Source organism: Miscanthus floridulus, chromosome 14 (assembly GCF_019320115.1).
Source record: "Miscanthus floridulus cultivar M001 chromosome 14, ASM1932011v1, whole genome shotgun sequence".
Taxonomy (NCBI): domain Eukaryota; kingdom Viridiplantae; phylum Streptophyta; class Magnoliopsida; order Poales; family Poaceae; genus Miscanthus; species Miscanthus floridulus.
The window spans coordinates 9928741-10000829 of NC_089593.1; the positions used below are offsets into that span (position 1 = coordinate 9928741).

Below are 72089 nucleotides of genomic sequence, written 5' to 3' on the forward strand. Positions count from 1 at the left end.
GCAGAGAAGTAGAATAAAAGCATAGGAATTTTCTAGGAGAGAATATATATAGAAAATAATATCATGGATCTCTATCTCTTCTGTCACGTGGCTCTCCTCTCCACACGCAATCTATTAGTCTGAAGCTAGCAGGTTTAATGGTGATGGCCGCTAAAGCTCCTGTTTGGAACGAAGGAGAGAATATATATAGAAAATAATATCATGGATCTCTATCTCTTCTGTCACATGGCTCTCCTCTCCACACGCAAGCAAGCATGCTCTATTAGTCTGAAGTTAGCAGGTTTAATGGAGATGGCAGCTAAAGCTCCTGTTTGGAACGAAGTAATGCAAAATAGAAGAAAAAGAAAGAAAACACAGAAATACAAAATGAATGTACGTATAAAACAGAGGATTAAAAAACACATAAAATTTATAGGAATAAATGTTTGGAACACAGAAACATAAGAACATGTTTATTTCTCCATTCTAGTGAATAAGGACTTACTCATCCCTCCATTCACATGTAGGAAATTTTTCCGAGAGCTTGAAGTAGATGTTTTATTTTCTCCATTTCGTGAAGGAAAACAAGCCATTCCATATGAAAGGAAAAGAGTTAAATGCATCAGAGGTCCATTAACTTGTGAGGAGATTTCGGTTAGATCCATCAACTTCTAAAGTGGTTTTTTGGGTCCATAAACTTTGTACGTCGTATCACCTAGGTCAATACCTCTCCACGTTGGCTCCTCGTGCTGACGTGGCATGATGCCGTGGCCATGCAGGCCAACCGCAGCCCCGCGGGCACACGAGCAGAAGCCGGTGGACGGCGCCGCACCACTCCACTTTGAAAGCTTGTATCTCTCCAACCAGGCCGAATTAGACTTTGGCACTTTAAGCAAAGTTGGAAATCTCGCGTAGCTCTACAACATTTGTTACTACCTCTTGTGCCAAAACTTAACGGATTTGGAGTTAAAAGGGGACAAAGATTGATGTTTCCGTGTATTTTTGCGGTAGTATTGCATGAATACAGAGCGCGGCCTTAGGGACGATGGCGGCTGCGGCCTGCTGCTGCCGGTCCTGCTCCTACGCCACGACGACGACATGCACCTCGGCCTCGGAGAAGCAGTGCGACGACGAGGACGCGAGCGGACCCTGTCCCTGTGCGCCACCGGACGCGCCCGCGCCCGCCCCTGCGCCCGCGCCCGCCCCTGTGCACGGCCGGGGCGGTGGTAGCATGGAGATCGTCCCCTACAGCTACAGCAGCGGCCACGACCTGGAGCTGGAGCTGCCGCCGTTTGACGTGAAGCGCCAGGACTCGCTCTACCGCGACGCCACCATGCCAGCGCACGTCGGCCACCACGGACAGGTACCCGCATGCTGGTCGCTGGATGGCATGGCAAACCAGCTCGCTACGCTGCTCACTGCTTCTCCACAATTTAGTATACTGGTATACTTGGTCCTGGGATTAATAAGAGCAACTTGTTTTGCCAACCACTACAGCAGCCACACGCTTTGCCGAGTGCCTCATGCACTCGGCAAAGGCACTCATGCACTCGGCAAATCCTTTACCGAGTGCAACACTCGACAAAGAGGCTCCGTCGAACCTTTTTACGGTAAAGCCTGCTTTGCCGAGTGCCAAATCTCGGGCACTCGGCAAAGGCTTTGCCGAGGGTCAAGCTGGCACTCGGCAAAGGATTGACGGCCATTGGCCGACGGCTCACGCCGTCTTAATTTTTTTTTAATTTCTTTGCCGAGTGCAACACTCGGCAAAGAATTTTTTTTTCTTCAAAATTCTTTGTCGAGTGCCATAGCGCCGAGGCACTCGGCAAAGCCTGTTTTTATTTTTTTTTAATTTTCTTTGCCGAGTGCCACTGCCAAGGCACTCGGCAAAGTATTTTTTATTTTTTTTTTAAATTTTCTTTGCCGAGTGCACTCGGCAAATCTGGGAAATTGTTGCTGCTATTTTCCCAGCTTTGCCGAGTGCAATGGTCATTGCACTCGGCAAAGCCACAGCAATTTTTTTGCTTTTCCATATAAACAACAGTGCATATATATATATATTAGAAACCACAATTCAACACAATATATCAGAAACCACATATATATATCACAAACGACCAATTATGTCCGAAATCCACAATATATTACAAACCACAAGTTCAAAGTTCACAAGTTCAATACATAAAGGCATGCCTACATAAAACCGACTCCAGAAGCGGCTCACGGCGAATGTGAGGGTTGCGATGCCGGCGACCCTCCGAGATGGTTCGATGCCGCCCCGATTGATGCCGCACTAAAGAGAAGAGATTGCACGTGAGTGACAAGATAAAAATGTAAACAGTTTAAAGAAAAATTGAAAATTTCGGCAGCACCTCCCCTACACGGGGAGATTTCCAAAACCTGCAAGAAAAACGTCGGCACCAAGGCCGACAACCACATTTCCGGCACGAAGGCCGACACATCAACAAACCCGGCACGAAGGCCCACACATCAACAAATCCGGCACGAAGGCCATCACTAGGTTTGACACTAAGCATGAGCATAGAAAGTAAAGCATCCGTACTCATACTCACCGGAGTAGAATCTGGACGATGTGGTGGTGGTGCAAGCAGGTTGGCTGGGATCTCCCAACCTTGTTGCAGCCCAAGTTGTTGCACGAACTGGAACAAACCAGCTTGCTGGGCCTCCAAAGCTTGTAGCCTCTGACGCTTGGCCTCCTGCTCGACCCGCTCAGCCTCCCGCTCAGCCAGCTGGGCCTCCTGCTAGGACCGAAGTTGCTGCAGCTCGGTCTGCAACATTTGACACCAATGTTTCAATAATGCATAGCTAAGGAATGTAAATGACAAAGAATGACGAATAAAACTGGAATACTTACCTGGAGTGCCGCCACCGATGACGGCCGTTGCCTTATGGGCACGCTAGAGCTCGTGCTCGCTGCTCGGAGGCGGTGGAGAGGAGGAGTAGAGCCCGTGTCGAGGATGCCGTCGCCAATCCAGAAACGCCCATGCTTCTTGCCTTTCCCCACCCTCATCACGAGCTTAGGATCAAGGCGCTCCTCGGTCCTCGGATCGTAGTCGGGCCCATAGACTGACCTTGCCGCCTCCGTGTAAGAAGTGAGGCGGGTGTGGACGCTGGAGTTGGTGTACGCCTCTGGACCCGCAACCAGGTTGTACTCAATGTTGGACTTTGCGGGGCCCATGTGGGCCAGAGCATACGCCGTGAGTTGGCCAATTGGCTGGCCACCGTGCGCCGCCGACTGCGAGAAAGACAACAACATGTGGTAAGAAATAATGCAAAACTGAGCGCGGCTAGATAAGACAAATGGTGGAGACTTACATATGTCTTCGCATACTTGCTGAGGCTGGCGCTGCCCTGATGGTGAGGTACACCTGGCATCATCATACGGTGCTCGCTTTTCTCTTGGTGCGCCCTCTGCCAGTCCGCGTCCAACCATTTGTCCACTATAGCAACCCAGCAATCGGGGTGGGTGGCGCACCAGTTTGGAATCACCTACAAGCCATCATGTCGGATACCGTGAGAAGGGGTACCCTAAGCAAGAACCAAAAAACGACTGCTTAGACTTCGTAAAGATCGAAACCAGCTAAACACCGCTGGCCTCGGCCGATTCTCCGACTCGCCCGAGGCCCCCTCACCGCTGACCTCGGGCGATCCCCCACCGAAGGCCTCGGCCGACCCCCTCTCGTCGTAGGCCTCGGCCGGGCCGCCGACCCTCCGTCTCACGCGAGGCGGGCTCGGCAGCACTCCGCTGCCTCTTCCTTCACCCGTCCCTCTGACAAAACGTCGTGTCGCATTAACTCAGCCAACTGTTGCCCCTGACATCGGCCGCATGCTCGGCACAGTACAGCGGAATGGCCAACGGGACAGGAGGCAGGACTGGGCAGGGGTTACCCGTCACTGTGCCAACCACTATGCACATGGTTGACGCCCATGCCTCACTGTGCTGCCAACTCCTGCTCCGAGAACAACGCAGCGTGGGGAGCCACGTCTAGGATACTGTGGCCTCGGAATCAGTACCCAGGACCAATAATTCCCTCCAAGGCCTCGGCAGTTTGCTTCAGGGGCTCGGTAGCCTAAGGATCCATGTCCGCCGAGCCCCCCACGATGGCTCGGCCTCGGCATCTGCAGAGCCACGGCTCCCTACGACGTCATCGCACGATGACCAGCACGTCGCCCGCCATGTCCTGCCTCAAGCTGTACTGGAGCCCCACGACGCACACGACCAAGTATGACCGGCGCGTCACTTCTGCACGACAAGGACGGGGCCACTCCATCGACCATACCACGACAGTGGCCGGCTACAGGGCTCGAACATGCCACCCCCATTTATAGAGCGCTATGTAGCAACATATGTACGTTCCTGGTTCTCCCTTAGAGTATAAAAGGGAGGGACCGGGGCCATTTCTAGGGGGAGCAACGAACAGAAAGACGAACACACCAATAGAACTACACGCTTCCACGCTGCTTGAGAACAACGCCTCAAGCAGCCCGCACCTCCCCCGCCGAGACCTGGGGCTAGCTCCCTCTCTCACCTAGCTTGTAACCCCCTACTACGAGCACTCCGGTGCAAGGAATACAAGATCGATCTCTCAGACTGGACGTAGGGCCTCGATTGCCTGAACCAGTATAAACCTTGTGTCTCTTTGCATCACCATCCGGTTCGGGAGCACGCGGCACAAATTTACTCGTTGGTTGAGGACCCCCCGGTCCGAAACACCGACACATCATAAGATCAAATTAGGCATAGTTAATCTCAGAAGAAATCAATAGGAGATGTTTTCTATTTACCTGTAGGCGATGTGTGGGGACGACGGAGTGGACGAACGTCGTCGACGAACGGCGTGAACAGTCGTTGGACCGAAGTCCGTCTCCTCCCCCCCCCCTTCTCCTTCTTCTTCCTCCTTCCTCCCTTCTCCTTCTTCTTCTTCCTCCTTCTCCTCCCTTCTCCTTCTTCCTTCTCCCTTCTCCTTCTCCTCCCACCTCCCTTCTCCTCCTCCCCTTCTCTTTCTCCCCTCCTCCTCCTCTCTACAGGGACGGCCGGGCCGAGGGCAGGGCACCGCGGCCGGGCTCCTCCTCTCTGCAGGGACGGCTGGGCCGGGGGCAGGGCCGGGGCGTCGCCGGGGCGACGGCGCGGGCCGGGGTGGCGTGGGGGCGGGGGCCGGAGGGCGCGGGGGCAGGGCCGGCCGCCGAGGGGCGGCGTGGGGCGCGGCGGCGTGGGCCGGGGCGGCGAGGCCGGACGGCGTGGGGCGCGGCGGTGTGGGCGGGGGGACGTGGGGCGCGGGCCAGGACGGCGTGGGGCGCGGCGGCCGGTGCGGCGGCGGGAGTGGCGGCGGCGGCGCGGGCGCGGGCGGTGAAGAATGAGAATAGGGTTGGAGGAGGATGGGCCGTGGGCCCTTATTCCAGAAGTTTTTTTTTTGAAATATCCTTTGCCGAGTGCTGAGTCCTGGCACTCGGCAAAGGCCCTCTTTGCCGAGTGTCAGGCATGGCACTCGGCAAAGTATTTTTGTTTTTTTTTGAATTTTGATTTCAAATTTTTTTTGTAGACCTTATCTATTGTTTACAAGCACATATTAAAATTTGGGACCTTTTTATAACTTTTTGCTATATTTCTTGAATTAATTTTGTTTACTTGCATTTTTTCCGAAAAAGTAAATTTGAACTGCAGGTGCATGAAATAATGAAATGTAGCCATTCAAAAAATGATAGTCATGTTGTAGAGTGTATTTTGAGGCCGTATGCAGGAACTCACCCAAAATTTTGAACGCCTTGTTCGCCAAACATGACGACCCGCTTGTGGTCGGAGTGTATTTAAATTATAGAAAATGCAAACGAAGTCCGAAATTCACGAAACTTGCCGAGGTGTCGTGTGATCGCATGTGGAGGATATGATAAAAATTTGAGAAGGTTTTGAGCAAGTTGTGTCGTGTGATAGACATTGGGTTTAAAAAGTGAGAACGGAGGCGCTCCCTTTCGCTTTTCTCCCTTTTTTTTTTGCTTTTCATTATCCTATTTTTTCTTTGTTTTTGATTTCTTGCCCCCCCCTCTCTCTCTCCCTGTGCCGAATTTTACTATTGACCAACCTTGTTCTCAGCCATTGCAAATGCTCCGCTAGCTAGCGAGATGGCATGCCCCGACGAATGGTAAAACTCTCTTCTAGTTCCAAACGAGATGTAGCAGGCTATGATAGTGCATTTTAGACAAAGGAGGTATTCGTGCCTCCCTAATAACAAGGCCATGATAACAGGCACAGATGAGGTTTAAGGAGACAACACGGGTATGATGTTCCGAAGTACTTATGTGATTAGTCCAGTCAAGATACTATCGGATTATGTAAATTAAGTCCAATATTAGGTAATCAATGGATGGACCCTTTTTATGCCTCTGTTAATGCATATACAGCCCTAATTGTGCTCAGATGGTGATGTTTTACCCCTAATTGCACAAGATTAATTTTACTAATGCCAAGTTAAGCGTATGTATTCATTAGCTACAATCGGACATCCATGTTAAGCCTTAAGAATCTGTAGGCTCAGATTAGCCTCGGAAAGCAAGGAGAGGAATTGTGCAAAACTAACAAACCTTGAGGAACTATTTGGAACAGAGGATTGCAAAAATAGAGGAATACGGTAAGGATGGGAAGGAGTGAAAACCGAAAAACTACGTTATTCCAAATATAGGAATAGGAATTAAGTCAGTTGGATCGCAAGAAACAAGTTGCATCATCACATATCCACCAAAGATTAAAACACTTTATGTTTTTATTTAGGAATAAATTATTTTTTTTGTCAATTTTAGTTTTACTAGGTGTGATTTGTATACTTGTTAATTGGTCATGCACAATATGCTACAATAATTCATAATTTTCTCATGTACACATCTTACCTTATAGAGTGGAGCTAGGTGTTGGCATCAATTATATGAACCTACTTATACTACAAACACAGTAACGTGGTAGCACATTTTCCTTAGGAGTATTCCAAGTGGTATTGAACGCAAGGGATAAAGGAGAAGAATGAGGCCTTGTTTAGTTGTCATACTTTGGATGCGCAAAGTTGGCAAAATGCACTGTAGCGTCACTGTAGCATTTGTTTGTATTTTGTAATAATTGTCCAACCGTTGACTAATTAGGCTCAAAATGTTCGTCTCGCAAAGTACAACCAAACTGTGCAATTAGTTTTTAATTTCGTCTACTTTTAGTATTTCATGCATGTACCATAAGTTTGATGTGATGGAAAATCTTCTTTTTGCATAGTGCCAAAGTTGGGAGTTTGGGAGAAACTAAACAAGGCCTGAGTTGTGCATTAGATCAAGTATGAGGTGGTTACATGGTATTAATAAAATTTGTGCTGTCATTGAAGTCATCACTTGGCCTTCAACATAACTTAGTTCGAGTCTTTAATATTGACTAATTATAATAGATGATGAGAGTATATACTAGCAAATAATCACAAAAACAAACCATTAGAAGATTCAAATACCTCCAAGCTATGCATTATAAGATCGGCCATGGTTTTAGAAAAACTAAAACTAGTTTCATAATTTTTTAGCTAAAACAAAATTTCTACAAATTTTCTAATATTAGACCAAATTTTATTATTTTTATTTGAGTCAATTTTCCAAAACTATATTTGGATTATTTTTTTGAGCATAGTTTATTTGTAGCCCGATTTACCTCTGAACTATCAATGTAGTCTCTAGTCTTATGTACCCACCGTGGCTGATGACAAGTCGTTACATCGGCAAGAAACTGCTGCTAAACCTTTCATTGTATGAAAACATAGGTGCTGTTTGGTTCATTCATTTTTCGATGTGACCCGATCACAGTGCTATCAGGTTACGTTAGTTTCTGTTTGTTAGACGTACGATGCAAACACGGACATCTGTTCACACCCGACCCGACGGTCGGCGTTACCCAGTCACGTGCTCACTTCGAGGAAAACATGCGATGCCCAACCAAACAGAAAAAAAGGCCCTGTAGGATCCATTCCATTCGCGTTACGTTCCGATGATGGAACCAAACGTCACCGTATAGGCCCCGTTTGTTTAGAGAAATCTGGAAGAATTTATGAGAGAAAAATACTATTCCGGATAGAAAAAGAAGCGAATCAAGTCGGGTGTAAGGGCATGTGAACAGGGCCAGTGGCGGATGCACGATGCGGGATAAGGGAGGCTAAAACAATGGAGATGTTGATTTGCATGAAGATTTAATGGTGAAATCAAGCTTTTGCTACAATAATTAGGCTTGAAATCAAGACATTACGGGGGGCTGGAGCCCCCCAGCCCCCTCCCCCTTTGGATCCGCCACTGAACAGGGCCATATAGTTTTAAAAATTAAAAGAGGACTAAAATCTGGTTTTATACATGAGAAAGAAAATCGACCTTTTGTGGGCCTCGCTCGAGCCCTCCGGGTTGGCCTTACCGTATATGGCTTGTGATCGCAAAATGCGTTTCCTCGACCCGATATATTATTTATTATGCCTAAAATTAGTGGGTGTCCAGGCCCACCCGACGACGCGCTACTGGACGTGAACTTTTGGTCCAAAACAAATTAGATTTTTTTTTTATCGTGTTGGCCCGCAACATGTTCGGGTAAAGCACCCCAACGTAGTATATGCCAATCTAGCAGGCCGCCTGGGCATGGCAGCCTTTGGAAAATGCCAGCCTAGGCCCAGGTTTTTGGGCCCTTAGCCCATGCAGGGGAGGGGAGTAATGAGGTAGCCCAAATACGGCCTGGCATGTGATGCTGTCTCAACCCAGGGGAAAAACAAAGTTTTTTTTTCTCCCTTTTGTTAATAACGGGCCAAATTAAGTTTATGATTTGGGCATCTTTTATTCAAATGCATTTTCCTTATGCTGATGCCCAGGACCAAGAGAATTGACCTTCCTCTTCGTTTGATTCAATATCGTCAGCTTTTACTAACGACAGTATTGAATTGTGATACAGTTCAGTGGTGTCGTTGACCGCCTACCAATTACCATGCTTCGTCTCCAACACATGCACCCTGTTCGCTGGGACTTGTTTGGCTTATAAGTCATATTTTTTTAGCCAACGAATAATATTTTTCTCTCAAACCAAATTAGTCAATAATACTTTCAGCCATGACTTATCAGCCAAACAAGCCCAAGCGAACAGGACGATGAACGGAGATGACGAATGCCGATCCAAAGTGGTGCTAGTGTAATATGTGTGCTTTGGTTTTTTTTTTTGAGCAAAATATGTGCTTTGGTGCGGCATTAATTGACACGCAAACACTGAAACACGTAACACGGGCCGCTAAGCCTGGTAGCCTACCTTCCCACATTTCCTTCCTCCCTCTCTACTCTCTTCGTCTCACTCACGTTCTCTTCGACGAGACCCTCACAAATTGAAAGTTGCACGTAGGCACAGTTCATTGTTTCTTAGGCTCCGTTTAGATTATTAGTTAGAAAAACCAATAGAAAGCTACTATAAAGGTTCTAGCCAATCTAAAAAAAACTAAGTAACAATTTCACCCCTACAACAAAATATCTTATATTTAAGGAGTGTTTGCTTCAACTAAAATGTATTACCACCCTGTTCGCTTCAACTTATCAGGCCGGCTTATCAGTCATGATACAGTGTTTTTCTCTCACAATAAAACAGCATCAACCGACTTATCAGCCACAGAAACCATCAGCCAAACAGGACGGTAGAGGGTTGTTGCTATATGCACACCACCACGTGAGGAGATTACAGCCAACTCTTGCAACTGCAGCGGGCTACAAGAGTGCAGTAGCAAAAAGATTTAACATGAAAATGTACTTAACAATAAAACTGATTTATAAATATCAGTATTTTTTATTATAAGCTTAGTTAATTAATTTTAAGATTGTTTGACAGACACCCTTTGCGAGACGGTGTAGTATTAGCATTTTAGTACATTCCAGCTGCGCAACACCGGGCGGGGTCTAGTCTTGAGAAAAAAAAGATAACGGCATCGATCAGGGCAATTTTTAGTTGTTGTCTCCCAGGTCAGCCGTACCGTTTCAGTGAAATAACAATACTTTTCTTTCACAATAAATCAGCATCAGCATCAGCCATTTTTTCAGCCAGCCGAACAGGGCCTAATCAAAATATTATTAGTTCTTCAAGAAGGATTCGTCTTTCACTGAATCTCTGACTTTACGTGTTCTGAGGGGAAACGCATGTTGACAAACTAACCGCACAAATACCCGACGACTGCAAGAGAAATCTGACACGCAGGATCGTGGACTCCGATTTCTTATATGCTTTTGTGATGAGCAGATGGACAAACCTGAGCGGCCATACACGCTTCTATCTATACATATACGTTATCAATCCTTTCATTGTTAGTTTATTGTGTGCCGATCTTTTATTTTAAGCCATCTCGCATCTCAAGTTTTTTTTTTTTTCGTTTTGGAATGGAATACTCATGATGCACTTCGGTTCCTCAAGTTAAACCACACACCTCACATTAACCATATCTTTAAAACTTCTACTCCACCTGTTCCAACAGTTTTTTTTTATATATATCATAAGACGAACGAACCTCTTGTGAGAGTGTATTTGTTGGTTCTGTAGATTTTAATATATTTTTCACAAAAAAATGATCAATGTTACTGAAATTTAACTAATAAAGCCTACTAATATATATATTTGGTAATAACTGAGAGAGCACTGAAAAGAACGTGGACGGAATATAGCGTGAGTAGTAGGCACTGCACTTGGCTAGGCAGCACCGTTATATCTTTTGGATAGAGCCGCAATCGCTCACACCATGAACGGATACGGGGCTTAAGCCGGCCAGGAGCGTGAAATCAAACACATGTAAAGCCGGCCAGGAGCGTTACATATGGCTCGGGAGCTCGGACATGTGCGCATGGCTCTGCAAGAGCATGACATTTGGGCCGGGGAGCTAGGAATATGGACATGGGCTAAGAGAGTTGATCCTGGACATTGGTCCTGTTTGGGTAGGTTGATTTGACCCTCGACGAGGACGGCGAGTCCTTAAGAGTGGGTGTATGTGAGACCCCACTAAATGGGCCAAAGCTGGGCCACGGTCTGATGGTGGACTAGGCCGCTAGCTACTGTAGCTCGGGTTGTCTGTACTGTAGTCGCGGAAGGTAGACGGCGAGTCCTTAAGAGTGGGTGTATGTGAGACCCCACTAAATGGGCCAAAGCTGGGCCACGGTCTGATGGTGGACTAGGCCGCTAGCTACTGTAGCTCGGGTTGTCTGTACTGTAGTCGCGGAAGGTACTGTAGCAGACGCCCTAGTACCGCCTCGGAACCGGAGGAAGGGTTGAACCAACTTAAAAGCTTGAGCTCTGGGAGGCTATTAACTCCGGTTTAAATTTTTTGCGCGAAGCGAGGACGAAAACGTAAGAGAGTTAATTAGCAGGTGTGATCCATTCAACGTGTAGAGTGGATCTTAGGCTCGGGCATTACAAGTAGAGTAGGAGCCTTAAGTTAGAGGATAACCTAGCTTATGCATCATGCGTGCTGTGTGCCAAGCAAACAAGTACACTGTCATACGAAAAACTAGAGCAAATTCAGACGCAAACAAAGCCACATGCTTACTCCTATAGGACGGCAAGGCCTTGCCCCTTGCCTTTGCTTGCCGTTGCCGCAGTGGAGTCCATGCCAGCCTCCAAGGTCAAAAGAGAATCCGCGGGAATTCAGGGCACAGCGCTAGGCTAGACAGCAGCAGCTTCTTCCTTCTTCTTTTTCTTAAACTAACCTGTCGTTAATCTCAAGGTTGTTCAGCGCTAATACTAACTCGCGCTGCACTGCACTGCCCGTCTGAATACGGTGCACAGTCCCTGTCGTCGTCTTCAGCGGCGACCTCGATCCTCCACTCATGTTTGCCTAGGTGGTGTTTGGATCCAGTAACTAAAATTTAGAAAGTGTGTTGGAAGAATGTTGCATAGGGTGTTCGGATACTAATAAAAAAACAAATTACATAATCCGTCAGTACTCTACGAGACGAATTTTTAAGCCTAACTAATCCGGCATTAGCAAATGTCACTGTAGCACCACATTGTCAAATCACAGACTAATTAGGCTTAAACGATTCGTCTCGCAAATTAGTAGTAAACTATACAATTAGTTTCGTAATTAGTCTATATTTAATACTTCATGCATGTGTCCAAACATTCGATAGTACAGCGACTAAAATTTAGAAGGGACAACCAAACACCACCTTGGTCCATGGACCACTGGTGCAGCGCCAGCGTGTGTTTTCTCTTCACATGTTTTGTCTTCGATCTCCTGCTACTCCCGGGGACTAGGGTCTCTAGTAGTCTAGCCTGTTCAGCAGGCCGTAAACGATCGTGGATTATTTACTGCTGGCTGGTTTGATGTGAGAGAAAAATACTGTTCTGGCTAAAAATTTACTATCGTTTACGACCAAGCGAACAGGCTGGTCAACCATTCAATGTTCACTCATTTTCCTTAGCCGAGAAAATTTATCTACGTAGTATATGCTCGCAAAATTTTGGAGGTTGGACCACGTGCTATTCTTGGCGGTTCACAGAGATTTGTTACGCCAATCCTTAGCATGCTCAACATTGAAAAGCTAAGCTAAACTAGTGGAATAAAATCAGCTAAAAACTAAAGTTCACCTCAGATGTTAAGCTATTGGCTTAATTGATACCACTACCTCTAGTCTAGTTTCTTTAAAGAACATGTCGCGTAGTGTAAGATTTACCAAAATCTTAAAAAAACACCAAACATCCTAACCTTTCGGATGAATGTAAAATTCACGAGTTGTTCCTAAACCTGCACGGTGGTGTTAGCTGGATTCATAGTACTGCGTTTTTTTTTTTTTTTTGCTATTTGAGTCCATGAACTTGTGTTGTTGAGGACCCGAGTGACATCACAATACAAGTTCAGGGACTAAAATATAGGAAAATTGAGGATTAGGAACCTAGATGACACAATCGTGTAGGTTTAAGACCGCCAATGATGTTACTTGTTTTAAATTATTTTGTTTGCAAAAATTATAACTTATATGCATGAAATTGTGTAAAAAAAAACCTATTCAATATCATATACACGAAGGGTCCTGAGATATATAATTTAGAAGTTAGGAGTAGTTGTCAAATGTATGCAACTAGTGGAATGCGCGCGCCCTTGCGCGCGTCGGATAAGTGTATGTGCTGTAAATAGAAAAACAGGGAGCGGAGCAAGTAGAGCAACTATGCATGAAGATATGATCGGAGATACATGCAGTAGACGATGCATTTGTCTCAGTACTGTCAAGAGTGATTAACAGTACTGAGACATGGATTCATTCTATGATAAGACAAAATAATTTTGATTGACCTCATTTGCTATCTTATTTAGCGAAGCGGAAATTTCCTCAGAAAATAAAAATAGCTGATGGGAGCATTTGCTTTAATTTCTAGCAGGTTATGCACTATGTAAAAAGAAAGTCAAATTTTGAACGCCTAAGGTTTAAATGAACCAGAAGTGTTCATTAAGCACATCGGTGACTTGGATTTCGAAAGGCATTAATATTAGTTGAAACTAATTAGAGTACCAGAACTGTCATTTGTCCAGTGCACGTAGCTCCTGCCTGCGCACGGTCAGGGGAAGGGTCCGACCACTTGGGTCTTTTGTACGTAGCCTTTCCATGCATTTCTGCAAGAGGCTATTTCCAGAACTTGAACCCGTGACCTCATGGTCACAAGGCAGCAGCTTTACCACTGCGCCAAGGCTCCCCTTCTAAGACAAGCTAACATTCAAAAATCATATTCCATTCATCATATATCAGCAGTTGCTTTGTGATATCGGATTATGGTTGTTCACTTCTTTTCCCATTTTTCAGATCAAACTAATCCTACGATATATGAATAAGTGAGAAGCTTTAAAGCTAATAAGAGTGCAAAAAATCTGTGTGAAGTTACTGACGAAAGTATGTATCATACATTATTCTACCTTTTTTGGCGGCCAGTGCAAGTGCAAGCAGAAAGATAGTAAGCTAAGCAGATTTGTATGAACTGCCTGATTTGCTTTGTTAGTGTTTTTTGCTAGGCAATGAAAGATACAAAAGTACAGGTACGACAAAATTCTCAGGGAGCAAGGCTGGTGAGATGTGAGATGGTGATTTTCATGTATGCACTACAGATAAATCACTCTTGCTAATTCTATATAATTCACTTCAGAGCACGACATCACACTAGGATATAATGTAATTAGCTCCTCATTTGTGATGATGTTGTAAAGTCCGAACATGTTCCTACAGGTAAATTGCATTCGATAGAGATGTTGACAAAATAAAGAACAAATAAGCAGGAAACACCGGACCAAATATAAAGATTTCAGGTTCTTTTTAAAACTTTATGAAAAAGTAAAAGCATCAACTTGCAGGTTCGGGAAAACACTGGATAGATATAATAACGGCATTAGTAAAAAAAAATAGCTGCATGGTAGGTTACCTGGGAAGGCCCTGTAATTGCTGATTGAGAAGGCGAAAATCCGTGACTTAATCTGATTGTGTTGCTACCAAGCTTATGACCTGTAACAAAGAAAAGGCAATCTTCGCCGGTATCATCCTCTGCAGTAAAAAGAGCATGCAAATCTGGCCGAAAAAGTTTTGTTATCTTGGCTCCAAAATTATCAATAATCACTTTCTGAGGAAATTTTTGTGCATTGTGAATCTGTAAAGACTATGTCTGCTGATGCTCTGAATAGCTTAATAAGTGATGAGCATACCAGGTAAGATCCTGGAATACAAGACTGTTAATGCGGTGCGACGACTATTTATCAATAAATATAACACGAATAGAGCTATATGGGTAAAAGATTTTAGAGAAAAAATCAAAATAAGGACCCAGATGCCAGTTTTGTTTCTGCCAAAATTGATTGGCAGTTGGCAACCTGAGATATTGCAACTTCATAACTAAAAATCAAAGCATCAATGAACACGTCTGTGAAAAAGAAGGCAGTTTATTGTCCCACACATATATTACGTCCCATCATCCTACAATGAACAAACAGGTATGGAAAAGGAATAAATTCTGGTATTTGCAAATAAGGCTGGAAATGGAATCGTTCAAAAGGACTCTTTTTATTTGTCGAAGTCAGCATATAGGCACATTAATATAAAAACAGGGAACCCAAGCTGGTGAATGCACCCCCAAATTCCATTCGGTTAAGCTTGATTTTTTTTTGGAGATTTTTTATATAAACCTAAAATCGTTTGTATGTCAAAAAAAAAGGAACTCAGAGGTTGTCTGACAAGCTGCACGAATCACACAGAAATCATAATTACCAGCTGCTATGAAAGTTGGCTTTGATGAGCTGTAGAGGATAACCAGCAAGCAGCTTCAGGCTTTCACCGACAGCCATGGTGGTCTTCTCCTCCAACCCCAAGATTAGAAGGTCAAATGACATCGTAGGAATCATTTTGATAATAATATGTTTACCATAGAGAACATAGGCAATGATAAAAAAAAGGGAACCCAAGGTGCAGGCTGCAACCCTAAATTCCATTCCAACTGTTGTGCCCCAAAAAAATAATGAGGAAGCAAAGTCTAGCATCTTAAAGAAAAATGGAGAGGAAAAGAAAACTGAAGAATTCATTTTTTTTTTGTCTGGCATGGATCGAGTCATGCCTATGCCTGTAGCTCTTGGTGGCAGCAATACAACCCAAAATCCGTTATTTGTTATGTGGCATGGATCGAGTCATTGTAAAACCTCATGGTGTTTTTATTCCATCCCACAAAATCTCCAAGTGTATGGCATAAATGCATAAACTGCATTTTGCATGTAGAACACCAAAAAAACAAAAATAAATAGAGGGTGACAACAGGAATCTTTCAGATATACAAAAGTATTGGGTCTAATGTCATGTAGAATCGCTAAGGCAACTATAAAGGAGTGACAATAGGATTGAATATAAGACAATCCAATTAGAGATTATTCTGTGAAAGCTGTGGAGGCCAAAAGCTAATAGGAATCTATAAAAAAACAGTAGGTAGTATAACAACTTCATTTTTTCCACCCTGGACAGAGGAAACTACTGCTACTCTACTCAGTATGATGCAGTTCCTGTTCTGGACATTGGTACAAAAACACACTTCTAAACCTCTTTTTTTTTACTGCCTGCTTCGTCCTGAACCGTTAGACATGTTTGTACATAACCTTTTTTGAGGTAAAAATCAATGTTTTGAGTTAGCATGCCCAAAAGAAAGAACTATTGCTTGTTACTGAGATCTATTTTAGACTAATAAACATGGGAAGCCTAGCTAAACCTCCAGATGGCATGAAAAACAGTGGACATGGGCACAAAAAGCACTAGACATCTCCATTCCAATAAACTAATAACAACTACTTGTAAGAGGCTGCAGATGTGAACCATAGGCCGTACCTTATATTATTCAGTTATGGTTAAACTACCACGGAAAATAGTTCAACTGGACGTTTGAACCTTCGGAAATAACAGAATAAATATTCGCCCGTATTTGTCATTTTATCATCACATGCGCCAACAACTATTCTGTTGTCTTTGCTTCCTGCAGGCAAAAGAAAAATCTTAACACAGGTAAATAGGATGTGACTAAAAATGGCTCGATCTATTTAGGAAGTCAATATGTTCGGATAGGCAAGTTTGCCAGGAGACCACGCTGCTTACAAACAACTACGAAGAATAGGAAGCACTGGTGACATCTCACATGGGCATTATATCAAACACATGGTATGCAGCTCGCAACACATAACTTGATCAGCAACCGATCAAGGAAATCTGCAACAAGAAGCCAATGTTTAAACGTAGCAATCTAACAGGCAAATGCAGAAGCCACAAATCTAACTCAAATTGAAAAAAAAGGCAACGCAAAAAGAGAAAGAGGAGGGGCAACATCTCAAGGGTGGAACCACATCCTCCTGCCTCCACCAACCTAGCACCGCACCAGGACCTTGCAACGCAGAAGAGGAGGAAATTACCTGGCTTTGTGCCGCCGCCGAGCCGCCGGATCTACGCCGCGACGCAGCCGGGGTTGTGGAGCAGAGGCAGTTAGGGTTTCGTGAAGCACACAAGCACAAGCGGATCAGCGGAAGGAGGCAGCACCGGGGTGCACCAGAGCCGGCGTTCACCGGCGGGGCCCGATGGCGTCGCCGAGGAGGGGGCGCTTGCACCCGCGGCCCGGGGTCGGCACCCACCGCACCGGCGCAGGACCCGGCGGGGGTCGCCGTCGCCCCCGCCCGTACGGCGTGAGGGGGGGCATGGAGGAGGAGGAGGAAGGCGGCCGATGCCGCGCAAGGGCCAGCCACTGCCGAGGACCGCTCGCGCCGTCGTCGTAGGCACGTCGGGAGAGAGCGAGAGAGAAGAGCACAAGCGAGCGAGAGCGAGAGCGAGTGGCGGAGAGATAGAGGAAGAGAGAGGATGAAGGCAGGAAGGGAATCAGAAGCCAATGTATATATCTGGTGGGCTGGCTCCGAAGGAGAAGCTGTAAAACAGCAAGGGAAGCACTGAAAAAACACGAAGTAGGCCCAGAATCCGCTCCCGGCGAAATCCGATCCAGGCAACTATGTCCATCCGATGGAAGATCCGACGGCCAAAAATATTCAAGGCGACGTGGACGGTGTTTCCTTCGGGAAACCACCTCCGGCTTGTATAGGTTAATGATTGAAAAAAAAACATGCGAAGTCAAATGAGGCAATAATTACTCACCTGAGGGTGATTTCAAGATCCCACATCACAAAAAATGTCAACTGTAAATCATCCCACGAGAATCATGTACACTGGACTCAACCATTGTCATGACGAAATCAAAAGCACTTCGTTACGTGCTCACAAAGGTAGATGCCGATCAGGCTTGTCATCGCACCTAGTCCAACAATAACAATGGTTGATATATTAGTTTTACCAGTGACTGTAACTTTAACAGAATCCACATGGTCTTGGCAATTCACATTTTTTTTCAAACTTTGCAAACACATTCACTTTCCTCAATTTTGCATCAAAAGAAAAAAAAATGTCTCTTCGTGTCAGCAGACAATCAGAAGGCTTGCGCAGAACCGGGAAGCTGCATGCAAAAGTCGGCTGCGAAAGAAGGTGAATATTGAGCACCATTTACTTAGAAACTGAATCATTTAACAGTGAGTTTACCAAGTTCTTGGCAGTTAATTTTGTCAATGTGCTATAGCCTTACATTCAGCAGCTTGAGAGCAGCAAACTGAAGCTTGCTCAGATAGAATAGGACATGCAGAGAGCACGTTCCCAGGTACACTGTAGTTTCTAGGCCTGTGAGTTGCCTTCTGACTACTAACTGAACATCTGAGTTATTTATCAAAAAAAAAAAAAAAATACTGAACATCTGAGTCGATAAAATCTGAACTCGTGTGTTTTCAGGGCATCTTTCTTGGAGGAGCTCCAGGTGCAAACACCAGCTCAGGTGCCTAATCTGATCCTCATTTCTCAACGTTCTTGTGCGTTGTTGTAGCTATAACTATTATCTCCAGCATTTTTATAGTCCACTTGTCTCAGCATCCATGTCCAGGCGCCGCAATGTTCGACGTGGAGTACGCCCGGTGGCCGGACGACCAAGGCCGGCGCATGGCCGAGCTGCACGGAGCTCTGCACGCGCACTTGCCAGATGCTGACCTCAGAGCCATCGTGGATGACACCCTGACCCACCACGATGAGCTGTTCCAGCTGAAGGCGTCAGCAGCCAAGTCCGACGTGTTCCACCTCATCACCGGGGTGTGGACGACCCCTGCCGAGCGGTGCGGATCTGGTCAAGGTATGAATTCGTCTGATAATCTGAATAGAAGTATAGAACATCTGATGTCAAGCTGCCTGCACTATACATACTGTACACAACTGCATTCACATAGATTGATAAACTAAAGAGTTAAATGCACCAGAGGTCCATTAACTTATGAGGAAGTTTTGGTTAGGTCCATCAATTTCGAAAGTGGCTTTTTGGGTCCATAAACTCTGTACGTCGTATCACCTAGGTGCATTCCTCTCCACGTTGGCTTCTCTGGCATGATGCCGTGGCCATGCAGGCCAGCCGCAGGCCAGCGGCGCGCGAGCAAAAGCCGGTGGACTGTGCCGCGTCATCCCACTTTGGAAGCTTATATCTCTCCAACCAGGCCGAATTAGACTTTGGCACTTTAAGCAAAGTTGGAGATCGCGCGTAGCTCTACAACATTTGTTACTACCTCTTGTGCCAAAACTAAACGGATTCGGAGTTAAGAAGGGACAAAGATTGATGTTTCCGTGTATTTTTGCGGTAGTATTGCATGAATACAGAGCGCGGCCTCAGGGACGACGGCGGCTGCGGCTGCGACCTGCTGCTGCTGGTCCTGCTCCTGTCGTCTGTACCCCGAGGAGTTCCTGCCGCTGGCTACCACCCACTCGCCGGGCTTCCTCGGCCTCCACATGGGCAAGGACGGCTTCTGGAGCCGGTCCGGGTTCGGCCGCGGCGTGGTGATTGGGCTCCTCGACACCGGCATCCTGCCCAGCCACCTGTCCTTCAACGACGTCGGGCCGCCGCCGCCGCCCAAGAAGTGGAAGGGCACCTGCCAGTTCAGGTCGATCGCCGGCGGCGGGTGCAGCAACAAGGTCATCGACGCGCGTGCATTCGGGAGCACGGCCATCAACAACACGGCGCCGCCCGTGGACGACGTAGGCCACGGCACGCACACGGCCAGCACGGCGGCGGGCAACTTCGTGCAGAACGCCGACGTGCGCGGCAACGCGCACGGCACAGCGTCCAGGATGGTGCCGCACGCGCACCTGGCCATCTACAAGGTGTGCACGCGGAGCCGGTGCTCCATCATGGACATCATCGCCGGGCTGGACGCCGCCGTCAAGGACGGCGTGGACGTGCTCTCCTTCTCCATCAGCGCCACGGACGGCGCGCAGTTCAACTACGATCTCATCGCCATCGCCACGTTCAAGGCCATGGAGCACGGCATCTTCGTCAGCGCCGCGGCCGGCAACGATGGCCCCACCGTTAGCAGGCAGCAGCATGACAACTAAAATCACATTCCTTAACACGCAGACAGCAGCATAATCCATGCGTTTGCGTACCAGAAGGCAGTGTTTCCATGGGGCCAACGAGATTTATGAAGGCGTGGACTTTGCCAACGTCTGTGGCTTCGGAGATGCGCAGGCTCTCGAGGCCAGGGGCCTTCACGGGGTCAGGCCCGATGTAGCCGTCGATACGGCTGCCAGGCAGTGTTCCCTGCTTCACCGCCAGAGGGAGGGCGAAGAGCTCCGGCATCGCACGGCCGAACAGGTCCTGCCGGAGCTCGCCGTCCAGCGCGCCGTGGGCGACCACGACGCAGCCGAGCTCTTCCATCGATGCAGCCACGGCAGCGCAGGCTTCCACCCTCCTAGGCCCGCCGTGGATGCTGACGGTCGCGGCGGGCACCATGGACCGCACGATACGCACCACGGTGAGCTCGGCAACGGGCAGGAGTTCGACGACGAGTCGCTGTTCTAGCCCCGGAACAACACCGCGGGGCGCCCGCTGCCGCTCGTCTTTCCGGGCCGCAACGGCGACCCGGAGGCCCACGATTGCAGCACGCTGGTAGAGGCCGAGGTGAGGGGCAAGGTGGTGCTATGCGAGAGCCGCTCCATCACCGAGCACGTCGAGCAGGGGCAGATGGTGTCCGCGTATGGCGGCGCCGGCATGATCCTGATGAACAAGGCGGCGGAGGGGTGCACCACCTTCGCCGACGCGCACGTTCTGCCGGCGTCGCACGTGAGCTACGCCGCAGGGTCGAAGATCGCGGCGTACGTCAAGTCGATGCCCAAGCCCACGACGACCGTCATGTTCTGGGGCACGGTGATGGGCTCTTCCTCGGCGCTGTCCGTGGCCTTCTTCTCGTCGCGCGGGCCGAACAAGGCGAGCCCGGGCATCCTGAAGCCGGACATCACCGGTCCTGGCATGAACATCCTGGCGGCATGGGCACCCAGCGAGATGCACCCACAGTTCGCGGACGATGTGAGCCTGACCTTCTTCATGGAGTCCAGGACATCGATGTCGACGCCGCACCTAAGCGGCATCGCGGCCATCATCAAGAGCCTGCACCCGTGCTGGTCCCCTGTGGCGATCAAGTCGGCGATCATGACTTCGTCGTGTTAAAATCATTTAGGATCTCTAGCAGTAGATCTAGGAGGGAAACACTTGGATTCGTAATAACACATGCACATGTAAACCTAGAACACTACACCGAGAGGGAGATAGGGGAGAGGTGTTGGTGTTGAACCTGAGCCCTTGGAGGGAGTCGCGGATGAGCTGGAGCCGGCCATCTTAGGTTCAGTGATGAAGGTCTGCGCACGGGCAGCGACGGGCGGAGTAGAGGTGGCACAAACGTCGATGCAGTGCAGACGGACGACGTAGCAGTGGTGATGGCGAAGTCAGTGGAGCTTCCCGTGCTGGCTGCGCGCCCTCTCAGATCGGTCTAGGGTTTGTCGGTGGGGTTTGCGGCTCACGGTGAACCTCGTACCTCAAGCCGCCGGCCCCCACCTCTTTATATAGCGCAGTGCGACGGGGGCCCACCAACCATGTAGGGTTAGGCGCCCCCGATCAGGGCGCGTGACCAAGGCCCAATAGGCCATTGGGCTTATTGGCTGGGAGATCAATCTAACATTCTCCCCCTTGATCTCACTATTACTTTTATCTTTAAACTTTAAACTTCAATCCTTTTATCCTTACTCATTTCTTCATAAATGATGCATAGAGCATGTTTCATCGTCACGGTCAATCGCCGATAGATTTAACAGCTACAATGCATGTCTCTGATATGAAATAGTTACTTTAACTTTTGGGCCCTTTATAGTCCAGGAATCATAGGCTTTCCCTTAAACCCATACCGGCTACATGTTCTCTGAACACGTTGGGTGGTAAGCCTTTTGTAAGCGGATCCGCGAGCATCTTTTCGGTACTTATATGCTCAAGACTTATCATTTGATCACGAACTTTACTCTTCACAACATAATACTTTATGTCAATGTGTTTGACAGCACCACTTGACCTATTGTTGTGAGCATACTATACTGCTGGATTATTATCGCAGTATAACTTCAGTGGTCTATTGATGTCGTCAACCACCTTCAAACCAAGTATGAACTTCTTTAGCCAGTTCACCTGCCCCGTTGCCTCATAACACGCTACAAACTCGGCATACATTGTGGACGATGTAGTGACGGTTTGCTTTGAGCTTTTCCATGAAATAGCCCCCCCTGCGAGAGTGAACACATATCCAGACGTGGATTTTCTATTATCTCCCGCATAATCAGAATCTGAATATCCCACTATATGGAGTAAATCAGATCTTCTATACGTCATCATGAGGCCTTTCGTTCCTTGCAAATAACGCAAGACTTTCTTTACCAATTTCCAGTGTTATATTCCAGGATTGCTCTGGAATCTGCCAAGTAACCCGGTAACAAATGCCAAGTCAGGGCGCGTACACACTTGAGCATATTGCAAGCTTCCGACAGCTGAAGCATATGGAACCACTTTCATTTGATCGATCTCATATTGGTTCCTGGGGCATTGAAAATCCCTATATCTGTCGCCCTTGACTATAGGAGCAGGTGAGGGACTACATTTGTGCATACTGAATTTCTTTAAGACTTTTTCTATGTATGCTTTCTGTGACAGTCCTAATACCCCTTTACTTCTATCTCGATGAATCTCGATCTCTAGAACGAACGAAGCTTCACCAAGATCTTTCATATCAAATTTTGAGGACAAAAACTTCTTTGTTTCTAGTAGTAGACTGACATCACTACTAGCAAGTAAGATATCATCCACATACAGGACAAGAAAGATAAACTTCTCATTCTTAAACTTTGCGTAGACACAATTATCCTCAACATTATCTTTAAACCCAAAATTCTTTATTGTCTGATCAAACTTCAAGTACCACTGTCTTGAAGCTTGTTTTAATCCATAAATGGATTTCTTTAGGCGGCATCCCAAACGTTCTTTTCCTTCCATGACAAAACCTTTCGGTTGTGCCATGTAAATATTTTCTTCTAAGTCTCCGTTGAGAAATGCCGTCTTTACATCCATCTGATGTAATTCTAAATCGTAATGTGCCACTAATGCCATTATGATTCTGAAGGAATCCTTACATGAGACTAGAGAAAAGGTCTTATTGTAATCAATCCCTTCTCTTTGTGTAAAGCTTTTTGCCACAAGTCGGGCTTTATATCTCTCTATATTCCCTTGAGAGTCAAGTTTTGTTTTGTAGACCCATTTACAACCTACTGTTTTGGCTCCTTTAGGAATTATCTCCAAATCCCAAACTTTATTTGCATTCATTGATCTCATTTCATCTTCCATGGCCTCAAGCCACTTTGATGAATGATCACTTTTCATGGCTTCTTCAAATGAGGTGGGATCATCCTCCATTTGAAATTCCTCAGTGTTGTACACTTCATAATCAGAAGGAATAGCTGATTTTCTAACTCTTTGAGACCTTCTAGGGGCCTCCTCATTTGGCACATTTTCTGTTTGAGGCTGTTGTTGCTCCCCCTCATGTGTGGCAATAGGTTCTATAGGATCCTGAGGGATAGGTTCCTCCTTATCATTCATTGTTGCCATAGGCGGGATAACAACAGGTGCTGGCACCACAATGTCTTGTACTGTCGGTGCAGCAACAGCAGGTAGTGAGAAAAATGGCTCATGAATTGTTGGAGTGGGTGCATACACCTGCTTCTCTTCAAGATCAATTTCTCGAGCTACCATGCTCCCCCTAATCATTTCATCCTCTAGGAAGACAGCGTGTCTCGTTTCCACAAACTTTGTATGTCTGTTAGGACAGTAGAAACGAAAACCTTTTGACTTTTCTGGGTAGCCAATGAAATGGCAACTCACTGTTTTGGGATCTAGCTTCCCAATGTTTGGGTTAAAAACTTTAGCCTCAGCAGGGCTCCCCCCACACACAAGTGGTTAAGTGAGGGTACTCTTCCTGTCCACAACTTATACGGTGTTTTGGGCACCGACTTACTTGATACTCTATTGAGAATATGAATGATGGTTTTTAACGCCTCCATCCACAGACTCATCGGTAAAGTGGAGTAACTTATCATACTACGCACCATATCCATCAGGGTACGATTATGCCTTTCAGCTACTCCATTCTGCTAAGGTTCACCCGGTGTTGAATACTGGGCAACTATACCATTCTCCTGTAAGAACCTTGCAAAAGGTCCAGGAACTTGTCCATATAGGGTATGCCGACCATAGTACTCCCCCCCCACGGTCAGACCTGACTATGTTAATCTTTAAATCATGCTGATTTTCAACTTCTGCTTTAAATATTTTAAATTTATCCAACGCTTCTGTTCTTTCTTTAATTGGATAAATATAGCCATAACGGGAGTAATCATCTGTGAATGTTATAAATGAATCAAAACCATCCACACTCTTTACAGAAAAAGGACCACAGATATCTGTGTGAATAATCTGTAGAATTCCTACGCTTCGTTTGGCATCTTTCTTAATTTTCTTTACATACTTTCCTTTTATGCAATCTCTACATTGTTCTAAATCTGAGAGCTCTAATGGAGGAAGAATATCATTCTTAACTAGTCTTTCTATTCCCCCCTCGAAATATGGCCTAAATGACAGTGCCATAATTTCGACAACGCATCATGAGCTCTCTTTCGTTTTCTGTTTGCATTGTTCGATGAGAATACATTCTCATTCACATCACATATGAAATTCACATTTTCATGAAGTGATAACAAATAAAGCTCGTCTTGTCGGAAGGCAAGACCAATACATCTATTATTAAACAATATCTGACATTTGCCATTTCCAAAATGGCAATCATAACCATTATGGTCCAACTTTGATACACTAATCAAGTTTCTTTGCAAAGAAGGTACATAAAGAACATCTCTAAGAAAAAGTATGAAGCCATCAGCAAGCTCTAGCAGAAGATCGCCAACGGCCTCAACATCTGCTTGTACTCCATTTGCGACTTTAATGAAACTTTCGCTTCTTTGCAAAGTTCTCATCGAACGGAATCCCTGTAATGAATTAGCAACATGAATAGTTGCACCTGAATCAATCCATCAAGTAGATTTTGAAAACTTTACATACAAAGATTCATTTACGAACGTAATAATGTTCTCACCTTTATTTTTCATAATCATCTTTAGGAAATCGGGACAATTCTTCTTATAATGTCCCGTCTTCTTACAGTAGAGACACTGGTCTTTATCCACTGGGAATTGCTTGTTCTGAGACTGTTGCATGGGACCCTTTCCAGATAACTTGGAGGAAGAGCTGTTATTATAGTTCTTTTTCTTATCTTTTAGGTAGTTGACAGTACCACCCTGTAAAACTTTTATTCTTTCCTCCTCCTGCACACACATGGCTATGAGCTTTTCTAAATCCTATTTTTCAGGTTGTATGTTGTAATTAACAACAAAGGTGTCAAATTCTTTAGGCAAAGAAGCAAAAATCAAATGAATAAGAAACTCATCCTTGAGTGCCAAATCCATTGGTTTGAGCTTAGATGCCAGATTGCTCATTCTCAGTATGTGCTCTCTAATGCCACTACCGCCATCAGAGTACCTTTCTGTAACCAGCTGCTTGATCAGCTGGGTTGTATATGTCTTTGAAGAGCTAGTGAACTGACTCTTTATTCTTTCTAGGTACTCTGTGACCGTGTCACAGTCTGGAATTGAGCCCACTATTGCAGGTTCAATTGTATTCTTTATCACAGCCAAACATTTCTTATTGGCTGTGACCCACTTTCTATTTTTAAGGTCAAAAGACATCTTTACGGGAGCAAAGTCCCGCTCTCTGTTCTGTCATGCAGCATCAGTCTCATCTGTGTCCCTCACCGGTGCCACAGGTTCTCTGGGACACGGTGTGGTGACAACCCAGTCCACCTCAGCGAGGATGAAAGCCAGGTCTATATTTTTCTTCCACTCAATATAGTTATCATCTTTTAGAGTGGGGATCTCTTTGATACAACTCATCAAGTTGTATCCTCCTGAAAACACAATTCAAATAGTGTGAGAACACAAATAATAACAACAACAATTGTATGCCTTGGTTTAACGTTGGTCAAAATTAAAACATACAATTGTTTTATACATTAAATCTACATCACCGTTGGGCAGAAATAGAAATAATGCATAACAAAAAACCATAATAACATCAATATTATAATATTGCTATTAATCAACGTTGGTCAGAATAATAACAACATTATAATAACTGTAAAAATTATCTATGTTTCAAAAATTAAATTCTCCCGTTGGTTCGAATTTAATAATGAAAGCAACAATTTTTTAAGTACGCAGCGGAAACTTTAATAAATCTTTTAATTCTATTTTCCAGAAACTGTTACAACACTTTACTATTCTCTAAACAAAATTGACGTTGGATCAAAATTGTACAGATTTCAACATCAAAATTCAGTTCGAATTTATCAAATATGAATCAAAAGTTTCTGGAAAATAAAAAATGAATTCATTCCACTGTGTTCGGCCATTTCGGCCCAGCAACGCACGCGCGGCCCAGCTCGCGGATCCCAACGCGCGCGCCCCAGGCGGCCCAGCCGCATGGCCCTTTTTTCCGGCCGGTCCTGTTTTGTTGGCCGAACAGCCAAAACGGCCCAGCCCACTTCATTCGCGCGACGCCCGGCTGCACCCAGACCGCAACCTGGGCTTGGGCCGGCAAAGCTGATCGACGCGCGCGCCCGCCTGGGCCGCATCGTCGGCCTGATTGATCGCCACCGTTCGTCGCGATCCGACGGTCGTCCGTCGATTTCGCAGGGATAAAAACCCCGTTGGCCGCGGCTCTCTCAAACCCTAGCTCATTCTTTGCCTCCCCTTCTCTCTCATTCGACCAGCACCGCTCGTAGAATAGTCGCAGCAGCAGCCGTCCACGGTGGCCAAGGGAGAAGAAGAGGGGCTCCGCCCAGCGCCCTCTCGCCGGCGTGTGTGCTTGCCCTAGGCTGAGCACGCCGCCGTCGAGGGGCCGCATGGTGGTGCCCTGTTGCCATGACCGCGGGTGCAGTGCGGATCTCGGCTCTGTCCCGTGCGCAGAGGCGGCACGGTCCCCTTCCCGCACCATGGCGGTGACGATAGTGGGGAGAGGACCCGGGTAGGATCCCTTCCCCTCCATCCTTTCTCTGTTCATGCTAGGGTTAGGTTTTGATTTGATTTTGGATTCTTTTCCGATTTGAAATCGGTTCTCTTTCTTTCCTTTTTCCCGAACTCTCTAGAGTTAGGGTTAGGTTTTCTCTTTCTTGATCCGATTCAAAATCGGACCAACTTCTTTGGATTTCTTTCGATTGTTTTTCTGATCTAGATCCATGTACTAGATAGGCTGGCTTTGATACCATTGTTAAAATCATTTAGGATCTCTAGCAGTAGATCTAGGAGGGAAACACTTGGATTCGTAATAACACATGCACATGTAAACCTAGAACACTACACCGAGAGGGAGATAGGGGAGAGGTGTTGGTGTTGAACCTAAGCCCTCGGAGGGAGTCGCGGATGAGCTGGAGCCGGCCATCTCAGGTTCGGTGATGAAGGTCTGCGCACGGGCAGCGACAGGCGGAGTAGAGGTGGCATAGACGTCGATGTAGTGCAGACGGACGACGTAGCAGTGGCGACGGCGAAGTCAGTGGAGCTTCCCGTCGCTGGCTGCGCGCCCTCTCAGATCGGTCTAGGGTTTGTCGGTGGGGTTTGCGGCTCACGGTGAACCTCGTACCTCGAGCCGCCGGCCCCTACCTCTTTATATAGCGCAGTGCGACGGGGGCCCACCAACCATGTAGGGTTGGGCGCCCCCGATCAGGGCGCGTGACCAAGGCCCAATAGGCCGTTGGGCTTATTGGCTGGGAGATCAATCTAACACGTCGAACACAGCAGACCACGCGGGCATGCCGATCAAGGACGAGCAGTACCGGCGGGCGAGCTTCTACAGCGTGGGCGCCGGGTACGTGAACCCGTCCCGCGCCGTCGACCTAGGGCTGGTGTACGACCTCGGCGCCGGCGAGTACGTCGCCTACGTCTACGGCCTGGGCATCGGGGACAATGGCGTGAAGGAGATAACGGGGCGCCGCATCGCCTGCGCCAAGCTGAAGGCCATCACGTACCCGGCGATGGCGATGTGGACGCGGCAGAGCACAGGAGCGCCGGAGGAAGCTGTTGGAGTTGCGCCGACGGCTGGCCATGGAGGAGAGGACCAGCAGCAGCAGGTCGCAGCCGCATCCGTCATCGTCCCTGACGCCGCGCTCTGTATTCATGCAATACTACCGCAAAAATTCACGGAAACATCAATCTTTGTCCCCTCTTAACTCCGAATCCGTTTAGTTTTGGCACAAGAGGTAGTAACAAATGTTGTAGAGCTACGCGAGATCTCCAACTTTGTTTAAAGTGCCAAGGTCTAATTCGGCCTGGTTGGAGAGATACAAACTTCCAAAGTGGGGTGGCGCGGCGCCGTCCACCGGCTTCTGCTCGTGCGCCCGCTGGGCTGCGGCTGGCCTGCGTGGCCACGGCATCATGCCACGTCAGCACGAGAAGCAAACGTGGAAAGGAATGGACCTAGGTGATACGGCGTACAAAGTTTATGGACCCAAAAAGCTACTTTCGAAGTTGATGGACCTAACCGAAACTTCCTCATAAGTTAATGGACCTCTGGTGCATTTAACTCTAAACTAAATCTAGGTTACTGTGGTAGAAACCTCACTTGACAGTTTTTACCTTTTCAATACTTGAATTAACAAGAATTTTTCAACCAACAGTAGGAAAACAAGTCGAAATTATCTGACGTCATTTTAGTACAAGATTTTCAATTTCAGTACATATAATTTTTCATGTTGCTGCAGACGCTGCTGCCCCAGCTAGATCCCCTGACTGAGCAGCAACTGGTAGGCATATGCAACCTTCAACAGTCACAGCAGGCGGAGGAAGCTCTCTCCCAGGGCCTGGACCAGCTGCATCAGTCACTAGCTGACACCATGGCTGGTGGATCTCTGATTGATGACACCAACATGAGCTTCATGGGTCAAATGGCCCTTGCCCTTGGCAAGCTGTCCAACCTTGAAGGTTTTGTGATACAGGTTATGGTTTCACATGAAATTTTCACTCTTGATCATTATGTCAGTGTTATATAGTCCTCCACTCAACTTTGTAGATGAGCAAGTAACCACTTGATAGGACTTCTAAGAGTTAATTAATAAAAAAATGTCGCAGAGATAATGTATTCAGGAGTCAGGACATCTTTATTTGTCTGGCCACACTCGCAAAAAAATAAGCAGCTGATCTTTTTAGACAACGTCAAGTTTAATTATTCAATACTATGTAGCTCACTGATATCTAATAGGCTTTATGATGCCATCAGAATGTATAAATGTGGAACACTAGTAGAGAACAGACCTTTGATCCTCGGCTAAAATGGGCTCTAGTCCCGAAATTTTTTGCTCCCGGGACTAGAAATACCTTTAGTCCCGGTTGCAGGATCCAATCGGGACTAAAGGTCCCTGCCCAACGGCTACTGCGCCAGACAGAGGTGGCAGGGACCTTTAGTCCCGGTTGGAGCCACCAACCGGGACTAAAGGTATACTTTTACTCCCGGTTGGTGGCTCCAACCGGGAGTAAAGGTCTACTCCCGGGCCGTGGCTGCGCCCGGGGTTGGAAAGTTACCTTTAGTCCCGGTTGGATCCACCAACCGGGACTAAATGTTCTCCCTTTATAAATCGGCCGTCTCCTCCTTCCTCCCCGAGCCCGAGCTCAGCACATTTTGAAGCTCACTGCAGTAGTGTTCTTACTTCCTCCCTCCCTCCATTGTTCCTCCATCCATTCTTCCATCGATTTCTTCGATTCCTCCGTCGATTCTTCAGTTGTAAAGGTTACCAATCTCATACTCTCATTTTTCACCATTTTCTTATGCCATTTTGTTCACTATATATATTTATGGTTCTTTATTGTGGTTTTTTTTTTTCATTTGTAAGCAATTTAAGCTCAAAATCACTTCAAGCTTGCATATTTACATGAAAGAAGGTTAAAGTATATATAAATATAAACTTAGAAAATAGTTAGAAAATTATAGCAAATCCGTACTAGTTGAACTTGCGGACCGTGTTTAGCTCGGCGAGCATGTTCTCTGCCGAGTGATAACGGACGTCAAGGAGGAGCTTTGATTCTACGAGGGAGAGCGACAACGGTCGTGGAAGACCGTGTTCCCTTCCTCGTAGAATCGGAGCTCTTCCTTGACCAAGTACGGTGCCGTCCGGTGGAGAAATGCTCGCCGAGATGATCACGTAAGCAAGGTCAGCTAGTACGGATGGTTATTTATTCACATGTCCCGATATCGTCGCAGTAGTCTGTCAATCACCGTACCTAAACGTAGTATATATAAATAAAAACTTAGAAAATAGTTAGAAAATTATAGAAAATCCGTACTAGTTGAACTTGCGGACCGTGTTCAGCTCGGCAAGCATGTTCTCTGTCGAGCGGTAACTGACATCAAGGAGGAGCTTTGATTCTACGAGGGAGAGCGACAACGGTCGTGGGAGACCGTGTTCCCTTCCTCGTAGAATCGAAGCTCTTCCTTGACCAAGTACGGTGCCATCCGGTGGAGAAATGCTCGCCGAGATGATCACGTAAGCAAGTTCAACTAGTACGGATGGTTATTTATTCACATGTCCCGATATCGTCGCAGTAGTCTGTCAATCACCGTACTTTTTATTTTAACTTTTTATGAAATGAAAAACTTAGAAAATAGTTAGAAAATTATAGAAAATCCGTACTAGTTGAACTAGCGGACCGTGTTCATTTCGGCGAGCATGTTCTCTGCCGAGCGGTAACGGACGTCAAGGAGGAGCTTTGATTCTACGAGAGAGAGCGGCAACGGTCGTGGAAGACCGTGTTCCCTTCCTCGTAGAATTGGAGCTCTTCCGTGGCCAAGTACGGTGCCGTCCGGTAGAGAAATGCTCGCCGAGATGATCACGTAAGCAAGGTCAACTAGTACGGATGGTTATTTATTCACACGTCCCGATATCGTCGCAGTAGTCTGTTATGTGTGTACACTCCCATTCTTCTGTTAATTTACGAAAATATCATGTGAATTACTTACCTGCCGCAGTAAAAGACGAGAACACAATGACCATTAAAAATATCATTGTTTAGAGATCTAGATAATTTTATAGTTTGTTAATTTTATTTGTTTATAAAAGGAGAAATTTATAGTGTATTAAAAATGAGTATAGAGAGTAGATGGCAACTGCTTCCGGGTCCTCGGCCTCTCATGGGTTTCCAAAGCGACTTAGGCCGGGCCTTCCTCTCATTCCATGCGGCAAGTGTCGTGATGAGACGAAGATTGTGATGGAGTACCGAGTGAAGAAGGAGGGTCCCAACAAGGATCGTATCTTCTACAAGTGTCCGGATCGTAATGTGAGTTATTTTATCGTATTTAATGATTATGGTTAGTTTATACCTATTTTCATGATGGTTGTGATTAAAGTTCTAATTTTTTGTTTTAATTTCAGTGGGATGGCAATGGACGATGTTCAGGCTTCTACTGGGAGGAAGAGTATGTTGAACTCGTGCAAAAATATCTTGCACAACAGGCAGATACGGCGGCTAATGAGGCAGTGATCCAGCCGAAGAAGCCCAAAGATGTTGCACAATCGGGGGATCTGTCTGTTTTAGTTGAGATTGGTCTCGAAATCCTTGTGCTCCTAAAATGTATTTTAGCTTTAGTTCTTTTAGTGGTAGTTGGGATTGTCTACATTGTAGCGATGCTTTCATAAATTTGTATCTTTTGTAGTGGCACACATGTTGTATAAATAATTAATTATGATCTAGGTTTTAATATGATATTTATGTCATGTAATGCAGATGAGCCGTCATTGGATGTATAAAGCTGATCGCCGCTCCCAAGAGTTCATTGATGGCGTGCATTCTTTGTTACATGCGGCCGAGGCAAACAAACGCGACGGTTTCATGTGCTGCCCATGTGCCATATGTAAGAATACGGTGAAATATCCTTACTCAAGGACTCTTCATTCACACTTGTTCAAGTCGGGTTTCATGCCAAACTATATTTGTTGGACAAAGCACGGAGAAACCGGTGTTGTAATGGAAGAAGGTGAAGAAGAACAATGGGGACCCTAGCATTTTGGTAAATGATGAGGACACTCCATGGTTACGAAGCGATCATAACCATGGGACATACGTAAAGAAGAAGTTCACTGCTGTGCCCACTTGATGATATAGTGATTTAATATAGTGTGTGTTTGAGATATTATGTAATAATTGTGAATTCAGATGTTTATTATGTCATGTTTCAAATTAAATCAATGTTTGATTTGGTGGGATTTCTCTCTCAAAAAGGTAAATTAGGATACTGAGTGATGAAAAATTAAAATATTAACGTTAAAATGATGTGAAAACAAATTTCTTGTCCAAAACCAATAGTTTTAATAATTTTAATTAAACACTACATTTTTGCATTAATGAAATAATAAATATTAGTTATATTATGTTTTATAATTCTAACAAAAAATAAAAAAAGTTAGGTTATAGATTTTTCCTATGTGCAATAAACAAAAAGAAAATTCATATTTTTAACAAAATAATTTTATGCCTTTTATTTAATTTACTATGTATTTAACAAAAACTATTGCATTTCTATTGTATTTAACAAGACTATTGCTTAAAACAGGCGGGAAACGAAACTGCAGGCCACCTTTACTCCCGGGTGGGAAGCCCACCCGGGAGTAAAGGTGGGCTGCAGTTTCGTGGCCCACCAAAAACATCCTTTACTCCCGGTGCGTGTTACCAACCGGGAGTAAAGGTATACCTTTACTCCCGGTTGGTAACACGCACCGGGAGTAAAGGTACCTTTACTCCCGGTTGGTAATACTAACCGGGAGTAAAGGGTTTTTACTCCCGGTTGGTGGCTGGCACCGGGAGTAATTCTCCCTGATATATAACCTCCAGCGCCCGGCGTAGATCGATCCGCTCGTCTTCTTCCTCGTCGAACACCGCCGCCCTCTTCTTCCTCGCGCCGCCTCCACCGCGTCCGTTCGCCTTCCGTGACACCGGCGCCGCCCTCTTCTTCCTCGTGCGGCCTCCACCGCGCGCGCCCGTGCCCCTCCTCCGCGCCCGAGGCCCCTCCACCGTGCCCGTGGCCCCACCACGCCCGAGGCCCTCCACTGCCGAGCTCGAGGTGATATGTTCGTCGATCTCTTTGTACATTCGCCCGAGCCCTCCACTGCTGAGTTATAGATCACGTCGAAAACTACAACTTTGGTGTAAGCCATGTCAACGCTCGAGGTCGATTGAAAATTCCAAATTTTGAATCACAAAATCTAGGAACTAAAAATGAATATTTGGAACTCTATGCAGCGAGCAAGGCCAAAGAGAAAAAGATGGAGTTGTCAAGCTCACATCTCAAAACCATAACTTAAGTTTTGAATATTTGGATATTATATGGAGAAATTAGCAAGTTTAGAGTGTCAAAAACTGCATTTTATGGTACTAAAATACATTTTAAGATCACTGGGACCTGAACTCATGACAAGTTTAATTAAGGACCACCAATGAAATTACTTTAGAAATTAATTAGATCGATGTAAATCCATGACTTGTATAATAAACACGCTATATATTATTTGGAAACCATTGTCGTTGTCACTAAAGCTGAAAATGATCCAGCCCATCAACCGCCATATATTCATCACTATATGATATGCCATTATTCCAAGATGCAGTTTCAATAGAAGAATTTTTTCTATCTTCATAGATCAATGTTTGTTAACGAAATTTTATCCAAATATATTCATGTAGGGTCTTTTTTTTGAAGGATTTGTTGTAGGATATATAATGGTCAAATTGGAACTCAATTTTGATACCCAGTTTGTAAACTAAGCGTTTTTTAGTTTATAAAAAATATCACATGTGATGATGTAAGCAGTTTTGGTTGGACTTGCATGCATGGCTACAGACAAATGAAGGAAAACTTCAACGTTTCTTTATTTGTGAACTTTGAATATACAGATATAATATATTAATGTTGCTAAAGTAATATGAGCATTACATATTTTTTCCGGGAAGACTATCTTCAAACTTTATATCATAGCATCAGAGATCGCCTGTAGAAGAAGAAAATAAATTCTTATCATTTCGGAAATAGTAATGGTTATATTAGCAATAAGACACATATACTTACATTTCATAATGACTTATACTTACATTATCAACATAGAATTTTCTCATATGATGAATGACTACATGGTTCACATGGTACATAGGATCACAACATCACGCACCGACACCGCCCCGGCCCGCCTCACGTCGTCGTCGTCGTCAGCATGCCGGCCCGCCTCACGTCGTCGTCGTCAGCACACCGGCCACCGCGCCGACACGTATATATACGTCATTTGTATTCATATGCAAGTATATATACGTCGCGGAGCACCGCCGCCCTCGTTCGTCCATGCGTTTCTATGTATACGGCGGAGCACCGCCGCCCTCGTTCACCCATGTGTACAGACATATATACGGCGGAGTGGAGCACCGCCACTCTTGTCACACCGCCCTTTCTCATGGCCTAGTTGATCAACATTCGTATTATCGTTATCGTTAATGCTAAACAATCATACCAGGGCAAACCGCGCTGTTGATGTCACCGACGTGGTTCGCCCTAGTCACCGACGCAATTTGCCCTCGGCCGTTTATGTATAGCCCTAATTCGCCCTAGTACCGACGTAGTTCGTCCTAGTGTGGCGAATTGCGTCCGTGACCGAGGGGCAAGATTTAATAATGCATATTGTTCGTAGATTTTACACATGTAAGCAAAAATTTGACGTACTATATATTGGTTTTGTTTTTTGAAGCTAGATGGCCGACCCAAGAAACATGGATGAGGAGGAGTTGATGATGAATTTGATCAACACTGGCACTCAAGTTGCCGGCGATGATGGTGCTAAAAATAACATGCAAGAGGATGCAGATGACGGGAGTCAGTACTTAGCTCTTGAACAAAATGAGCAACAACAGATTGGCCAAGTATATATTTTTTATTATTAGCTATATATATTATCATATGTCTTATGTGTGCTCATGACATTAAAAATAATGTTTATGTTTTGTAGCCCTCTGGATCGACATCAACAACTACAACGAAGAGTAAAAATGTTCGAGGTCCCAAAAAGCCATTGGAGGGCCGCTTCATCATCTCGAAGTTCAATGTGGATACAGGAGAACCAGGGGGGGCGAATAAAATGAAATTTGTGCACCACTGTGGTTACCTTGTACGGGACCGGCTCCCAATTAGTACCCGTGAATGGAAGAAGAAGACCAATGCTCCTCATATTAGTTTTGTCTCCGATCGTGACAAGGCGTTAATTTGGAATGATGTCTTGGTACATTTCACGCTCCAAACAGATGGTTATGATGATATAATAGATGGTGATGAATTGAAGGAGCGAGTTAGGGATTGGGCAATGAAGAAGATGGCCACCCAGTTTCAGACTTGGAAGAAACACATATACACGACGTATGTCAAGAAGAACATAGCACCAGATTTTACTGTCCCAGGCCCGATTTCAAAGCAGAGGCCCTATTGGGATGAGTTTGTACAGTACAAGACTTCGGAAGAGGGTGTGAGTCGGGTGATAAAGAACCAACGTAATGCCCAATAGAAGACATACCACCATACCTTGGGATCAGGTGGCTACCCGACTGCCATTAAGAAGTGGAACAAAATGGAAGCAGACCTTCTTGCCAAGGGTATCAGACCAGAATCACTCGAGTGGGGAGAACGTGCAAAGAATTGGTTTTTTGGTCATGGGGGAACACTAGACCAGGAGACAGGGAAGTGCATTTATATCGCAAGACTGCAAGAAGCAGCAGAAAGATTGTTTTATGCTCAGAGAGCTACTGCTAGTGGTGCGTTCAGGCCCAACAGAGAGAAGGATGAGCTGACATACGCCATCGGGACTATTGACCATGGTGGCCGAACTAGAGGCAAAGGAAGTGTCTCGTGGGAGCATGGATTCCCTCAGGACAGACCTTCCTACAGAAGTCGCCAGAGAAAGAAGGAAGAAGAGGCACAGCGGCTCCAGAGGTTGGAGGAAGCGGTGCGTGAAGCACAGGAGCGGGAAAAAAACCTTGAAGCGAGAATGCAGGAGGAAATTAGAAGGCAAGTGCAAATAGCAGTGAGTGCAAGCAAGCAGGCATCAGAGCTAGGAATCAACATTAGCCAATCTGTTCAGTTGAAAAGCAGCTGCGCTTCCACGGAGATACCAAATCAAGGGGACACAGGACTGCGCTTCCCTGTGGATGACGTCACTGAACCTTGTACAACGTGTGAGCTACACATTCCGAAGGAGAATTCCACAATCAAGGTGGCTATCGGTCTTGTTAATCCTATCGACCGAACCAAGACACCAAGGATTCATGGGAATATAATCCAAGAAGGATATGCTACCATCTCGGTAGATAAAGCTGAAAATGGTTTTAGTGATTTGCCTCTTGACATTCCTGGAGGTGATGGCGAGAAGACTCTAGGAGAAGCGGAGAAGACATTCATTCTATGGCGCAAGCGCTACATCATCATTCCAGGGATGTCGGCTCCACCTCCTCCTGAACTACCTCACCATAGGTACGTGCGGATGAAAACACTACATCATTAATTTGTATTGGCTTAAATAATTAACAATCTGCTCATAATAATATGTCATTCCTTTTTTTGTAGCAGATCCTCCCCCAACCTAAATCCAATTGTTCAATCGCCAGATCATCATAGTGCTCTGTACGATGACATTGTGTTGGAAGACGAGGCTGCATCCACACCATCTCTAAGGAGGTCTCCAACGCCGCAGCCGCCACCTTCAAGGAGGTCTCCAACGCCGCTGCCAACACCTCCAAGGAGGTCTCCAACGCCTCCCCCGCCCCCGCCTACCAAGAAGCCTAGCAAGAGGCCAGCCCCTCAAACGAAGAACCAGTCCCCGCCTGTAAAGAAAGCCACCGTGAAACCAAGGGCTATTCCCAAAATAATATCTGAAGAGAAGGAAGAAGGAACTGATGCATATAAAAAAGACATGTCTAGATTCTATGACAAACTTAAAATGAATCAAGAAGCAAGGAGAAACCCAGAGAAACCATACTTCTTCGTAGCTCTAGATATTCTAAGAAAAAAGGTGACTTCTTACCAGCAACAACAGCGGGAATCTCGTAAGCCGTCCAAATCAACGTTATCAGACTATGACCGCACTCTCACCAAGTCAATTGAGGCGGCACAGAAAAAGAAGCGGGTAGGGAAAGGAGTTGCCCAACTCGGACAACAAGCGCACCAATCAATCCCCCCGCTAGTTGTTGGTAATGAATATGGTTCGAATTTAGGATTAATGCATCAGGCAAACATACCTCCGGATGTCGATTTGGATCACCTTGGTGAATTTCTTGATGAGACTGGTCTCGACCTTTACCAGATGTTTGGTGATGGAAACATTGAGAGTGCGGCGGAGGTTGATATTTGGAAGAAAAAATTTGTACTAGGCCAGAGTCTATACAACCCTCAAGCCTTATCTGATCTGGGGACGCAAATGTACCTGCTAAACAAGTGGTACATGTAGGCGTCTACCAGTGGAGACTTCTGCGTTGGTGTCAGAATTAGAGACGAACATTGGTTCCGTGGCGATGATGTTATGTATGTTGACTTTGCAGAATTTCATCAACTATGCCACCTGACCTCTCTGGACAAAGTTATCATTAGCTGCTATTGCCTGTAAGTAATAATTCTTTCGATCTATTATTAAACTCATAATATGTGTGTATATGTATATAAATGATCCTAACAAGTACTATATATATGCAGATTTACAATGATAGAGCTCAGAAAGGAAGGCTGCAATGAAATTGGTTTTGTTGATCCCCATATAATATTCAAAGACCCAATTACTCCAAAGACTAATTGGAAGTCTGAGTCAGAGAGTAACCTCATGAACTTCTTAGTGAACCAACGCCACAAGAAGGATATACTCTTTCCCTATAACTTCAAGTGAGTGTTAATCATGTCGATCATATCCTTAATGGCTCATATGTTGATTCTAGTTAATCAATGAGTGTTATGCGTTATATCCTATAAACACATGCAGCAATCACTGGATATTGATGGACATCGATCTGGTGAAAAGTCACTTGATAATCTATGACTCGATGAGAAAACCACAACAAGACTATCAAGATATGATAGATATTATCCAGAGGTAATTTCGGGATCTCTAGCAACTATATATACACACAAACATAATGATTCACTATATCTGATGACGTGGCAAATTTTTTATTGGGCAGTGTTTGGAAAACCTTTATTGAGAAGCAACACATGGAAAAATGCAAAGCGCCACTGAATGTAATCCCTTTGAAAGTAAGTCCCCTGAATCGCATCATCTTTATTAATTAAACATATAGCTTTCACCGGATCACCAGATTGGATGATAAATCTTTTTCTCGTAAAGTGGTGTCTGAGGCAGGAACAGGAGAACAACTACTGTGGTTACTATGTTTGCAAGTTTATCAAGGTGCTCTCCCAAAGAACTCCTACAGAGAGACTCAAAGTACGTTAAAAATACACTATATATTCATTTAATTGTTATTATTGATTGTGTTACTATGTCTTTATATATATATGTACATATATTAATTTATTTTCTTTTAATTCAAACCTGTAGACTCGATGGTTGGAAGAAAAGGTCATACGGCAAGACCAAATCAAAGCAATTCAAGAGTCTATAGCCGGATTTTTTAATGAGCAGGTCATCGATTCCAAGGGCGAGTTCTACTTCGACCCAACACTGCCATTAAAGCTAAGCTAGAGGATGAGAGGAAACTTGTTATGTCACAACAACTGTAATGCAATCTTTTGTAATATATGCACATGAAATAATATAATGTAAAATACACATATGCATGCATGCATGTAAATATATATATGATGCATGCATGCATATATATATATATATATATATTTCTATGCTTGAATTGTGTGATTTAATATGTTCATTGTGCTTGAACCGAAACATACTATATACGCGTATAAATGTATAATTAGCAGTGTACAATACGACTTCGAAAACCTATTTTGAAAAGAAAACAAAAAAATGAAAAGAAAAGAAAAAAGAAAAAAACCTTTAGTCCCGGTTCGTATTACCAACCGGGACTAAAGGTGCCGACCATCGTGGTATGTCAGGAGGCACCTTTAGTCCCGGTTGGTGTTACCCACCGGGACTAAAGGTCCTCCTTTAGTCCCGGTTCCTGACCCGGGACTAAAGGACCCTCCCTTTAGTCCCGGATGCTTACTCTCGGGTGAGGAACCGGGACTAGAGGGGGTTCCCCACCGGAAGTAAAGATCGGTTCTCTACCAGTGGAAGTTTCATGTCTGCGTTGTAGAGAAGATATGACTTGTCAACTATGCAACATGTGCTAAAGCTAGATGTGTAATTTCCAGGCTGATAACTTGAGGCAGCAGACTCTTCATCAGATGCACCGGATTCTGACAGTTCGTCAGGCGGCGCGATGTTTCTTGGCCATTGGCGAGTACCACAACCGCCTCCGTGCCTTAAGCTCCCCCTGGGTTTCTCGGCCTCGAGAGTAAGCACCATGCCGTTCCTTAGTCAGTCTCCTATCTTTAGTTGGTTTAAGAAGTATCCAATCTCTAGGATTTATTTTTTGAAAGATCCAACCTATAGTTGTTGAAGGTAGTATTGACTAACGAGTGAACAAATTCAAGTACACAATAATTAATTTATATAGAGTGAGCCAGGGCTTCTGTATAGGTATACTAAATTAGTACCATGGTGTTCCCTACTAAATCAGCAGGGAATAGACCGCTCTCCTACCAGCAATCAAAATCCAGCAAGCAACAAATAACAAAAAATAAGTCCATACTAGCCTAAAAGAAGGGCCATGCTATGGCAATATTAGATGTTTGGCCAACTAACTGAACTCTATAAAACCCTAAAATAACTAGCTGAAGAGCTATAGCATATCTTTTCAAGATGCTTCCCTGATCAATTTATTATTTCTGGTGCCTGTATGGCGTGCAGGATACTGGTTGCAGATGAAGGCAGTTGTGGGGAGATAAGCATTGCGGCACAAGCATCCCAAAGTCAATTTTCATCCTTCTGATTCACGCATGATTTGGAACTAACCTTCGTCTTAGGAGCAAGAGAGAAACGACTGGGAAGTAGAAAGAGAAGTTTTGGATGCCATCAGATTTATCTGAGAGGCACAGAAGAGAGCTGGGAAATGAATGCAGCTTTAGAACAGGGAGTGTTTCTGAAAATGTGCGGAACCTGTACGAGCAATTTCCAGGACGTGAAATTGTTTAGTTCACTGGAGTCGTGTCCACTACTGCACGTTCTTTTGGTTCTGTCCAGTCTAGATTCTCAAACAGCTCTACCTTTGGTTCTGTCCAGTCTGAATTCTCAAAACAGCTCTGCCTAGGTAATGAAAGAATTCATTCGGCAACTCTACACAGATAATTGCTGGTTACTGCATATCTACTTATCTACTAGTAATCTGTATGACTATGCCTTTCTCCACTTTCTAGTTACCCATAAGGATTACTAATACACTATCTTAACTAGATCTGTTTATTATGTAATCTTTACCAATGTGTCCACCTATCTGGTTATAAATAAAGGAATTAAAGATAGTGTCTGATCACAATTGACTATTAAGGTTGGTGAAGAAAAGTAGAAAACCCTCCCAGACATAGATATAATAAATCAAAGTGAAATGACCATCCTCCCTGGTATAGTTCTACCAAAAAGGAACCTTCCCACTGAGTGCTTTTTTTCTTATCTTATTACTGGAGTACCCGGACGGTTCGGCCTTGGAAAGCACGTACCGTGAGGCCTAGGGCGCGTTTAGATTCCAAAAAATTTTGGTTTTGGGTACTATAGCGCGTTTGTTTGTATTTGGTAATTAGTGTCTAATTATAGACTAATTAGGTTCGAAAGTTTCGTGTCGTGATTTCTCACCCAACTGTGCAATTAGTTTTTTTTTCGTCTACATTTAGTACTCCATGCATGTGTCACAAGATTCGATGTGATGGGTACTGCGTAAAAAATTTTGGGTTCTAAACAGGCCCCTAGCCCAATGCAGCATTCTTCGGGACAGATTTGGCCCGGTTTGTATTTTGGCCCACTTAATCCGACCAGAAGCCGTCCTGGTGCCGGTGGGCCTACGCTGTAGCTAGCTAGCTGGAGCCCAACGGCAAGCTTTTGAGCTCGGATCGGTTTATTTGTACCATTATTTCCCCTTAGAAATCGATAATCATTCCATTCCATTAAAAAAAACGGACAATTAAGCCACTGCCTGCTCCTGGGATGCCTAATTATCAGTTTGCCCTAGGATACCTCAAATTAGGGTTCTATTGAGGCGAAAACTTCACCGGAGCCTTCAACATTGCAGTTCTAGGATTTTCCATGTTATAAATAGTGTATAACGGTGATTTCTCACGGATTTTACCAAAAGTCATAGGGGTCAGCTTACCCCAACAAAGAGGTCTAGCTTCGCATGTGATTGTCCTTCCTCCCTGCTTTTTATTTATTTGTATGTTCACCCCTCTGTGTTTATGCTCTTGCTCCTTGTTATAAAGTCAAGGGCAATATATACGCCTCATCTCGGTAACCCAGGGGCCAGGATACAAAAGTCGTTTATGGAGATGGAGAGGGTAGCAGACAAGCTTTTAGATGAAGGAAATAGTTTTATTCTGACCATTTATTATTGCAAGATATGTCCTCCGTAATAGACTAGTGATGACCAAACAAGCAGCAATGCCACAATGTTAAAAGAAAAGAAAAAAGAAAAAGAAGGGACCAATGCCAGCTCTAGCATGGCATCAGCAATTCGGCATCATCCATGTTACAATATAATTATTATATAAAAAAAGTAGAAAGATGATCAAGAGTAGCTATCGATTCATGCAGTCATGCTCGTCGTACTTTGAAGGCGTCAGCTATTGCCCTGTTCGTTTGGCTGATAAGCCATGACTAAAGTACCGTTGGCTGATTTATTGTGAGAGAAAAATATTATTCGTTGCCTGAAAAAATATGGCTTATAAGCCAAGTGAATAGGGCATACATGCAATTTTCCATTTTCATCTCGTGCAGTCATTTATGATTAGGACTGGTCAATAGATTAAAAAACGGCTATTATCCACACTCCTGTGCGGTACTGTGTGGCGCACCGCACAAGGTATGATATTATTGGATTGGATGTGATAGCTTGGGTCATAACTTTGTAACAGTTGAGGCTTATTATTGGCCCTCTTGATAAGGAGGTTGACACCAAAGCCTTTTTATTTTCAATCATACTCCCTCATTTGCTTATAGAGAATAAATTTTAATATTCAATTTCTCTTCTAACATATATTTAGTTGCTAAAAAAACAATATCATCTATGAGACACTTTAAATATAAAATCTATTTGTACAAGTTCTATATCTAAACCTGCATATAGTTTGACTAACCGTTGATCAAAATTTGTAAGATTCAATATTTTCTCCTATCAAATATGATTATCATTCCATACGATATATAATAATTTATCTATATCTATATATCTAATCTGACATTAAAGAGCTAAAATTCCTCTTTCATTTTTTTGTCGGTCTTTCCCTAACTTAACTCCGTGAATATAGAAACTGTCTCTGTTTGTCAATCCACAAATCTTCCGTTTGACATAATGGACACAGATTCTTAAGGTAACCGTAACCTTGATAGTTATGAATCCTAATTCAAATATATCCTCCAATCCTAAGTAAGTTGAATAGGAATCATAACCCAAATAAAGCCAAAATTTCTACCGTGAAATCTTTCATCCAGCCTAATCACACACCCGCTGGGACGTCGCTTTTTTTTCATTTTCCATGCCCGAGTCGTTTTTCCTCTCCTTCTATTTTTTTTGGACCATATATTTTTTTCTTTCCGTAGATTATTTTTTCATTTTTTGGACCATAACCTTTTTCTTGTCCTACCCCTACCTTCTGCGTCCGTTGATAATTTTGGTCATCTATCCTTTGAGTTGTGATTGCAGCTTGACACATCCCGCATCATATCATAATATATAGGGCCCATTCAGATCGACTAGAACTAGTTACTAGTTGGTTGAAAATTAGCTCAAATTAGCTACGGTCGGTTAACTAGTTAGTTACAACTAGTCGAATATTTGGCTAAAAAATTAGCTCACCTATTAGCCCTCATATTTAGATGCACTAGAGTCAATTTGACCTAAAATTAGCTAGTTAGTAATTAGCTTATGGTATCCAAACACGTCTATCCCACACGTCCCACACGTCTATAGCTCTGTATCCTTTCTTTTCGATTGCCGTTTTTATCCCAGACACGATTCTTCAGATTTTGTTTTTTTACAGTTCTTACGTTGTCCGTTTCTTTTTTCTCCGGTCTACAATTTAGTCCCATTTTCAGCTCCCTTTTTCCTCTAGACCATAATTCCATCTGTTTTTCTGAGTCTGTCAGTCGTTTCTTTTTTCCTCCCGTGCATCGACACCGGAAAAAATACATGTAAGAAAATAATTTAGTTTACGTGTGAATAATGCTTCCTAATATAGTAATAAACAATATCTGCATATACTTAAAATCAGTGTCTTGGAAACAAGAAGAAAACACGAAATCTATTGACAGGAAGCATACTTTTAATCCATTTATCAAAAGCTCATAGCCCATTACGGCATTGCTCATATCTCTGAGCCACGCAAATCGCTCAAGAGACCTCGTTACAAGCTGTACATTTCGTTGTAACATGTGAGCATATTCACCAAATTTTCATCTTTCAATCTCTCTCCCATTTTCACACAAATTTTCATTCCGTCCGGTCCATCTACTTACCTGAGCATAAGAGTTTTGGCCAGTTTTAATATAATAGTATAGTCCATGATAAATCACTACGTAGAAAACGATTTTTAGCAACGGTTCGATTTTTTTGTAGGGGCAGCCGGTGATGGAGCCGCCCCTACAGTGGCGTACTTGGATGCCCAGACACCAGCCGCCCCTACAAATGGAACAGCAGGGGCGGCTGGTGTTACGAGCCGTCCCTAAAAATGGGGTCTGATTTATAGGGGCGGCTCAATCACCAGCCGCCCCTGAAAATACTATTTATAGGGGCGGTTGGTGATTGAGCCGCCCCTAAAAATGGCCCCATATTTATAGCTCCGATTTGTAGGGGCGGCTTAATCACCAGCCGCCCCTACAAATGACCCCCATATAAAACAGAAGTAGCACCTTCTTCCTCCTCGGGTCACTCACTCCAACCCGTGAAAGAAAGGTGGGGAGGCCTTGGGCACCTCCCAAAAATTGCTCTACTAAGGGGGGAAGGTTTTGGTCTCAAATCTTTTGGTGAAGAGATTGTAGAAGGTAAGAAAATGCTATTTCACACTTTTTTTGAAGTTTTTATGGTTGGTTAGTGAGTAATTAGAGTTTTGTTTTTCTCTCTCTTCTATGGTGCTTGAGCTATTTATGAGCAAATTAGACCCAACTTTTAAATGTACTAGGCCAAATTAGGGAGGGGAACAAGATCATACCCTTATTTGGTCTATGTTTCTTGATTTTAGTGAACCATTAGTTAGTTTTATGGATGTTTCATGTGCATGTGATCTAGATCTAGGGTTTGGTTTTTTTATTAATTTCGTTTTTGTAAATTTATGTTTGATAAAATTGGACTAGAGTTTGTATAAAAGATATTGGGTAAAGTATAATTATTGCTAATTATTGTCTTTGAAATTGTTTATTGTAATCAATAAATATGTATTTTTAATTATTTATAGATAAATGGGCCATTAATTAATTTTTCTCTACCATGGTGTGTTTGTATGCTTCATGTAATTATATTATATTTATATTCATATATATCTGAGGTATATACAATTATTCTCAAATAATTATTACTTTGATTCATTTTTATATATATCTGAATAAGTAGTCCTTTAATGTTTGTTTTGTTGCTGTTGTAAAAGATGGAGTACAAGAACTCTTGGATGTATGGTTCGTTAAGGTTCAAGCTAGGTTTCCGTGAAGAGGTGGATAAATTTATTGAAGCCGCAACGAAGCATGCAACGACATTGAAAGAGAATAAGGATACCATTATTTGCCCCTGTAAAGATTGCAAGAACCGTATGGCATGGACAGATGTGACTATCATCAGATCACATTTGATTATGCGAGGATTTGCTGAGGACTACACAGTGTGGATTTATCATGGTGAAACAGTTATTGTTAACGACGAGGATGAGGAGGAATACGACGATGAAACCATAGAATCCATGTCCCAATATTCAGCAGAGCTTGATGCACGAATGGATTTTGAGTTTGGCAATGAACAAGGTGGTGATGCTGGTGGTTGGGATGGTAACGACGAATGTGGTGCCAATAATGATGGTGGAGCACGTGTCGGAGTTGAAGATGATTTAGATGACATGATTCGAACCCTTGGACCAGAGATTTTACTAAATAGCCCAAAAGGTCTAGAAAATTTGGAAAGAGTGACAAAAGCATCGAAGGAGACTGTGTATGGTGTTGAAAAGGGCTGTCCGACACATTGGACATTACTACGTTTTATGCTTGAGCTGCTCATCCTGAAGGCTAAGTACGGCTGGTCAGACTGTAGTTTCAATGATCTATTGCATCTCCTGTCATGGGTGCTGCCACAACCAAACTCAGTTCCCGCCAACACGTACCAAGTGAAGAAGGTCATAAGTCCATTGACAATGGGGGTTGAAAAAAATACATGCATGCCCCAACCACTGTATTCTTTTTCGTGGCGAAACGTTCAAGTCATTGGATAAATGTCCCTGGTGTGGGGCTAGCCGGTACAAGAACAATGATCTTTACGGTGAGGACGAACCATCCACGGGGAAAAAGAGGAATAAGAAGGGTACAAAAAAGGTGGTACAAGAATCTCAGCCCCCAGAGGACACTCCATTAGGCAATGATGCAAAGCAGAGAAGAATTCCTGCCCTGGTAATGTGGTACCTGCCAGTGACCGACGGCTTGAGATGTATGTTCCTAAACCCTAAAGAAGCCGCACTCATGACATGGTGGGATGATGAGCGTAAGGTGGATGATGATAAGATTGCACACCCGGCTGATTGTAGTCAGTGGCAAAGGTTTGATGAGAAGCACAAAGAATTCAGCGATGACCCAAGGAATGTACGGTTTGGCCTGAGCACCGATGGAATAAATCCCTTCAATGAGAGGATGAGCAACCACAGCACATGCCTAGTGATCTTGACCATGTACAACATCCCAATATGGTTGTGTCAGAAGAGAAAGTACCTTCTCCTCACTATTCTTATTTCTAGCCCTAAACAACCAGGCATTGATATAGACGTGTTCCTCGAGCCCTTGATGCAAGAAATGGAGAGGCTATGGAGGCATGGGGAGCAGATGTACGATGCGTTCCGAAAGAAGGACTTCATATGTAGAGCAATAATATTTGTTACTACCAATGATTACCCCCGCGTTGTTTGCTTTGTCTGGACAGATCAAAGAGAAGACGGGATGCTTGGTTTGCTTGGATGGTACTACATGGGTGTACCTGGATGCATCCAAGAAGATAGTTTACCTAAGGAACCGACGCTTCTTAAAGACAAGTCACAAGTACCACAGCAAATTGTTCTTTAGATTTTATGACAACGCCCCAGAGATTGAACCCCCTCTGGAGAGACGTCATAACAGAGAACATGTGTACAGAATGGTGAAAAACATACGCGCCGTCTATGGAAAGAAGAATCCGGATGGGACGAACAAAGATAGAAGCACACCTCCTGTAGAAGGCGTACCTTTCAAGAAACAATCGATCTTCTTTCAGTATCTACCTTATTGGCCAGACTTGGAGGTCCCCCATGCCATTGATGCTATGCACGTGCAGAAGAATGTCTTTGAGAGTCTCATTGCTACCTTAATGGACACAGGCAAGTCAAAGGATGGTCTGAAAGCACGAAAAGACATGGTGCAGCTAAACGTGATGCCATAGCTTCACCCGGTACCTGAGGCTAATGGAAAATACACTCTGCCCGCGGCGTGCTTCAACCTAACACCAGACGAGAAGAGAGCTATATGCACTTTCCCGAGGGGGATCAAAGTCCCAACTGGGTTTTCAGCAAATGTGAAGAAGCTAGTGTCGATGAAGGACTTGTCAATAACACACTGCAAGGCTCACGATTACCATGTGATGCTGACAGTGTTTCTACCTATTGCAATCAGGGCTATAAAGCCAGAGTTCTTGAAAATGGCCATCACCCGCATGTGCTACTTCTTTTCGAAGATCTCACAGAAGACGATTTGCAAGGAAGAGCTGAGTGACCTACATGAATTTGTGGTGGAGATACAAAACCAACTGGAGATGTGTTTACCTCCTGCTTTTTTTGATATAATGCCACATCTCATGATTCACATGGTTTATCAGATACAGGCGCTTGGCCCTTGCTACTTGAATGAAATGTGGTCCTATGAGCGGTTCATGTTGGTTTTAAGTCGATACGTGCATAATCGAGCATACCCAGAGGGCTCCATGATAGAGAGTTACAGTACTGAAGAAGTCATCGAGTGCTGTCAAGAGTACCTAAAAGTACAGAAAGGGATTGGTAAACTCGATTCTCGTCACAAAGGTAGGCTAGCTGGGAAGAGCACCAGTGGTAGAAAAGTGTTCATCGACCATGATTACAAAGAGATGAGTCGAGCGCATTACAGTGTCTTGCAGAGTACACAACTGATGCAACCGTATATTGATGAACACTTGGCTATCATTATGGCAGAGAGAAATGGCCGTTCGGATGATTGGGTCATGAAACAACACAAGCAACGACTAACTACATGGTTGAAGGACCAAAACATACCGTCTGAAGAAACCATAGACTCTATTACCATCAGTAGGTTGGCGGAGGGGCCATCGAGACAAGTGACATCTTGGAATGCTTATGACATCAATGGGTACACGTACTATACCCACGCAAAGGATAGTAAATATGTGAACCAAAACAACGGTGTTCGAATAGAGGCTCTCGATGGATTAGGGCGAAAGATCCAATACTTTGGCATCATTGAAGAGATATGGGAACTTGACTATGGAAGGGATATAACGGTGGCCCTATTTCAATGCCGCTGGATCAAACAACACCAACTGAACGAGATCGGATTGAGAGTCCTGGACCTCGAGAATCTAGGCTACCAAGATGACCCTTGGGTGCTCGCTTCACGTGTCGCACAAGTTTTCTATATGTCTGACCCACAAAGTAACCTCCCCCAAAGAAGAAGACAAAGCACGTGGTTGCCTCCGGGAAACAACACATTATTGGAGTTGATGGCGTGGATGATGTTGAAGCTTACAATAAGTACGATGAGATGCCGCTATTCACAGACTTTCCTAAGAAGATCAGTGTTGTGGAAAAGAATCTCCCCAAAGACATAATGCCATGGGAACGAAAAGGTGTCAAAGGGAAAGTCGTTACAGCGGGCTAGCTAGTTGTTGAACGTGGAGTGTTTATGTAAGTGTGTGTTTGTAAGACTTTATTTATGCATGCGTGTGAGACTATATATTTATGTACGTGTGTAAGACTACATATTTTTGTATGTGTATGAGACTACAATTTATGCATGTGTGTGAGACTACCCTTTGCAACATCCAGATGACTCTATTTGAACATCCATTTTATTACTACAAAATTTCATTTGTCAAAGTTTGAGCACTTCAAATTTTGAATCGTTCAAACAAAGTCACATGACAAGATGACCAAAATAAAAGTTGTACATGTTGATGAGTTATACAACTTTTATGTTTACAACATTTTCATTTTATTTCATTTAACGTCATAAAATTATATTCGAAGTTTTAAAATTCAAATTTTTAATTTTTGTTTTTTTATTTTCTATATTGTTTTGACTACAATTGTTTATATATATATTTCTTCATATATATAATAATAAAAAATATTATATTTGTGTATATACACAATTTTTTTATATTACTTTGTGTTTTTATGATATAAAAAAATATAGAATTTATAATTTAAAAAAAATATTTGTAGGGGCGGCTGGATCAGGAACCGCCCCTACAAATGCATTTGTAGGGGCGGCTGGATCAGGAACCGCCCCTACAAATGGTACCTAGCATAAATAGGAGGGAAGCGCACGGGAGTCATCGTCTGGGCGCTGTCTTCTTCCTCCGACGCCGTCAGGCTGCCTAGGGTTTCCGCCGCCGGTCCCGTGCCCGCCCACACCCGCACCCGGTCCCCGGCGCCCGCCCCCGCGCGTCGACCCCCGGCGTCCCGCGCCCGGCCCCCGGCGCCCTCCCCCGTGCGCCGACCCCCGGCGTCCCGCGCCCGGCCCCCGGTGCCCTCCCCCGATCGCCGACCCCCGGCGTCCCGCGCCCGGCCCTCAGCTCAGGTTTGTTCCGTCCCTTGAACCTTCTTCTTGTCTTCAGTTCCTTGCTATATTTTTTCACTGTCATGTGAAAAAATGTGGGTATCACTGATTCCCGCAACTTTTGAACGCGCTTCTGCAAATTATGTGGGTATCTATCTATTTTAGAATAGATGTGCTGTCTCGAGACACCTTGTTTTATTTTTCAAAGTTCAAAATTTGGCTAGCCTGTTCTCACTGATTCCTTTATCGCGCAATGTAACGTATGGAACTCGGGTATGTAGTTGACACCTGTTAACTGATCTTATGAGGCTGAATTCACATAACGTTGTTCACAGTTACGTTTGTTTCAGCACGAGCTCCATTATTGTGTAAATAATAATTACAGATTTGCGATCATGTAATGCTGTACAAACCAAATGCTGGGATGGAAATCCAGGCACATGATATAATTTACATATAAGCGATGACGTTGGGTCATTCCAGGCTGCATTTAGAGGGACAGAGTATCGTCCACTAATTTATTTACACATAGTAAACTTTCTAAAAATGTAGTCATGCAAGGCCTCATGTCAAACAAAATCCAGGATGGCCATAGTGCTGTACACTATGGATGGGGCAAATAACATAAATTTATTTGGTGTCAAAGAGGTAGCAATACTAATGAAAGGAACTATTTGTCTACGTAGTAGTCATGTTGAGGTGAAGCATGAGATTGGGCAACATCCTGGTGCGTCTTTTTTGCCGTGGACATAGGATCACTACGCAAATTGCCATGCCTAGAGTAAATTAGTAGACAATTAAATAAGATAAGATGATACTCTAGAGTGGAGAAAAGCTAACATAGGCAGCGCCTGAGAATTTGCCGTTTGCAGACTTATTCTGTCTTATAGGATAATAAGAAGGTTAAGACGAAGAGGAAGGGTCAGAAAAAATATATCATGTGAAGAGGAAGTAGTAGTGCCAATAATACCAACTGGTACCTTGCTTTATTTGTGTTTATATTATAAAACAGACTCACGTAAGCCTTGTGTTGACAACTGGTACCTTGCTTTATTTGTGTTTATATTATTTGTGAAGAGGCTGTGTATGTATAATAGAGGTCATTCCTTGTGTTGACAATGGCTAGATTGGAAGGCAACACGCTTATGACTAGATTGGGTAATTACTGTACTGTGCATTGCTACACTATCCCATTTAACTAAATTATATATCATTCGGTTCTATTGTTACACTACAATTAAATTATTTGTACTGTGCACTAGCCATAGTCTTGTGTCATGTAGCTGCCTGTTATGTAGTAACATGCCAAATACTCTAGGCTCCTGAGCACTAGTAACTGTTTGTCAGAAGTCATTACATGCTTAGTCATTTTGATACTAATACAATCATTTTGCTCAAGTATGTAGTAGCTTATCGAGTTGTTATACTCCGGTCTTTCTTTTGTGAATTTTATAGCTTTATTGGGTTAACAATCTACCAGCTTACTGTTGTATGGTAGAAGTAGAAGATCTCTCTCTTTTTCTCCATAGGTCACACTAGATGCCTTCCAACCATTTTGCTTGCCTATTGGCCTCCAGCATGGCTTCTATCGGCTACTAACACTTGTCGGCTTCCTACAGGCCGATTTGTTTTTGCTTCCTATAGGCTTACCGATAGTACTTGCCTATCGGCTTCCTGCATGGCTCATATCGGCTACTGTATGGCTGACATGATCCTATCGTCTCCACTCTGTTTCTTATCCTCTCCTCTATATTTGGCAGCAGCAGCTGCTCTATTTGTTTTGTCAAGCTCGTGCTGCTCTATTTATTTTGGCAAGCAGCTGCTGCTTTTTTTGGCCTCCTCTCCTCTCCTCTTCTCTCCTCTCCTCTCCTTTTTGCCTATGATGAAATTGTCATCTCCATATATTATCTGAAATGAGCTGATGATCAAATTCTACTACTACTACTACTACTACTTCTACTACTACTACTGCTGCTCCTACTACTGCCCTACTACTACTAATTTCTGCCTTTTGCTTATAGCAGTAAGTGATTTCCTATGTTTTCACATTGGCCGGTTTCTACTGTTAACTATATTTGTGATTTCTGCCTTCATGCACTTATTTCTGCTCTTACTCTACTACTACCACTCCTTCTCTATTTTTTTTGCTTATATACTGCTGGTGTGTAGTGGCTGCTGCTGCTACTACTACTACTACTACTACTACTCCTACCACTACTCCTACTACTCCTCCTCCTCCTCCTACTCCTCTTACTACTCCTACTACTCCTCCTCTTACTACTCCTACTACTCCTCTTACTACTTGCTACTCATAAGTGGCTGCTGCTCTTACTCTACTACTTCCACTCTACTGCTACACTTACTCTACTCTACTACTTTCTACTTACTACTACTACTTGCTACTTCTAGCTACTAACTGTTGGCTGCTGTTGCATTTTTTGCCAAATCTCCCAGGACTCGCCTAGGACTTGTTGTCCTGTCTTTTGCCATCAGCTGCTGCTCTATGTTTGCTAAGCAGTTGTTGGTTTTTTTGCCAAATCTCCCCTCTCCTCTCCTCTTCTTTGTTTTGCCGATGATGAAATTGTCCAAGTCCATACATTATATGGAATATGAGCTGATGATCAAGAACTTGTGAGGAACTTGACATCATTAGCAGCCGCCCCTACATTACCTTCTCCTCTCTTCTCTGTTATGATGCCTTGATGCTCCAAGTTCAAGATCAGATGATGATTGACATGTTTCTAAGGCCTCTACCACTGTTACTTCTCGTTTTTTATATTATTGTTTTATAGGACTACTTTGGTTTATAGACCTTTTTGATTTCTTATACCTTCTCGCGTACCTAAAGCACATTTTCTTGCATCTTTTAGAACAAAGCGTGAAATAAAGTCACGGACAACAGACAGTGCAGCTCGATGCCCCGAGCACGATGAGCAGCCAACCCTTGAGGAGCAAGCACTAGAGGACCAGCTTACTCAGGAACAGTTCGATAATGAGGTAGAAAAGGATCTAGAAGTGATGCTTACTCAGGAGGAGTGTGACGAGGAGGAAGGCCCCGAAGGAGAGGCTGCTGAAGGCGAAGAAGAAGAGGATGATGAGTCAGAAGAGGGATATGAAAGTCCCGAGGATCCTTTCTCACCTGAAGCAAGAAGGAGGCCAACGGAGGAAGATTTGGACAAGGATTTTGACCCAAACGAGGAGGTAGGGAAGAAGCCTTAGCTTGTAAATTTTGCTAAAGCTTTGACGGTGTTACCTCTGCTAACACTTTGACCTGTCCTATATACAGGTCACTCCTGAAACTCAGAAAAGACGACGTCGACGTCCGCGATATCTCGCTGGATAAGACGAAGTAGAGGAAAGGAGAGCAGAGGCAACAACCACAGAGACGGATCACGATGCCTCTGCTCCACAAACTCAAGACACAACCATGACTACCAAGCCTAAGAGGAAATGAGGGGATAGAAAAGGAAATCTATATCCAGATAAGGCTTGCTATTTGATAATGGAGGTTGGGCCAGCAGGGGAGATCCTTGAGCCGAAGGAATTAAGAGGACAATTCCGTAATGCGATCGAGGCCCTAGTAAGAGATAAATTGAACCCAGCAATCCCTAACTAGAAAGAGGTACCAGTGAACATAAAGAATGCACTATGGGATAGGCATCTGAAGGTCAATTTTAGACTTCCGGAGGGTAAGCATGAATTGGTAAAAAAATGCTATCAGGATGTTGGGAGAGTCATTTCGACGTTGAAGGTCGGAGCTCAACATGAAGTATATCCAAAATGGGTTAACTCCCTTCAACGAGTTCGGCAAAATAACTCCTAGTCAATGAGAGGAGCTCGTGGCTCAGAAGACTTTAGCGGAGGCATTGGAGCTCAGTGCCCGTAACACCGAGCTGGCGAAGAGGAACAAACACCACCATCATCTAGGCCCCGGTGGCTACTATGCCAAGGAAGAGCAGTTTAGGAAGATGGATGAAGAGGCCGCAGCTGTTGGGAATATCGATGTGATGAACTTGAAGGTACGCTCAAGGAACTAGATATATGCGAGGAGTACAGAACCATCCAGCAATAATCTTAAGTTTGATAAGCCGGAGACCCAAGAGGCGGTATCAAGGATACTGAAATATGCTGAAGACAAAGAGACATGCTCATTCAATCCTTCCAGAGAGAGGGACGAGCTTAGCCTTGGCTTGGGAAACAAGGAGCACACAGGCCGCACCAGGGGGCTAGGGAAAAGGATGACCTAGAAGCAAGGATTCGAAGAGGACAGGCACATGTACAAGAAACATGGCCGAGACCGAGAGACTAGTCTTGAGCTCCAAGTGAAGGCTCTAGTTGCGAAGGCGCTGGAGGAGCAAGGAATGTCTATGGAGCCACGTATATTAGTGATGCCACCGGGAGAACTGGCATTAGTTGGCAGCCCTCCGAAAGTTCCTAGCAGCCAAGGTTCCACTGCAGCCACAACCCCAGTCAATCTCATACGGGAACCTACTAGTTGCACCTTGGTGTTTCTCAGCGGCCGGCAGAACACTGTGATGGAGGTGGCAACGGGTGTGGCACATCCTCCCGGTGGCTTACACCACAATAATAAGATACCGCCGGACTACACTAGGGTCGAGGTGCATACAGTGAAGCCCGAGTTCATGCAGTGGAGGATAGACTACGCAACTCCCGAGGGGCTGGTGTTACTCGGAGACGTTATGGGGCAGTTCATCCTCTAGCACAAACGGGACATTATATTGACTGCTTCTTCGTCGCCTTCCCCTCTCCCAAATTTGGAGCGAGTTATTGAGGCCAGGGAGATATTTTCACCGTCTCGTGACCCCCACATTCCTGAGATGCCACATTCTTCCCCGCCTCCTATCGAGCATGTGCCTGATGAGATGCCACAACCTTCTCCAACTCATGAGATGCCATAGTCTTCTCAATAAGCACAACCGATACATGAACAACGAGTGCCTCCTGAAGAAGGTGATGCACAAGAAGATGAGGACGTGCCGGAATGAGAACTCCGAAAGAAGATTCCAATCAACATAAGGCCAGTTTATGTTTCGATCAAAGACGTCTCGTCGGTGTCCAAGTGGTATTCCCATGATCAGTCCAAGCCTGAAAACCAAGTTAAAAAAGTCCCATCACGGGGTTCTAAGGAGGCCGTCGGTAGCAAACTCCACTAAATTGCAAAGCAGTATCCAAATGTTGATGCCATCGAATGGTCAAAGGATTGCCCGAAAAAATATGAAAGAGGCAAGCCCTTCCTACCAAACCGGGACATCCAGCGCCTACCACTTAGAATGAGAAGGTTCCATGATTGGTACTTGCGTGTTCTCCCAACGAGCATATATATCATACAAGCATGCTTTCCCACCGGCACATTTGGAAGCCCAGCCGGGAAAATTGTCTTTGACTTCAATGACATGCACACATGCTTTCACCTAGGAGAAATAGAGATGAATCTAATTCGCACGTGGTGCCTGTAAGTCCTTGTCCTCCCGATATGATATGAATGTAATCTTTGAATTTTGTTATAACTAACCCACGCTGTGATTTGTAGAATGCAAGTACACATTATTAAACAAATGCCAAGTGTGAAAGTCGGGTATGTAGACCCTCAAGCTATAGCCCAAACAAATTTTAATTACCCTAAACGGTGGACACTGGATGCCAAAGAGCTAGCAGCTGCAAAGACTCTTTGGGAGAAAGAGTGTATCCGTAGTGCGAAGCTAAGGGAAGAGTCCCTTAAGGTTGCGGCATACATTGCCTTGGCTTTCAAAAATCTCCAACACCACTCTACTATATGGCTACCATACAACTTCGAGTAAGCTCAACTCTATACTTAAAGCTTTGTTCGATATATTTCATTTGATGCAAAAGGGCTTATCTAGTTCTATGATTAAATTCATGCAGCAACCACTGGATTTGTATAGCCATCGATGTCGGGAGAAGCATGGCATGGGTCTTTGATTCATTAGATAAGGACACGGTGACATACAAAGACTTCATATCGATTCTCAAGACGTATACATATCGACAATCCTCATTAGCTTATATGTTTATATGCATACTTATAACGTTCACTTTTGGATACTAAAAAGTTGTATTTGCTAAAATAATTCGAACAGGGCATTTAGGTTCTATGTCACTAATCATTATGGAAGGCATGATCCAGCAAAGAAGGAAAGGCTGGCTATAAAAACACTATGTGCGGTAAGTGTAACTTACTTTTTCAGTACTCCGTTACATGGCTGTCAAAAGCATTACTTAACATTTTCATATGCAAAACACACAGTACCCCAAGCAGAAGCCTGGGAGTGTACATTGTGGATACTATATATGTTCTATGATGGGTAACACCGGTGCCTACAGGAGACACCCCTTAAGGGTAAGTTTGAACCTCTTCACCCGTAGTATAAAAACTTCGTAAATGGTATGAAATACTAAACCGAAACTTGTTTTCTTGTAGTGGAGAGAAGAGAAAGGAATAGAAAGAGACCCATACAAGGATGACCAACTCTTAGAGCTCATCGGCGACCTTTGCAACTTCATATTGGACCAGATTGTACACGTCAGAGGCGCCTACCATGACCGAGAGTTTGAGTTAGGTACAAATCCTCAGTACCAACACCTTCATGAGACTGAAAGGCTAGCTCTAGGACGTTGATAACAATGTGTATGAAATTTGTATATTTAATGATGGATTGTATATATTCATGTGAATTGGACTTGTAATTGTAGTTTATAGAATACTCTTATCCTTGTAGTCGCGGTCGTGGGGTGTTCGGCAACGCGAACGTTGGTCACGGGGCGTTCGGCAACGCGAACGCGGTTCGGAACGTTGATCGCGGGGCGTTCGGCAACGCGAACGTGGTTCGGAACGTTGGTTGTGGGACGTTCGGCAAAACGATTTTGAATTGAAAATTTGATTTTTTTTTGCGGGAATACATACTGTAGGGGCGGTTCTAGATTGAACCACCCCTACAAATACCTGTTTGTAGGGGCGGCTGGTACTACAGCCGCCTCTACAAATCGATTTGTAGGGGCGGCTAGTGTTGCCAGCCGCCCCTACAAAGGGCGGCTGATAATAAGAGCCGCCCCTACAAGCAGCCGTCCCTACAAATCGATTTGTAGGGACGGTCTGGGAACCGCCCCTACAAATACATAATTTGTAGAGACCCTTGCGTAGGGGCGGCTGGGCAAACCGTCCCTACAAATGGTCTACAACCGCCCCTAGAAATGCTTTTTGACGTAGTGAATTAAGGGGTTAGAGTCCTGATTGGTTCACTCTCCTGTCCTGACACAACACGCCCGATGCTTATACGAGTTATTAGAGTCTGCGCCCAATCACAGAAGCCCGGTTCCAAGACGTGTTCGAACAAACAACCCCATTGCAAGGCATAGGCATGCCTTAAGGAGAGAATGGATTCTTCTGTCCATACTTTTATACTTGCCACAATGCGTTTATGTCGTATGTGATCTGGATTCATAGCTCATGCCCATATGAGTTAGAAGAACACGCGCCCAACAATGTACTAAATCCAATTCCAATGCGTACTAGAACAGGTGGCACGATCATTATTGAATATAAACATAAATTGTACATATAACCAACCAATGAGTGGTATACGTTCCGTTACAACGCATGAGCATATTTTGTTAATACATAAAAAAAACAATAATAACTCATCTATTTTTTTCTATTCTATTCGATTCGAGATGGAGCCGAAACCAAAGTAGGAAAGGCACGCTCTCTTCCTGGTGACGTCCAGCGCAGCAAGCAGCAAACAAAAAACAAGACGTCTGCGAATACAAATAATAATAATGAAACCGGCCCGGCCCGGCCTGTCTAGCGGTCCAGATCCAATCATGCCGTCCAAGTGGCGCGTAACACGTCACGCTCAGGCCCACTTGTGAGGAGAGGGAACTACTCCGTCGACAGCCCCACCCCGCTTTCCCCTTCCGTCCCCGGCCGGCGCCAACGCCACTCCAGTGAGCCGAGCGCGGAGACGATCTTCACGGTGGGCAGAGTGACACGCCACACGCACGCCTCTCGACTCCGCTCCAGATTAGCGCACGCCCGCTCACCCACCCACCATGGTGCTCGCCGCCTCCCACCACCGCCTCCTGCCCGTCGCCCCCACCGCCACCCCTACCCCGTCGCGGGGGCACCTGCGCTTCCGCGCCGCACGCCCTCTGCCCCGACCCGCCCCGAGGTGAGCGATCTGATCCCCGTGGGGCCCGGGGCCCGTTTCCGTGCCGTCGCGCTGTGCTCGCCCTGGTCGGATGTTGCTCGCTGGCAGCCGCGAGGGATCGAGCCTCCGTGCTGCGCTAGCTAGCCGTTGGCTTGCTCGTGCTCGCCGAGCAGGTAGCCGTGCTCGGCAGGTGCTCGCACAACGCTGCTCTCGCGGCCTCGCGCATGTGCTCGGCCAGCGCAATGCCTCCGCTAGGGCACTAACGACGTTGCCTCTGCTAGGGCACCGACGAGCTCCATGCGCTACCGCCGGCCTCGAGCTCCGCAATGGCGAGCCTCCATTCGTCTAAGCAGCAAGGTGAAATTGCGCTGAAAGCGCATGTTGCAAGAGTATGTTTTAAGCGTTTTATGTGTGTTAAGAGGTGTGTTGCAAGTGTTTCACATCAGTGTTGCAAAAGTAGATCAGGATATTGCATATGTTACAATTGCTGTACACGTATATTGCAAGGGCGGTGTGTTCCAAATGTTCTATCTGTTTTTCAGAAGCATATTACAAGTGTGTTTATTTTGGGTGTTGCATACGTTTCACGTATATGTTGCAAGTGTTCTCTCTGGATGTTGCATATGCTTGCAATGACTTTTTAAGTGTTTTCAAATGTTTTGCAAGTGTTTCAGACGTATGTTATAAGTGTTTCAGTTGCTTCCGACATATGCTACAAGTGTTTTATTTGGTTGTTGCAAAAGTAAATCTAGTGTTGTATATGTTTCAGTTGACGAGCAGGCAGGGCAGCACGCGAGCAAATGTGACCAAGTAGCCGGACGAGCAGGCAGGGTAGTATACATGGCCAACCGGGCCGCACGGCACGGCACTAGCACAAGCACGGTCAGACACGGCACGGCTAGGCACGGCACTATGCGGCACAGTGGCTTAACCATGCCATGCCCAATAGTGCCGCCGTGCCGAGACCTTGGCCCAGGCACGGCCCTATGGGTGGTGAACCGTGTCGTGCCGTGCTGTCGAGCACGGCAGCCTGGCGTGCCCGCGCCGCCGCCTGTGCTCGCCCGCCGCGTGGGGCCGCGTCGCCGCCAGCGCTCGCCCTCGCGGGGCCGCGCCACCTCCTGTGCTCACCCGCCGGCGTGGTGCCGCGCCGCTGCCTGAGCTCGCCCTTGCTGGGGCCACGCCGCCCCCTGAGCTCGCCCTCGCCGGGGGCCGCGCCGCCGCCACACTCGATGCCGCAGAGAAGGCCGGATCCGGGAGGAGGGGGCCGGACCGCCGCCAACGCTCGCCCGTAGGAGGGCCGCGCATCCGCCTGAGCTCGCCCTCGCCGGGGCCGCGTGCTCCTCCGTCGCTGCTGCAGATGCGTCGGCATGCCACCGCCCTGATGCCCTCGGGGCATGGCCCCGCGACTGCGCACACCGCCCGCCCCCTCCTGTCTTCGCGGCGGCGCTGCTGAGGAAATGAGTGGGGGAGAGAGAGGAGGAAGTTAGGGTTTAGGTGAGGGAGCGATGCTTATATACTGGTATCCAACGGCTCTGGTTCATCTGCTGCTCATCAACGGTGGAGAATAAACGGGCCATGCCGTGCTGGCCAATTATTCGTGCCGTGCCGGCCAATTATTCGTGCCGTGCCTAGGCCGGCACTGCGGGCCGACATGGCGGCCTAGGCACGACACTACGACCGAGCCGTGCCAGGCACGGGCACAAAGCGAGCCGAGCCGGGCCGTGCTTCTTAGTGCCGTGCCTGGGCCGGCCCATAGTGCTGGGGCCAAATGGCCAAATATACAGGGTAGCGGGCGAGTAGACGCGAGCTGTGACAGACGGCCAGGCGGGCGACACGAGCAAGCCGACGGCCAGGCGAGCGAACAGGCGGGGAGACGCAACAGGCTGGCAGGCGCGGGTGTCCGGGCACGGGCTTCCGTCGAGGCGTCCGAGCGTCCCCCCTAAACCTAGCGACTTGTTTCTACGTGTACCACATCGATAAGAACCGTGTACTTTATTAGAAATTAAATCACGTAATGCAATAGTAGTTTTTTTATTCCTACATTCCTTTCGCAGACGCATTACATGCAGACCTCTCTCCTCTCTCTCTCTCGAGACGCCGCTAAGGCACCCATGGGCTATGGCCATGTGCCCATGTGTCGCCGGCCGTTGCTACATGGTCATGGATGTTGCTCCTCACAGATCCACGCCCTCCTATGCGGACCACCCGTTCTTGTCTGGTGAGGTCTGGAGACACGTGTCAAGCACGCCGTGGGCTACGACGATCACGAGCCCAGGAAAATTAAGAACAATATATAAAAGAATGGCGGCGTAGTCCATGGTTGATCACCTCACAGTTCACACTTCACTAGCCTCTCCTTTGCCGTCGCCGGCGGCCGGGCCACACTTGCCCTGCCCGTCGGCATGTGCCGCCGTGTCTCCCTCTGTGGCTGATTTATATGGCTGATTTGTTGTGAGAAAAAAACACTATTCTATAGCTAAAAAAATAGGACCGATTCTAGTTTATAAGCTCAAGCGAACCGAGCCCATATAAGGTGCTGTATGGTTAAACACCGGCGACGGGAACGGTAATATGGATACCGCGCGATGAGATGACAGGCCGAGCTGATACCGCTCGGAAGGGGGCGGGAGCGACGTTCTATACGGCCGGAACGATTTACTGCATAACAGATTACGGGCTGCATGATCCAAACAAAAAACAACGTTATCCGTTTGCACTGTAAACGTATCACGGCCTCAAAGCGGCGAAACAAACAGCGCCTAAAACCTGATGAAACTATCTATGGCGCTATCTGCTGCGTGGATACATGAGGTAATGCGCATATATTCTATCTATTAACAAAAATGAGGCAATATATAGTGTTATTATGCACTTTTCCTATCCATCTGTCGACTGAAATCAGGCTCATCCTTCAGTCGACGTGCGGTCCTTCGTATCGGGTCCAGCTATGGCTGTTTTCGCCTTGTCGGGTCCATCCTCATTATCGGGTTCAGGATTGGATAACACACCCGCTATCGCCCACCGCCCAGACAGGAGTCACAGGACACCGTACACAGACAGGAAGGGACTCGGTGTTTTTGGTGGAGCTCTTCGCGGCGGAGGGGGCGATTCCTCTGTCCATCTCCGTGCTCCTCTCCGTTTAGGCGCGCCGGAGCCTCTCCTCGCCGATTTTGGAGGCTCAGTCGCGGCCGTCATTGGTAGAGGTCGTCAGGTACCCTGACTCGCGAATCCCTGTCTTGTTTTGGATTTATCTCAGGTGTTTCTACTGGATCTGGTTCTATAGTTGGTCGATTGGATTTCATGGTGTCTGGATGACCGGATGTATCTGTGGTTCGATTCCATGGAGGATGGAGTTGGCTTAGCTCAGTGAAACTTTGAGGCCGTGGTATCTGGGATTGCATGGCTTAGTTTAGTAGATCCGGTGTTGTCTCTCTAGGTTGCATGGGGGATTTGCCTTTTGTGGTGGGGGATTCGTCGGAATGGCGAAATGGTGAGTGGAGAATTATACGAACTGCCGATGTGCTTCTGTTCAGTCTGGTGGGCTGTGTTTGGGTAGTGTTGACGAGTCTGCTGCCGCTGATATGGGGATGCTGAGATGCTTGGGGATTTTGCAGCCTAGGGAAAGCAAAGCAAGCAGACAGGTAGGGAGGACGGAGGGAAGGATCTTGTAGTTCGTTTCTCTCTTTTCCGTTTGGTTTGAATTACCTAATGCAGTTGAATGGTTGTTCACATGCTGCTCCAGCATGTGCAGTTTTCCCTATAAATAGGAATAGGCCTATAATTAGTTCTATGGGAAGTTGGCACTTCGTGGTGTTAATCTGCTTTTTTAACACAATGTGATTGTGGATATGGTTCTAATGGGTGAATTGTCATGGATTTGTGATCCTCCACCTTTCAAGGGAAATCATATGTTTGAGATTCTTAAAATTACTATTTCCTGTGAGAATTCAGGATATGGCTTTCATGTCATGGCCTTGGAAGCTTCAATTAGAATTTCCCCTGTCCTTGTCAGTTTGCATGTGTTTCCATGCATTTCAGTTGGGTTGAGCCAGTTGTGCTATTTTCTAACAAACGTTGCTTGTGGCTATCATTAATAAGTTCTTAATTTATGCATTTTGGGCATTTTTGGAACCTTCACTTATCTGTCAGTTTTAAGGACAGGGTTATATATTAGATCTACATGCCTGCTAGAGTTTTTAATTTTTTCTAGTCATGTCAAAATTCATGGGCACTAAACTGAATATCCCATATTCATTATTTTGTGCTAGATATTTTGATTAGAAAATTTTTGGAAAATAGCACGTACCCACTTTGTAATAGAACATAGAATTTCACGAGAAACACGAGATGGACCTCATAAGGATAGTTTAGCGTCAATAAGAACATAAGTACCCGATGCTCTTTGTTTGCACTATCATACTGAACTTCTATCCGGTTCTGTAACCTATGTATGCATTCTTTCTGAAACACACTATCCTACATTGTACAGCTCAACCCAAATTCACCAAATTAATAAACCTTCGTCTTTAAATGTACTATGTACATTCTGAATTTGTTTCCAATGCAAAACTGCAAAGCACTCACTCGTCATCTTTGCTCCAAAATGAATACGTACAAGAATGGCAGTTGGGTTAGATGCTATGACCGTTTGCATCCATTTGTCGTAGACCCGACCGACTCTCTGTTCTTTTTTAAACTGAATGCAGAGCTTCACTTGTTCTTTTCTAAACAGGTATCAGTATTTTGTAGTCGTAGTATTATATACTTTCTTTTTCGAGCATCGCTAGATGGCATGTGACAATATGGTTTCTTATAGTCCTGAGCATTGCTAGATCGACAACTACACTTACTTGTGCTGCATTAGAAAAAAAAAACACCTATTTATGGCTTTTTAGTCATGTGTCTTATCCGGATTATTAGAGGCTCTCCTCTTGAGGAGCTTTTTTTTTATCTTTTGCTGATCTTGAGTGGATTTGATTTTTTTTCTATCTAGTTATGTATCCAAATTCCAGTGACTTTAGGTAATATTGTTTTGGCCATTTTGAGTCACATTGACGGTTAACTATCTCTTCCTATGGTCATGTTAACAATTACGTTAATTTTTGTAATCTGATACATTATTTCGTTGTTGTTTCGACCTTGTCATTCCTTCCAGCCGCTTCTCTGGCTTATAGTGTCGCACCATGTTTACTTCTGGTTCTTGTTCTTAGCGTCTAATTATTCTCTCAACTGATCCTTCAACCTGCCCGCTTCTCCGGCCTCCTATCTCTTGTAATCTGTGATTGTGCTGGTTTTGAGAAAAACTTTTGTAAATCGTCCTTCTATAGAAAATAATTGTCTTTTGTAATATGTGATTGTGCTAGTATTGAGAAAAGATTTTGTAAATTGTCCTTCCATAGAAAATTCTTTTCTCTTGTAATCTGTGATTTGTCTTGGTTATAGGAATTTTTTTTGTAAATTGTCCTTCCATAGAAAAAAATTTATCTCTTGTAATGTTGTATTTGTGCTTGTGCTTGCGTAGAATAAAAATTGTGTCTTTATTATGTGATTTTATTATTGCCAAAAGCTATCATCCCTGTATCCGTTGAAATTATGTGATTTGTCAAAATTTGGATCTGATTTATGTGCCACCAAGCTGGCTAAGTGAGCTCTGGGTCAGCGTTCTGGCATTTCAGCATGTTGATTATCTTTGCAGTAAGAATGAAAACCTGAATACACTTGTTTATTGAAGCTGGCTTTGCTATTGTGGTGGATTTTAATATTTCCTCCCATCACAAATATAAGTTCATCCATAACTTGTCCTTGCATTGAGCTTTCAAGACATTTCATTATTATGATGAATCAGCTTGCACAGTTTTAGTAACTCATTTAAGCGGCTACGATATTTGAATGTTATTACCTCAGTAGAGCTAGTCCTCTGTATTTGTCGTCTGACAGTTTGGCTTGTGAAATTGCAGTCACCAATAATGTAAATTGCAAGTATCGAACATTGCAATTTTCATATTTGTGTTTTGTAATTTTTTAAGACCATATTCCTTGCTCTGCAGGATCAACTTGGAAGTGTTGCTCTCCTTTCAGGATTCTTATTCATCATGCTGGGATTTGGTCTCTGTACTAGAGGGTAACTTCTTTTTATCTCTATACAGGAGGATATAGTCTTTATATTTTGAAGTTTACGTGAAGTCTCTGTCTAATTGAATCTGTCAGGACAATGAGCCACTCATGAGAGTGCTCTCCAAGCTAATCAATCTCGATAGCCCGGACCTGGTTTTATTTGTTGGAGAAGCATTGGTTGGTAATGACACCGTGGATCAACTCACTAAATTTAATCAGGTATAGTAACTTGCATTTCAAGGAGAGATGAATAGTACCACATAATGTTTTTTTATCATGTTTGTTATACAAATATATGTTCTTGTTTCACTGTTCCTGTTTCAGTCAAAGTTCTTGCCTCTTTGGTGTGACTCGACTCGACTTCCTTGCGTTGCAAAACTAAAAAGAATAAAATCTCAATTTGTATTCTTTCTGCACTGGTTACATGATCTTCGTATGACAACAGAGGCGTTGATAATCTTAAACATTTCATTTTTGTGTGTGTGTTCTGTTCTTCTTTTGTTCTTCTAGTGAAATGATACATAGCTCTCCTATGGGTTAGATAAAAAAATGTACTACCCTTTGTCCTTTTGTGTGCCTCATGCTTTTGATTACTGGGGGATAAATATACTTGCTAATTCCATGGTGCTGTGTAACACAGGGCACAGCATGGAAAATGTTCTTGTACCACGTTGGCCCAGGATTTATGGTCTATTTGGCCTACCTTGATCCCGAAAACTGTACGCTGTGCACCATTTCTTCCTCTATCTCTGTTCTCTATATCGCACAGTATTGATACTTGTTAAATTTGAACAGTGGGAACAGATTTGCAAGCTGGTGCAGATCACAGATATGAGGTACACTTTCAGATCTTTGTTAAATCACGCCATATTTACCCTTGCAAGCAACATTTCTTGCATAATGCAAACCAAAACTAACTACTTTGCTCCTTTTTGTCATTTTTTTAATTTGCTCATTTATAGCTCCTCTGGGTGACCTTGATTGGCCTCATCTTCGCGTTAATTATTCAGTCACTATCTGCTAATCTTGGAGTAGTGACAGGTATTTTATAGAGAACTAGTATATATTATGCTTAGGAGTACACTCTCTCACGTCAATTGGAATTGATGGCTGTTCACTGACTTAGGGCGGCATCTTGCCGAGCTATGCAAGACGGAATATCCAGCATGGGTGAGAATCTGCCTATGGCTGCTAGCAGAGTTAGCTGTGATTGCTGTAGATATCCCAAAAGGTTAAGATCATTTCTTGATAATCTTGCATAAAAAATATTGTTAAACTGCTATGTTTGATTTTCGGCTGATCGTGTATTATATTAATGAACATATATGGATACAATAAAAGAGGATTCAGTGTTGTTGTAGACTAATTCTTAATGCCAAAGCTAAACTGACTGATTTGTTCTTCTTGCTAATTTCCAATTCATTTGGTCCACTGTTTATTACTGTAAAACTAAGGAATGAAAATTAATCAACAATTGTTTTTGCCAATATATAGAACTCAATTGGTTTTCACATTCATTTGACCGTTTGCTTCTTACAAATGTTACCATTTTTCAATTATTGGAACAGCTTTTGTTTTCAACCTCTTGTTCCACATACCTTTGTGGGTGGGGGTTCACATCACTGGCTCAAGCACACTTCTCCTCCTTGGAATGCAAAAATATGGGGTAATCATTTTATTGCCAGACTATTCATATCAAAAATGTTTTTACTGACATTCTCATAAACTCTTGTGTACTCTGTATTCTCTAAAGTTGTGTTTGGTTTGAGGAGTTGGCCTAGATGAAATGACCCATCATGAGAATTTCTGTGGGATGACTCGGTCCTTCACGTTTAACTATAAGTGCTTATGAGGAAGAAGTAGTGATGGATCAACACATCCAATTCCTCATACCAAACAAGAAATTTAGGAGTCCTATCATGTACCATCCCACATTAGCATGATGCTAGTTCATTCTTAGTCTTATATGGAATCTGATCCTGCAGGGGCTGCCGGCTGCACACTCTTCCTCGCAGTGGCATTAGCTCACTAGCTCGGACTAGTGGAGTCAGAGAAGAAAATGATCCTATGCAGATACGGGGTGTTTGGATGCTGCCTCCCAGGCAGCTCCGGCGCCAGGCAGCGTTCCCAGGCGTCCGATTTTGATCGCCTGGGGCTGAGATCAGTTGCCTGGCAGGCACGTCCAGGCGAGGGCGGCATCCAAACAGCCCCATAATGCTGGAGCTGGACTGATGGCATTTTGTACATCCAGGGTTGAACTCTGAACTGGGCAGGTTGCAGACTTGCAGTTCAGGGGGAGCTCTGACTTTGACATGCATGTTCTGGTAATCTGGTTGCATCTTGGTTTATTTGTGTTGAGTTCCATGCAGTTAAATTCTTTTTTGCCTTGGTGAGAAGAATGTCGTTGGTTCTGATAGTGCTCTCTAGGCATCAGTGCTATTTACTTGTTAACCAAAGTGCTCGTTTTGGCCACTCATCACATGAACTGAATTGTACTACCAAAACTGGTGTGATGCTATCTGATCTATCAAACTAGTTCACACATTGTGGGAATCTAGAATAGGAAAATCTAAATTGACTTATTAATTGAATGATGGCTTTGCTTAATTAGTTCATTGGTCAAGTATGCCGAGCTGAACTGGAAATTTAGCTTCTTTGTATGCTCATTTCATCTTTACTAGGCTTTAGTTGTTGCTTCTATTTATTGACTAGTACATGTGTACATGTTTTTGACTAATGACTACTAACTGCTTGTATGGCTACAGACTTGTTCAAGGATATCAAAGATTTTGCCTCCCAACATGCATTTGCATCCTGTGATAATTTTTAGTCAACTGTAGATAATTGCATAGAAAATGGTACACTTTAATTGTACTATCAGCAGACTCCTCGTTTATGAGCTGGATTTTGTATAAATATACCAATACTTTTACTTATATACATATATAGTAAAATTGCAGTAACAACACATAGTATTTGCACTATTTGGAAAGTGCAATTTTCATATTCTTGTTTTGTAATTTTGAATATTATATTCGTTGTGCATTTTGCAGCAGTAGAATAGAAATGGTACTATATTAATTTTGATTTGTGGTATGGCCCAAGAATATTCAGTGTATGCTTGTATGTATGTTTATTGGGCCGATTGTTTCATTTTGGGCCAAATGAGCTGCAAATCTCCATTGCGGGTATCGGATCATGTGCCCGTTAAGGCTTGGCGGGCCCGGTAGTTGCCTGGGTTGATTTTCGGGTTCATTCACGAACCCGTTTTCCTTGCATGAAGAAGAAAAACAACAGAGACGAGCCATTGGATGCAGATCCAAGGCTGTGGACGTCGACTGAAAAAAGGTGTATATTTCAGTTGACTGGGATATAGCAAGTCCCGTTATTATGTCGTGCATGTGCTAAAAAAACAAAAGGTAGTGATAGATGAGGCGATGCACATAATTGATAGTCCTGTTTGGTTCCCTTCTCTAGCAAGACTGTGCACTGTCATTATTGTTGTTATTAGCTCCCTAGTTAATTTATGGACTGTGGAACGTGACAAGTGTTGAAATTGGAGAAGGAAAGGATACCCAGTTGCACGCAGCAGCAGCAGTGGTCAAACATGGAAACGAAACAGGCTGCGGCAGCCGCGCGCCTAAGCTGTAGTTTCTTCTTCAAACGCGGGGATGAAGTGGCGCGACACGACGCGCGAGTCGAGCAGCTGGACGACGGCCGGAACCGTCACGCACGGGGGCACCTTGTACTGCCCGACGGACGCGCCGCGGGAGACGACGGCGTAGTCCGACACCTCCTCGAAGGTGCCCGGCCGGACCACCCGGATCTCCAGCGGCCCGATGGAGCCCGGCCGGACCACCCGGATCTCCAGCGGTACGAGTATCAGCGCCTCCTCCATCTCCAAGCAGCACAGACCCAGCACGTCGCCGTCGTCCACCACGCCCGTCGTCGTCTCGGCCGCGGCGGCGGCGGTGGCGGAAGAGGAAGACAGCAGCAGCTCCCAGTACACGACGTAGTGCCCCGGGACGGTCTCGGCGCACGTCCGGGCGGTGTAGTCCAGTACGCCCGCGCCGCGCGGGACGAGTAGCGTGGACGACGCGCGCCCCACCGCGCGCTGCAGCTCCGCCTCATCGGTCCTCTCGACGTCGACGGATAGCTGCACGTTGCGGCGGCGCACGAACCGGAGCTCCAGCGCCGCGTTGTGGAAACCCGTCACGCGGAGGACGTCGCCCACGCGGTACCGGTACAGCCCGCCGTAGGTGGTCACCACTAGCTCGTACTCGCGCCTGGCCTCCACGCAGGCCAGCTCCACGAGCTGGTGGCTCGCCGTGGCGTCCGCGCCAGCGGCAGCGGCGTCTGTGGGGAGGAACTCGAAGTAGGCCATGTTGGGCATGATGGTGTACGTGGCCTCCGATGGGTCGCCGCCGGACATCGGCCGGAGGTTGAGGCCGAAGTAGCACTCCGAGGACCCGTAGACGGTGGACACGATGGGCAGGTCGCCGCCGCTGAAGTAACGAAGCGTCGGGACGTACTGCGCCATGGTGCCGGTGCTGATGGTGTCCAGGTACTTGGCGTTCGGCCAAAGGCGCGTCAGGATGCCGGCCCAGCAGTCGTCACCCTGCCTCGAGCCGCCGCCGCACTCCGTCCGGATGAACTGCGCGAGCTCGGGGTCCTGCCGGAGCACGGCATTGACGGCTGCACGCACCGAGGGGTCGGAGACGCGCCGGCTGCCCACGAGCGCGCCGGCTTGGATGTCGGCTGCGAGGTGGCTCCAGTTGCGCTGCAGGAAGGAGACCGCGCGGACGAGGCCGTTCTGTGATCTGGTTATTGTTCCTTCATTGGTCCCCTCTATTATCAACGAATTACAGAGCAAACGACGAACTTTTAAACTTTCATGATAACAGATAGAGTGCAAAAATAAATTTCACCTTCCTCACCCTCCTCCAGTTCCTCCTTTGTTGTCTCGTTCAAAAAAACTTGACAACTTCCTCATCCTCTGGGTTATCACATTTCACATCGAGGCAACAACTACATGATAACAAAACCAGCATCAAACATTACCCACATATAAGTTGAACAGTAGAACCAAAGAAATCAGGGAAGTGGAATCTTCTAACCTTTTAGTTCCTCTCCCTACACCTTCTCCTCCTTTGGGTCATCACATTTCACATCCGAGACAGCAGCTACATGATAACGAAATCAGCATCAAAAAGTTGTTTGTTTGGTTGCCAGCATAGATGACGGTTTTGGTTAAAACTCCTGCAAGAAATGGTGAGGATACCTCCTATCTAATATCAAAATCTCACATCACTACAACTTCCAAATCAAAACAAAAATGATAATAAGCTAAACTAATATTATTACATCTTTATTTTTTTTCTTATCCTGGGTACTCACGACAACCTGATCTTTACCGATATGTGCCTATTGTGGATTATCAAATAAGCAGTCAGCGAATGCAGCACACGAAAACTGAAAATTGGCTCAGAAGTTACAACAATATCAGTGACTATCGGAAGTACATAATGATGTGTGCATCTTCTCAGTCATTCTGATAGATCAGTTATTATTTACATAATATGGAAGAATGGTTTCCAGCTCAAATTTGAGCATCACAGAGCATCATTGTGCGGATAAGAAAAGTTTGGTTTGATAAAAGTACCGATCTATACAAGTTACTGTACAATTCCAAGATAACTCTCTACACCAATGCAAAAAAATGTTTATTTATCTCAGAGATTATAACGGTGGAGACCATCCTATCTTCTGATAATGCATAGTCTCAGACTCTCAGTGCAAGCTATTGCATTAGCAATCTGATTTTGCCTATCCTTCATGTGAAGAAGCTTCCCTATAAATACTTCGTCTCACCACTACATGTGATTCGGATTTGGCGCGCATTAGTTTTTGTTAATTGTGCTCATTGACTGGGCAACATGTTACAGAAGAAACTGCAATTATTCAGTCAAAGCTTGCTGGTGTGGTGACTGGTGAGGTTCAGTTCCTGACTAACAAAAACTGAAGAACAGTGTAGCTAGGTTCTACTAATGTCGAGTCCAGTAGCTTATGACATTCAGAAATGGAACATTATTACCTACCTTTACTGCTCTGATATCAAGGTTTATTTCGAGGACTACAAAGGATCCAAGTTGTGCTTTGTCATCAGGTCGTAGTTCATGGATGCTAGCTGAGAGATGTTCTACACATCACAGAAAAAAAGAAGGACAATTTAGTCATCAAAGACAATATTCAGAAAAGAAAACTCTTATGCAATGGAACAGGGTATTTTTTAGATAATAGTTTACCTTGAATGAGAAGTTGGTGAAAGAATATTTCACCCGCTCCGGCGTTCTTGCTGATCTTGTTCTTCTCGGCGGGGGAAGGGAGCAACAAGTCTGTGATAATAACCGATAATAAGAAGTCATTCAGAAAATGTCATATTTATTGTTTAGCTATGGGGAGTGGCACGCGCCGTGGCGGCCCGTGGGATCCAACGGGTCACACGGTGGGTGGGGGTGGTGATTGCGGCGTTTTAGCGACTTGCGCGCGGACGGGAGAGGAAGGAGGCAATCGGGCCCCACCCACGCAGGGGGGGCGTCGCCTCGGGAGGGAAGGGGAGAGAGGGAGAGGAAGGGGAGGGAGGGCAGAGGAGGAGGAGGAGGATGGGCGCCGCCGCCGCGGACCACTCGCAGCAGCCGCCGACGTTTGGAAGGGAGACGGGCGTAGGGGGCGCGAGCAGCGATGGCGCGGAGCGAGGTTACGCGCGGTATCGCAAGGGGAGGCCTAACCTAGATCCGGCCATCGTCGGCGAGCCAGAGGTGGCTACCGGAGCTGGGGAGGTCGCCGAGGCATGTGGCGGCGGCGGAAGTTGAGAGGGCGCGGCTTCTGTCGCTCGAGCGGAGAGGAGGAGGACGTTTTAGTTTTTTCAGAAAAAAAGACGCCTCCAGGAGGGATCGAACCGTGAAGGGAGGCTGCGGGCATGCGGGGCTGGCGGCGGGGGAGGATGGAGTGGAGCGCGTGATGCGGTATCGCACGGACGGAAATGAGGAGCGATTCTAAAAAAAGTCACACCAAAAAATTATTTTACTTTTATTCTTTTTAGTTATAGGAGACTGTGAAGCAGATTGAAGCCGTGAAGTGCAACCACTTTGTAGTGCCAATGATTTCTTGTGGGACCGTGTAAAGTACACCTACTCTATTTGCTAGTGCCCATCCATTCTTGTACGTTATGCAAAGTACTCGCTCCCTTTCAAATCAAGAAGTACTCCAGTTCAAAATTCTAGTATATTTTGAGTTTTCTAAGTACATTGTTTTACTGTGTATCTAGAGTCGAGACGTAGTGTATGGCTAAATGCATAGCAGAGACTATAAATCTAAAAAAATATCCAAAGGTACATATTTCATCTTGTTAGAACTAGACTTTAACTAGTACTATTCTTGATTGTATGATACAAAATCACAATTATAAGTACACAACTTGAACTTTCTATAGATCTAATAAAATTAACCAATTCTTATCATAAAATTCATGTATATTAATAAGAAAAAACGTTGGTTGAGGGATTGTCCCGTTGATACAAAATACACAATTTCGGACGGAGGGAGAGCGTAAGGATCACGACTGCTTTTGCGTGCATGTGTATGGTACGTAGGTAGTAGCTGCATGGTTGCTGCAACATTGCTCTATGCAATCAAGCTTGGCGCATCAATGCACGCACGGTACTATATGGTAGGCATGCAGTATGCTGGCCAATTAATTGACCACGTACTCAATCAAATTAACTCTCTTTTCATGCTAGAAAAAACTCTCTGTGAGGACGATGATCCATAGGCAGGGCCCTTGCTTGACAAGAGAAGGAACGATGATATTTCTGAAGTCGTCTAAAGTGGTCATATTAAAGCAAACAGTAACGCTTTAATGCCTCCTGCCGCACATCGGCACATGGACGTGGTTCAACTCATTTTCCTAAGGAATGATATATATGATATTTCTCAAGTCGATCGCCTAGACTTGCATTATCTAGTGGCCATGCACTACTAGAGAACAGCCTTTAGAACGATGTCCCAATTTAGCATTAGCCTCGACATTTTTTGCCTCCGGGACTAAAGGACCCTTTAGTCTCGGTTGGTAATACCAACTGGAACTAAAGGTCCCTGCTCAACGGTCCTCCGTGGGGCAGGGATCTTTAGTCCCGGCTAGTATTACCAACCGGGACTAAAGGTTTACCTTTAGTCCCGGTTGGTAATACCAACCGGGACTAAAGCTTTTAGTCCCGGTTTGGGTGATGCCCCGGGAATAAAGATTAATCTTTAGTCCCGGTTTGGACCCCTAACCGGGACTAATTATCCCGGCCTATAATTCAGCTCATTTTTTCCTTCCCGAGCCCAAGCCATTGCATTCAAACTCACTGCCTCT

General features: G+C 45.1%; 3 protein-coding genes, 1 long non-coding RNA gene and 2 pseudogenes across 7 annotated transcripts; 4 read left to right on the top strand and 2 right to left on the bottom strand.

Moving 5' to 3' along the window:
* The first annotated feature begins 3297 nt into the window (after positions 1 to 3297).
* Positions 3298 to 5355, top strand: LOC136503010 (uncharacterized). The gene is made up of 2 exons (XM_066498228.1): positions 3298 to 3354; positions 5026 to 5355. The coding sequence occupies exons 1-2, from the start codon at positions 3298 to 3300 to the stop codon at positions 5353 to 5355; spliced, it is 387 nt and encodes a 128-aa protein (XP_066354325.1).
* A 7718-nt stretch (positions 5356 to 13073) lies between these two features.
* Positions 13074 to 17592, bottom strand: LOC136505103 (uncharacterized). 4 transcript variants are annotated; one of them, XR_010771092.1, is made up of 6 exons: positions 16923 to 17592; positions 16612 to 16722; positions 16348 to 16492; positions 15250 to 15332; positions 14414 to 14493; positions 13074 to 13132 (listed from the first exon to the last, which is right to left on the bottom strand). It is a non-coding gene; the product is annotated as an uncharacterized lncRNA (long non-coding RNA). The 4 variants fall into 4 exon arrangements; XR_010771093.1 differs by lacking the exon at positions 13074 to 13132 and adding an exon at positions 13708 to 13815; XR_010771094.1 differs by lacking the exon at positions 13074 to 13132 and adding an exon at positions 13834 to 14214 and having other exon boundaries at positions 16652 to 16722.
* Positions 17593 to 17781: 189 nt separating this feature from the next.
* LOC136503011 (transcription factor TGAL4-like) lies at positions 17782 to 40116 on the top strand (annotated as a pseudogene).
* On the top strand, positions 18984 to 28274 carry LOC136505572 (subtilisin-like protease 4; annotated as a pseudogene).
* A 20922-nt stretch (positions 40117 to 61038) lies between the features above and the next one.
* LOC136503013 (metal transporter Nramp1-like) lies at positions 61039 to 66732 on the top strand. The gene is made up of 12 exons (XM_066498229.1): positions 61039 to 61049; positions 63607 to 63670; positions 63767 to 63892; positions 64314 to 64392; positions 64469 to 64509; positions 64636 to 64714; positions 64800 to 64904; positions 65230 to 65376; positions 65776 to 65849; positions 65947 to 65997; positions 66439 to 66489; positions 66727 to 66732. Exons 1-12 carry the CDS (start codon positions 61039 to 61041, stop codon positions 66730 to 66732), a joined length of 834 nt encoding a protein of 277 aa, XP_066354326.1.
* Positions 66733 to 67164: 432 nt separating this feature from the next.
* On the bottom strand, positions 67165 to 68591 carry LOC136503014 (indole-3-acetic acid-amido synthetase GH3.8-like; the record flags this gene model as incomplete). The annotated part of the gene is made up of 1 exon (XM_066498230.1): positions 67165 to 68591. A coding segment is annotated over one exon (1278 nt), but the record flags the coding sequence as incomplete, so codon positions are not given.
* Between the last annotated feature and the right edge of the window lie 3498 nt (positions 68592 to 72089).

Bases quoted from the DNA above. Each gene is read 5' to 3' on its own strand.
- LOC136503010 (XM_066498228.1), top strand. From the start codon at position 3,298: ATGGTGGAGACTTACATATGTCTTCGCATACTTGCTGAGGCTGGCGCT. The intron at 3,355-5,025 runs GTGAGGTACACC...TCCTCTCTACAG, and splicing joins AGGCTGGCGCTGCCCTGATG to GGACGGCCGGGCCGAGGGCA.
- LOC136503013 (XM_066498229.1), top strand. The intron at 63,893-64,313 runs GTATAGTAACTT...TGTGTAACACAG, and splicing joins AACTCACTAAATTTAATCAG to GGCACAGCATGGAAAATGTT. The intron at 64,905-65,229 runs GTTAAGATCATT...ACCATTTTTCAA, and splicing joins TGCTGTAGATATCCCAAAAG to TTATTGGAACAGCTTTTGTT.